The 72,089-nt window shown below is 32.3% G+C and overlaps 1 long non-coding RNA gene across 1 annotated transcript; it reads right to left on the reverse strand.

Annotated features, from left to right (window-relative positions):
- Positions 1–5,926: 5,926 nt before the first annotated feature.
- LOC141562922 (uncharacterized) lies at positions 5,927–58,494 on the reverse strand. The gene is made up of 4 exons (XR_012488283.1): positions 58,442–58,494; positions 56,515–56,574; positions 27,341–27,387; positions 5,927–5,992 (listed from the first exon to the last, which is right to left on the reverse strand). It is a non-coding gene; the product is annotated as an uncharacterized LOC141562922 (long non-coding RNA).
- Positions 58,495–72,089: the final 13,595 nt, after the last annotated feature.

Here is a 72,089-nt window from a genome sequence, read left to right on the forward strand (position 1 = left end):
TTCATATGACTAGAAATGATTTTAATTTCTTCATCTGAAAATCATCTGTTCATATCCTTTGACCATTTATCAGTTAGGGAATGGCTTATATCTTTTAAATTTAGGTCAATTCTCTATATATTTTAGAAATGAAGCCTTTATCAGAATGCTTGGATATAAAAAATTTTCCCCAGTTTACTACTTTGCTTCTACTCTTATCTCCATTTAGTTTATTTGAACAAAAACTTTTAACTTTAATATAATAAAAATTATCCATTTTGTATTCCATAATGTATTCTAGTTCTTCTTTGGCCACAAAGTCCTTCCTTCTCCACAGATCTGAGAAGTAGACTATCCTTTGTTCTTCTAATTTGCTTATAATATCACTCTTTATGTCTAAATCATGAACCTAATTTGATCTCATCTTGGTAAAGGATGTTAAATGTAGATCAATGCTTAGTCTCTGCCAAATTATTTTCCAATTTTCCCAGCATTTTTGGTCAAAGAGTGAGTTCTTTTTTTTCTGAAGCAATTGGGGTTAATTGACTTGCCCAGGGTCACACAGCTAGGAAGTCTTAAATATCTGAGACCAGATTTGAACTCTGGTTCACCTGATTTCAGGGCTGATACTCTATCCATTGCACTACCTATCTGCCCCATATAATGAGTTCTTATGCCAGAAACTAGGGTTTGGGGTTTATCAAATCCTTTATCATTATATGAAAACACTATTGTGTTTTATGAACCTAACCTGTTCCATTGATTAACTACTCTATTTCTTAACCAATGCCAAATATGTTTTTTTTTTATTAAAACTTTTTATTGACAGTAGATATTCATGGGTAACTTTTTATGACACTATCCCTTGCACTCACTTCTGTTCTGACTTTTCTCTTCCCTCCCTTCACCTCCTCCCCTAAATGGCAGGTAGTCTTATACATGTTAAATATGTTATAGTATATCTTAGATACAATGTATGTGTGTAGAACTGAACAGTTCTCTTGTTGTACAGGAAGAATTGAATTCAGAAGGTAAAAATAACCTGGGAAGAAAAATAAAAATGCAAACAGTCCACACACATTTCCCAGTGTTCCTTTTCTGGATGTCCATTATTGATCAATTGGAACTGAATAAGGTCATGTCTTTGTCGAAGATATTCACTTCCATCAGAATACATCCTCATACAGTATTGTTGTTGAAGTGTATAATGATCTCCTGTTTTTGCTCATTTCACTCAGCATTAGTTCGTGTAAGTCTTTCCAAGCTTCTCTGTATTCATCTTGCTGGTCATTTCTTACATAACAATAATATTCCATAACATTCATATACCACAATTTACCCAACCATTCTCCAATTGATGGGCATCCAATCATTTTCAGTTTCTAGCCACTATAAAAAGGGCTGCCACAAACATTTTGGCACATACAGGTCCCTTTCCCTTCTTTAGTATTTCTTTGGGATATAAGCCCAGTAGTAACACTGCTGGATCAAAGGATATGCACAGTTTGAGAACTTTTGGGGCATAATTTCAGATTGCTCTCCAGAATGGTTGGATTTGTTCACAACTCTACCAACAATGCATTAGTGTCCCAGTTTTCCCTCATCCCCTCCAATAGTCATCATTATTTTTTCCTATCATCTTAGCCAATCTGACAGGTGTGTAGTGGTATCTCAGAGTTGTCTTAATTTGCATTTCTCTGATCAATAGTGATTTGAGTGATATGAGTGGAAATAGTTTCTATTTCATCATCTGAAAATTGTCTATTCATATCCTTTGACCATTTATCAATTGGAGAATGGCTTGATTTCTTATAAAGTAGAGTCAATTCTCTCTATATTTTGGAAATGAGGCCTTTATCAGAACCTTAACTGGAAAAATGTTTTCCCAGTTTGTTGCTTCTGTTCTAATCTTGTTTGCATTTGTTTTGTTTGTACAAAGGCTTTTTAATTTGATATAATCAAAATTTTCTATTTTGTGATCAATAATGATCTCTAGTTCTTCTTTGGTCATATTTTTTTTTCCTCTTCCACAAGTCTGAGAGGTAACTTATCCTATGTTCTTCTAATTTATTTACAATCTCGTTCTTTATGCCTAAATCATGGACCCATTTTGATCTTATCTTGGTATATGGTGTTAAGTGTGGATCCATATCTAATTTCTGCCATACTAATTTCCAGTTTTCCCAACAGTTTTTTTCAAATAATGAATTTTTATCCCTAATGTTGGTATCTTTGGGTTTGTCAAAGATTAGATTTCTGTAGATGTACCCTTTTTTGTCCTTTGTATCTAATCTGTTCCACTGATCTACGGGTCTATTTCTTAGCCAATACCAAACGGTTTTGGTGACTGCTGCTATATAATATAGCTTTAGATCAGGTACACTTAGACGACCTTCCTCTGATTTTTTTTTTCATTAGTTCCCTTGCAATTCTCGACCTTTTATTCTTCCATATTAATTTAGTTGTTATTTTTTTCTAGGTAATTAAAATAGTTTCTTGGGAGTCTGATTGGTATAGCACTAAATAAATAGATTAGTTTGGGGAGTATTGTCATCTTTATTATATTCGCTCTGCCTATCCAAGAGCACTGAATGTCTTTCTAATTATTTAAATCTGACTTTATTTTTGTGGCAAGTGTTTTGTAATTTTTCTCATATAATTCCTGACTATTATTTGGTAGATGGATTCCCAAATACTTTATACTCTCAACATTTGTTTGGAGTGGAATTTCTCTTTGTATCTCTTGCTGTTGCATTTTGTTGGTGATATATAAAAATGCTGAGGATTTATATGGATTCATTTTGTATCCTGCCACTTTGCTAAAAGTCTGAATTATTTCTAATAGCTTTTTAGCAGAGTCTTTGGGGTTCTCTAAGTATACCATCATGTCATCTGCAAAGAGTGATAGTTTTATTTCCTCATTTCCTACTCTAATTCCTTGAATCTCTTTCTTGGCTCTTATTGCCGAGGCTAGCGTTTCTAATACTATATTGAATAGTAATGGTGATAGTGGGCAAGGATTGTGGCTTTTAATCCAGTTTGCTAACCACTTCCTTTTTATGGGGGAGTTTACCCCATTCACATTTATGGTTAAAATGACCAATACTGTATCACTTGCCATCTTCTTAACCCCTGCTTCTGCTTTTCTTCTTTCCTTCCCCCTTACCCTCTTCCCCAGTATTAAACTTGTGAGCACCACTTGCTTCTCACAGCCCTCTCTTTTTAGTATACCTCCCCCTACCTTAGAGTTCCTCCTTCTTTCTTACCCCTTATCCTCACAATTTCTGTATTCCCTTCTGCTTAGCTTACTCCTTACCTTTTCACTTTTCCCTTCCCACTTTTCAATGAGGTGGAAGAAGTTTCACCACAAATTGAATAAGTCTAATATTTTTCTCTTTAAGCCAATTCTAATGAGAATAAGATACACACTATGTTCATCCCCTTCCATTCTGTCTCTCAGATATAATAGGTTTCCTTTGCTCCTTTGTGAGATGTTGTACTCCCACTTTACCCTTTTTTTCTAGTACAATTTTCTTTCCTCCTCTAGTTTCTAGAATAAATTATACATGTGGTCTTTATATATCTTTACAGCAGAAATATAGTTCCCAAGATTTCTTTTTACCTTTTTAGGTTGTCTTGAGTTGTATATTTGGAGATCAAACTTTTTAGTTTAGTTCCATTTTTTTTCATCAGAAATAGATGAAATTCACTTATTTCATTGAATTTCCATCTTTTTCCCTGGAAAAAATGCTCATTTTGGCTGGGTAAGTTATTTTTGGCTTCATTCCAAGTTCTTTTACCTTTCAGAATATCAGATTCCAGGCCTTTTGATGCTTTAATGTGGATGCTGCTAGATCCTGAGTTATCCTTATTGTAGCTCCTCTATATTTGAATTGATTTTTTCTAGGAGCTTGCAGTATTTTTTCCTTCATCTGATAGTTCTGGATTATGGCCACTATATTTCTTGAAGTTTTGATTTTATGGTCCCTTTCAGTAGGTGATTGATGAATTCTTTCAATGTCTATTTTACCCTCTGTTTCTTTAACACCTGGGCAGTTCTCTTTGATAATTTCCTGGAAAATAGTGTCCAGGACCTTTTTTCATCATATTTTTCAGGAAGTCCAATAATTTTTAGATTATCTATCCTAGATCTATTTTCCAGGTTTGTTGTTTTTCCCAAGAAAGTATTTGACATTTTTTCCCACTGGTTTATTTTTTTGGTTTTGCTTGACTGATTCTTGGTGTCTCCTCAAATCACTCAATTCCATTTGTTCAATTCTAATTTTTAATGAATTATTTTCTTCACTCACTTTTTATATCTTTTTCTAATTGAGTTTTTAAGTGAGTGGTTTTGTTCCTTGGAATTTTTTTTCCATTTTGCCAATTTTATTTTTAGAGAGCTATTTTCTTTTTCCAATTCACTAATTCTGCTTTTCAAGGATTTGATTTCTTTGTCCACTCTATCTTTAAATAAGTGGGATGACTTATCCAGACTCTCTTGCCAAGCTTTCCTTTCCTTTTCCCATTTTTCTTCTAGTTCTCTTGTGAGAGCCTTTTTAAATTTCTTCTGTGAGAATCTTATGTGTTGAAGACCAGATCATATCCCCTTTTGGGGATTCCTCTGGAGACTGTCTGTTTTTAGTCTCCTCAGGGTTTAAAGTCTGCTCTCTATCAGTGTAGAAGCTGTCAAAAGTTAAGAGTCCATTTTAATTTTTTTGCTCATTTTGTCAAAGAAGAGTTAAAGAAAACAAACTAACAAAAAAAGTAAATGCAGTCTGTTTTGGTTTTTTGGGGGGGAGGGGGTGTGGATGATATTGCCAAGCTTCCTCTACAGACTGTGAGGGGCAGAAGTGAGGCACTAGCAGGACAACAATAGCGTCTGCACTCTGAGACTCTGTGAGCATGCTGAGATACTTCAGGTGTGTGTGGTCAGGTCCTGAGAGACCCTAGCTTTTCGAGGTTATAGTCTTTACCTCCTGTTTTTACAGCTTCTCTGCTTTTCTGCTGGCTTGCTGCCAATGCAAAGTAGCCACACTATGGTAAAGTTCTTCTTGCAGAAACAGCTGAGATTATACCCCATCCTCCTCAGTCTGCACAGTGTGAGTAGTTGTCTGCCATACTCTCACTGTCTGCCCTTAGTTTGCACCCAATCTGACCATCCCAGCCTGTGAGCAAAAACAGACCTTTTCTGGCAAATTTTGAAGATGTCTTCTGTTGGCAATTATTTGTGGGCTTTTTTTTCCAGTCAAGCACTAATTCCGAGGCCTTGTCGTGAAATAAATTCTGAGAGCAAAGACGGAGTTTAAAGTAGATGTGTGTGTCCTCTCCACCATGTTGGCCAGAAGCCTACCAAATGGTTTTGATGATCACTACTTTATGTTTTAAATCTGGTACAGCTAAGCCATCAGGTACTACCTCTTACAAGAAGACTTTCCTAATCATTGTACTCCATCCTCCATTTTTAGAATTTCTATTATATGTTGAATATAAGATTCTTGTGGGCAAGATCTATTTTAAGTTTTAGATCCTGTATTGTTAGTAACTATATAATGCTTTGTACAACATATATTCCTAATAAACATTTATTATTTCTTGTTACTATGTAGCTGTTTCTGATAACATGGTAGAAATTCATCGCCAAACTATTTAGAATCCTCTGTTTCTGAATATCTTGAATCATATGAACTCAGAAAACATAGAGAAACATAAAGATATAAAGACATACCCAAAGAAGGTAGAAACAAGGATTATCAATTGAGGATGGCTGCAATATTTTTTTTGGAATTGTATTGGAAGCCCTAAAGCTTAGAATAAATTGAGGTTGGCAGCAAATGCCAAGGACAGCAAAGGGAACTTACATGAAGAAGAGCAACTTCAAATAAGGAACAGACCTGCCAAGTGGCCACTTGGTATATTTTTCCAATGCTAAATCCATTCAGAAGATGGTTTTAATCCTGTTATGTTATTCCTTAATCAGTCCACCTCTCAAGTATTGCTTCAAACTGGAGTGTATCTATAGGAGGAAAAATAGTATGAGGAGAGGTCTGGAGTTCCTTCCATTTAAGGTTCAACTGAAGAAAAGTTGAGCTGTTTAGCTTGGAAAAGAGAAAATTGTGAAGTGGAGTTGTGATGGTATATGACATTAGAGAATTTTTTTGTTGTTGTTGTGTTTGTGGGATTTTTTTGATAGCATAATTTCTTTTTAATTTTTTTTCTTTCCAAGGAATACATTTTACAGTATCTGTAAATACAACAATATGTTTATACTGACTTTTGAACTCAGTATATTTTGGAATGCTGGATACTCATCAAACTCAGTGTAATATGTAATGAAGCAAAAATTGGGCATACATTAAATTAGGACATTTTACAGTTAAAAATATTCATAGCAGCAGGTTTTGAAGGATGATGTTATTAAATCAAGTCATTGAATTTGGTCATTTTATTGCTACAGTAAAACAGGATCATTTTATTATTATAGCATCTTTCATTTCTGAATTTAACTGATTGTTTTATGTTACTCATGCATTGTAAGTTTTCATGTGGACAAAATGTTTAAAGATAATTTGGAGGACATATCTTTGTACTGTGATCACAGTGAGAAAATAGAAAATACATTTCTATGACATCCAGCATACTTTTTAATTTTCATCAAAGAAATCTTACTACTTCTAAAAAATATATAGATAAATATTTTTTAAACTGGAAGCATTCATTTTTGATGTCTTTAGGAAAGTATATGAATACTGAATCAACACATTATATGTCAGAAACCGTGGCATACCTGTATATGAAGTACATTCCCATATAGTTCAGCATTTTAATGGTCAAAATAGCACACATTTGACTCAAAGCTTTGTGTTTATGTGATGTCCTGCAGTGTTATAATTAATATATGAATGATCTTTACTAGGAAATTAAGGAAATGAATTTAATTTCTCAACTTCTTAAACTGGAAAAGGAAAAAATTATTTAAACATATTTTCTAATGAAGATGATTTAGAATATAGAGAGCTTAGTTTTTTCCCCTTTAACATATTCATTTAAAACCAGGGTGGGGAAGGGGAATAAAAAAATTTTGGGGGGGGGTATTCTTGGAATTTAGCACAGTAAAGCCACGTAGTAAGTACTTATTAAATACTTACCATTCCTTTTTCCAAGAGATTAGTTGTGAAACATTAGTAGAGAAACCCAGTTCCAATGGAAAAGTTTTGTTTTTTTTTCCTCTCTCCTTTTATCTGTTGCCTATAGGAAGCTTCAAAGTGAGAAAGGTTGTTAAGGGTAGTAAGCCTACAATTTCTGCTTGCTGTTGTCCTGATCTTCTTAGTGACATTTTTTTTTTTTTATGTAAAGGCATGGTGAGAATAATCAAAAGGTAATACAAATCTAGGAGGCACAATTTGCAAACCTTGCCTGGGACACTTAAATAGTTTGTCTCAACTATACTAAAATGTCACATTTTTTGCTATTTTTCACAAATGACATTTGAATCAGAATAGTTCCTATTAAGTGAAGTAGGAAAACATGTCATTTTACTTCCTTTCCATGTAAGTTTTTATATGACTTGACAAATCAAAATAATAATTAAAGTCATATAAAAATAGATATTCTGTTCTAAATAAAAGGCTTGGATCATTTGAAGAGGAATGTTATTTTATGCATAAAAATTAAAGTTTCATACTGATTTCAATGAGAGCTAAATGGACACATTACTCTATAAATATTTTCTTTATTCCCTGGCAATTTTTTCTTTATATATGAGTGAGTATATTTTTAGTTTTGAGATTCAGACAAAATTCAAACATAGTGGCCAAACATTAAACCACTAACTTCTTTGTGATTCTCTGTTTTTTTCATTCTTTAGATCCAAAAAAGCTTTGGTGATACTGCTCATACTTCCTAAAATCATTCCTTTGGTTCAGTAGATAAACTCCCATGTGTACTAATTGGAAATCAACTTTGTTTTATGCCCAACCTCTCTCAATAAGTTATTATGTCTTTTATTGTGTTAATGAACATCTGATCCCATTTTAAAAGAGAGAGAAATCAAATTGCTTTTGTTTTATCTTTTTTTTGTTTTATTATTTTTATAATTTCTTTTATCTTTGTCTTTTCCTGGTAACAAGACATATAATATGATGTAAGACATAAAATGCAAGCCCTCTACTTAGAGATTAATTTATTTACTGGCCTGTTGAAAACAGCTATGCTTATTAGACCTTTCAACTTAAATATGAACAAAAAAACCTACTGAGAAAGCAATCAAGGACAATGGTGGAAGTTTACAAGCACAAGCAGGTGAGCAAGGAAAAGGATTTATGCTAGATAACGAAAAATAGATCTGGGTGAAATGAAAGCAAAACAGAAAGATTTTCAGACAAATACAAAATGTGAAAAAAACTAAATAAATTGTCTACCAGTACAAAAAGTACATGATCAAAGACAAGAAAGTGTTAAGACAACACTTTCTTTTTCTAAATCATTATATCATCTACACCAACATCTACTTTTATTTGTTGATCTGAAGGATTTGGTATTGACTATGGGAACCTCCAATCCACTTGTAATACAATTACATTGTAGGCAAATATAGTTGTAAAATCATGGGAAGTATATAAAGTGTGCTCAGAATCAATCTCACCAAATAAAAAAAATATATATCAGAATGAAGGTCAAATTCCATTCCTTAAAGCTTGAAGGAAATTGCTTTGGATAAATTTTTAAAACTCCATGTACAGAGTAGATAATAAAATATTCCTAAGAAATACTACTCGCTAGAAATATCACTAGGTTAAAAGACTTAATTATTTGGCTTATGTTAGAGGGATGCTTAGAATATGCACTTAACCTTTAGAGATTGAGATAGGGAGTGATCATACCTTTCCATCTTAATCCAAAGTAGTTGAATTTATTCTTTTGCTACTTTGATAATTATATTTCAATAAATTGTTTTCTTTTGTAATCTTATGTATTTTATTCTATTCATTTGGAAAAGAAATATTTTTAGAAGGGCTGTGCTGAACTATCAAAGGGGGCACATGACTACAAAAACTTGTTTGATGAGCAATTAAGTAAAGTTTGTCTGGATCAACAATCTAGTATGGAAATTTTTATTTTCTTACATTCTTATACTCATTTTATATTATCTGCTCTACCCTCTGAATACAAATGAATGCCAAACCATCAAGACAGGCCACAATTTAATTTAATTTAATTTTAAGAAACATGTATTGGGGCAGCTAGGTGGCCCAGTGGATAGAGCACCAGCCCTGAATTCAGGAGGACCTGAATTCAAATTTGGTCTCAGACACTTAACACTTCCTACCTGTGTAACCCTGGGCAAGTCACTTAACCCCAGCCTCAGGGAAAAAAAAAAAAAAAAAAGAAACATGTATTAACTATCTGTTGGTTTCCAGGTATCCCAGTAACTACTGTGATATGAGAGAATAAGAAAGACACTTCTTGCCCTAGAGAAAGGCAGTCCTTTTAAGGATGTATCATTTACACAGAAAAAAAGAAAAAGAAAAAGAAAGTGTGGAAGATAACTTTGAAGGAGTTTCAAGAAAACCCACTGAGTGGATAGCAAATTATTCATTTATTTAAATCAGCTGGAATTAGGGATTTATCCTCTTTTCAGAATAATGAATCACAAAATGTCAGTGAACTTAATGGTACATTTATTTAATTAAAGACAAATAGTAAGGGCATTAAGAATAATAAACAGACATCAGTGAAGTCAAGGAGTAATAAAATGGAAAGGTGTTCAAAGAACATTTGATACTCACTTTGGAGTTCATAGGCATGGGGAAATGAATTGAACAGGATAGGAGCTTAAGATAAATGATACAATTCAGTTGCTCAGGTGAGATAAGACTCAACATGAACATTTATACTTTAGCAATAAGCAAATACTATAAAACAGGAATTGGTTTACTGTTGTATCCATCATTTATATTTAAGGAGGTAATGAAGAAAATGTCAATAATGATGATTAAATTTTACAATTTGTCAAGCATAGTTTCTTCCTGTCCCGAGAGCAAGTTGTTGAATATTTACTACCATCCTCCTGGATAAGGGCACCTGCAAAACTGCATAGATTGGGAGTGAATGGGAGGAGACAGTCATGTCTGTAAAATAAAATGCCATATTTTTAAAAGTAACACTTAGGTATGCCCACAAAACAGAAAAATATTAAGTGGTATGGGACATCTGAGAAAACTTAACCTGACAACTTTGCTAGTTTGCACATGGCAATAGATTTTTTTCAGCACATTCTTAAATATACTACAGTCAAAACAACTATTCTGTGACACAAATTGGATAGTTTTGTTGTAAATATAACTAAAAGGCAGCTATAATAGAATTTTGAAATAGGTTATATAAAAGTTACACTTTTTAGACAGGAGGGGAGTGTGCTAATGATTGCAAGTTCAGGAAAGGTTTCCCCCAGGAGGCAGAATTGGTGTTGAGCCTTGAAGGAAGTGAAGAATTCTATCCAGCAAAAGTTAGAAGTGAGTTCCTTGTGGGTAGAGAAGAGAGCCTTTGTGAAGGTCCAGAGGCTAGAAAGAAAAAAAAAAAAGTTCAAAGAATAGCAAGTAGGTTGGTCTTGTTAGAACACAGATTGAAGGATAATGATGTGAAACAAGTAAAGAGAGGTAGAGCTGAATCAGATTGAGAAACGTTTGAAGATTCTATCATGAGATTATACATATTTTAAGAATAACAAAATAAATTTAGCCATATTCATTAAGATAATTTAAAATGTATCTCAATTGACTTGTGTGATGAAAACTTCCATTGTACTTCCAACATAAGTGCTTTGTTTTTTGTTTTTTTCTGGGGGGGGGGATTATATTTGTCATTTTCCAATTATTTTATAGCAACTTGAAATTAAAACAAATACAAAATCAGCAGTTACCTATTGTGAATTTATTTCTGAAATGTTGATCATATATAAAATCCTTAGAATTGGAATCTGTTTTAAAACTGTCAAGATTCCTTCCTTCCTACTCACTTAAGAAGATTTTAGAATTGAATTGGGGGAAGGGATTTAGAAATGGACAACCAGGGGCTTGAAAACAACAACAAGCATGTATATAGCATCTGTTTGTGTGGATACTGTGCCATGCACTTTACTAAAATTATCTCATTTGATCCTCACAGTCACCCAAAGAAGTAGGTATTATTATAATGACCATTTGACAACTGAAGAAACTGAAACAAACAGAGCTTAAATGAATTGTCCCAGGTCACAAAACTAATAAGTATCTGACTACAAAGTTACTGTCAGAGCTTGCTTTTATAAAGTACTTTACTCTTACAAAATGCTTTCTTTGTATTTTCTTATTTGATTCTCACAACCAAATGTGATATTACTTTTGTTGTTGTTTAATCATGTCAGTTATGTCTGACTCCATTTGAAGTTTTCTAGACAAAGGTACTAGAGTGGTTTACTATTTCCTTCTTCAGCTCATTTTACAGATGAGAAAACTGAGGTAAACAGGGTTAAGTGACTTGCTCAGGGTCACACATCTATTAAGTCCCAGGGGGATTTGAATTTAGGTCTTTCTGACTTCAGCCTCAATGCTATCTACCATGCCACCTAAGCTATCCTCATGATATAAGTAGTACATCTGTTATCAGCATTTTATTTCTAAGTACATATGCTTGCAAGACCTCTACATAAAAAGCAAAAAAAAAAAAAAAATTGAAATGTGTAAGAAACTGTATGACATAGTGGATAGAACACTGGACTTGGCATTCTACTTCAAATCCTATCTCTGACACTAACTACATAATCCAAGTTACTCAATGATTCCAAATCTATTTACACATGTATTTTTAAAAAATGGGAAAAATAACAGCTCCTATTTCATGAGGTTGTTGTGGGAATAAAATATGATAATATGGTTAAAGTACTCTGCAAACCTTAAAGCTTATAGAAATGTTATCTATACTTAGTTTTAAAATATTGAGTAGAATTTAGGAGATGCCACAATGAAAGTTTGGGAAGTTCATTTTAAGTCATAACAAGAGTTAAAATAAGAACTTATATTTTTAAAAGTACTTTGAAGTATTATTTTATTCATAAAACCATCCTCTAAAATGAGTAATACACATGATATTGGTGTTTTCTATCTAAGCACGTGTGAAAATGAATGAGACTCGGCAGCATGGTCTTAGTCATTTCTTAATCCTGAGGCATGGTGAATTCAAGTCTTGCTTCTAACTATCCTGGTGGAATAACCCTTGATGAGTCCTTAAAACTATTCAGTATTATAGGCAACTTTCTGTATAAGGCACAGAGTTGGTGACAGTCTGCTTTAGTAAAGGGATTTTCCTGAAATAAGTCAGTGAAATCATACATATACTTAAATAATATATGTGTGTGTTATATATATATATATATATATATATATATATTAGATTTTAAAATTAGAAAATTATAAAAATTAGGGAACAGATTTACAGATTTTGAAATTACTTACATGAAACAAAGGAAAGGTGTAAAATCAGGCTAGTTTTTGACAAAGTTAACTATCCCAATGGATATAAAAATATTTGACCCAACTGAATTTCAAACATTCAAAACTATTGGGTATAGCTCACATAGGTATGGCTTCCTACCCTTGAAATACTTTTCATAGTTATAATTAGGAATCTATATATCTGGGGTAAACTCCAAGAATTAATTTGAAATGGACAGGGAAGACATCCAGTGAGGGGAAACAGCAATTATAGAACACAAGGCTACTGTCAGCTATAAAGTAGACTCTTATCTTAATGTATTATTTTTGGTAACAAAATGCTTAGGCCATTTACTTATTTACATTTTGTATTCAAGAAACTTAATCTGATGATGGGGGGAGGCCTGGAATTGTAACTCTTATAGCTTTTGAAAAGGGGGTTGAATAAGGACTTACAGTCAAACTTATAAATCCCATCAAAAACCAAAACAAATAAACACAAACCTCAAAGTACTACATTATCATTAGGAGGGACTTCAAATATCGTCTAGTCCAATGCCTTTATTTTATAAAGGAGGATGCTGAGACCATTGAAAAGGCTGGTGGCTTACCCAGATTCATAGGGGAAAGCTCTTTCAACTCTTAAATTAAGGTTGAATCGAGTTGTAGTTAAATGGATAATAAATAGATGGACAAATTGTTACAGCTATAAAGGATCTAAGATAACACTTTGTCCAAGCCCCCTCAAATTACAGAGGAAGAAACATACATCCAAAAATTATAACATATTGACTAGAACTCAGGTAGAGTATGATTTTGGCCAAGTTGTTGAAATTTGACTTGGGGGTAGTGAATCAGGGAAGGGGACAGGACTTTAGGAAAAATAATTGTTAGCAGGTAGCTTATTGCTGTTCACTAAACTGCCAGGTCTAAGTGATGACCTTTATCCTCAGGAAGTAAAATTTTCTGCAAAGTGGTCCTTGAAGGACCAAACTAAATTCACCTGACAGGACCTCCATTCTCACCCCTAAACTAGTCCAAAACTCCTATCCCAAACTTCTAATAGTTGTAATTTCTATATGTTAACTTAAGATGTCAGTTGAGCACATCTGTCAGTCATCTGTCAAGTCCCTTCCTGCCCTGATAACTCACCTTTCCCTCATGCTCAAAGTATGGCTAAACTTTTCCTTTGCACCAAGGGATTTGTTCTCTCTTTCTTTAGATTTTTAGAACCAGCTAATGACCCTTTAAAAGTCATTCCTTGGGGGAAAATATCTGCTTTGGGACAAAGCCCTGATTTTGTTACAGTTCTTTCCTAATAAATATTGATTTGCATATGTTTACCCTGAAAAGAATTGAGGGAGGGATATACAAGAGTAGATTTTTATTTTTAAACCAAGGTCAACAGAAAGAATATATATGTCTAAATATGTTGAGACATACATACCTCCTTAATTCATCCTTTATTTTAGACTTAAGATCATAAAAAGTGAACTATCATATTTAATTGAGTGTGTATATAGAGAGGGGAAGAGAAGTAGAGACAGAGAGAAACACACACACACACACACACACACACACACACAAACAAACAAAGATACAGAGACAGAGACAGAGAGACAGAAAGAATTTAATTGTATTCAAAATAAATGTGTCCTTTAGGAATAACTTGTTGAATTGGTAGCACTAAGATGGGGAGTGTTTATTATTGTCCTCATTTTTCAGATAAGAAAATTGAAATTCCAAGACAGAGAGAAACACACACACACACACACACACACACACACACACACACACACACACACACACAAATAAAGATACAGAGACAGAGACAGAAAGAATTTAATTGTATTCAAAATAAATGTGTCCTTTAGGAATAACTTGTTGAATTGGTAACACTAAGATGGGGAGTGTTATACTAGTGAGCCAATGAGGAACAGAACCAGGAATGGAATATAGGTCTTTAAACTTCAAATTCAATTTTTCCTCCAATTATATGGATTACCCAGATTCTAAGGAAGAAAAAGGTTTCTAACAGCTTCTTGGTTATGAAGAAGGATATGATAGAAGTATAAGAGAAATAAAGGAAAAGATTCACATAAAGAAAAAAGATTTAAATAAAGAAAAAATGTTAATTGTGTAGAAAATAAAAAGGAAAATTATCTAAAAGCACTTAAGGAATAGTGTAGAATAAATACTTTTGTTTGCTTCCTGCCAAAAAGTATATCCTAGTGAGCTCCAAAATAAGAAAAAGTATGAGGAGGTTATCTTTGTCTAGACACCCTGAACTTAGAATGATGAATTCTTAAAGGTGAAGAATACATGTTCCTTAACATGTTTGCTGTCTTGTTTATAACTGAGGCATGAGTGATGAATAATGGATGGCAGATACAGCATAACTATCACCATAGAAGTGACAGGAGCCCTGGGATTCTTTGTACCTAATTGTGTGGCAACCAAGATAGGCTAGAGGGAAGATAAAAAGACTTTTATCCTCTCAATAATATTTCTTAGTTCCAAGCCAAAGGCTTTAGTTTCCTAGTAGTAGAAACTAATAGGGGACTTGTCCTCTCTTCCTCTTGTTATTTAGAAATAAATACATTATGCCCAATTGAAAGGGCAGTCACAATGTCTGAGATTCCTTAGATTCACCTCTATTTTCATGAGTCAGTTCAAAAATAATTTTCTTAAAGGCAAAATATCAAAGAATCAATAAGCCAAGAGTTAACTATATGCTAGGGACTATGTTTCTTTCAGGAGGTACAAATGCATAAATCTAGAGGTTAGCTAGATGGCACAGAAGATAGTGATGGATGTATAGTCAGATATTAGCTAGCTATGTGTCCTTGAACAAGTCACTTAACCTCATTCAGTTTCAATTTCCTACTGTATAAAATGGTGACAATAATCACCCACCTCACAGAGTTGTTGTGAGACTCAAAGAAGATTAATTGTAACTTCAATTAGCACAAAAGGCACATAGTAGCAGATTCTGAAATTAGAACCTATCATTTCTTATTACCATTTAGTATTTTCCTACACTAAGTGAAAGAGTGAAAGGGTCTGGAATCAGGAAAAGCTATGTTCAAATCTGCTCTCAAACTTATTAGCTGTGATTTTGTTGTTCAGTTGTTTCAGTCATGTCTGATTCTTAACGATCCCAATGGGGTTTTCTTGTCAATGATATTGGAATATGCTTCCCCAACTCATTTTACAAATAAGAAAACTGAATCAAACAAAGTTAAATGACTTGCCCAGGATTACACAACTAATAAGTGTCAAAGGTCAGATTTGAACATAGCAGACTTCTAGTATACTGGATGATCTTAGCAAGATAAAGTTGTCTATGTGAGGACAATAATTTGTAAGGAGTGGATGTCATGTGCTGGGACTTGTTCTGGGACTTGCACTGACTATTTCCAGTTGATGAGTTGGCCTGCTCTACTACATTCTTCTGATAGGCTGTTCTGTTTGAAAAAATCTTTAAAACCTCAACTGATTGTAGCTGAATAGGAGCCTTATTATAAAGAGTGTTGCAAAGAACAATGCAAATTCTCTGAATCTAGTATACACAACTTTTGGTAAAGTCATGACAATATCAGGGCTGAGAACTAATATTTGTCTGCCCAGGTTGCATGTACCTTCGGATTCTAATGTTTATTGTGCAACAAGAAAATGATATTTGCACACATGTATTGTACCTAGACTATATTGTACCACATGTAAAATGTATGGGATTGCCTGTCATCGGAGGGAGGGAATAGAGGGAGGGGGGGATAATTTGGAAAAATGAATACAAGGGATAATATTATAAAATATATATATATAATAATAAAAAATTAAAAAAATATATCAGGGCTGAGAACTTGAGTATTCCTAATGTCTCACCCTTGAAATTTCATCATTTTCAAAATCCAATGCCTCTAGTCTTCTGTTTCCTTTTCCTCTCTTTTTTAATTTGTATACCATCACTGAACTACTGTTATCATTTACCTAGACTTTTACAACAACTTCCTAATTTGGTTCTCTGCTCCCAATTCACCCTGCACAAAACTGCCAGATTTATCTTAAAATAAATATGTATATATATATATATATATATATGTGTGTGTGTGTGTGTATGTATGTATGTAAATAAATGCATACATAGAGAGAAAGTTTGTGTTTTTTTAATCATGTATGTGTTTTTGTTTTTTTGTTTTGTTTTGGTTTTGTTTTTTAACCTCAATTGCTCCTTTTTGCTAATTGTTCATCAGGCAGCCTAGAATGGTGGTGGGTGGAGTATAAGAAGGGTTTTGTAAGGTTCCTTCCAGATCTAAATAGATAATCACATAAGATCAAATAACTTATCCAGAATTCAAATCCTTCTATCACTGACTCCTATTTTCCCTTTTCTGCTTTGCATCATAAGTTATTCTCAAGTTGAGTCAAATAGGAGAGATCACTCCTTTTCTATATTTGCCGTACACCTTCCTGCCTCTGTAGGCATGACTTGAACCCAGGTCTTTCTGGTTTAAAAACCATCTCTATGTTCATTTTACTATCTTGTTTTTCAGTGACAATAATAGCTGATTATTATATAAAACTTTAGGTTTATAGAATGTTACACATAATATCTCATTTGATACTGCTTTGTTAGGTAGGTAGAATAGATATTTATATTCTGATATTAAGTGATGAAAGCTGATCATGGATTTAAAACCCAAAGTTACAGACTTAGTTAATGGCAGAGTTAGAATATACCTCACATCCTTTGACTTCAAATCTAATTCTCAACATTAACATAAAGTTACAAATCAAGAAATAGAGTGCAAAAATGACCAACTGATCCCCCCCAAAAGCCAGAAAAACAGCAAAAAATTTAATCCTAAAAAGCTACAATGGTGACAGGGAATATCAAGGCCACAAACTTTTATGAAGTCTGAAAACAGAATGAAAACCATCTTTTTTATTCTATTTTTATTGTATTGTTTTTGTGTGTTTTCCTTTGCCACATGACTAATATAGAAATGTGTTTTTTTTTCATAATTTCAGATGCATAATCAATATCAAATGTTTGTCTAGTAGGGGGGTCCTATGGGATGAAAGAAAAAAAATTGGAACTCAAAATTAAAAAAAAACACTAATTGTTAAAAAATGTTTACATGTAATTGGGAAATATTTAATGAAAATATAATTCAGGAAAAAATATCTTCAGTCAATTTTTTTTAAAATGTGGCTCCTTCTATTGCTGTTTTGATTTCTGTTAAGTTAAATGTTATTTATTCTGACATTAATTTTGTATGTATCCTTAAGTACTCTGTTTCAATTATAAAACTGAATAATAATATTGAAACTCAAGTTAAATTTCAATTATAATTTTAACATTTTTTCCAATCATATTTTAGTGCATAATTTTAATAGACAAGTAAAAATATCAAATTATTTTACTTTTAAATTTGTGAGTATTTTTTTTTTTTGGTAATTGAGTATTACCAAAATGTGGAATTTTTGTTGTAGTGCTTAATGTTTGAGAAATGTTCTTATTTTCTTGGATTTCCATTGAGTGGGCAGCAATATTAATGGTACATAGTCAGGCAACAACCCATTCAAAATTAGAAAGAATGGTATTTGTCAAGCACTTTCAAATAAGTAAAGTATTAGTTAAGATTTAGAAAGTTGGTCTGGAAAAAATAGTCCTTGTTCTTGATTATGTGATCATTAAGATGAAGGACATTTTATCAAGTCCTCATTTATATAAAAGATAAACCCAAGAGAGAGAGTAATTTCAGTTCACACCATAGGTCATGAATGCAAATATCTTAACAAGATTAACAACCTTGTGAATTGACAATGGAGATTACGAATTCCTACTTTTCTCTCAACAGTCCTTATCCCCAACCTCCACACTTAGGCAGTGAACAAAATCTATTCCTTGGTTTGGGCTCAGAGAGCTACTCATTAATTTCTCTAATGTTACTTCACACTCTGTTGGCACACACTGTCCTTGACTTTAGCTTTTTAGCCCCTACTTTAGCCTTTTACTCCTTACAGCCATGTGTGGAGGTAGGGAAATTATGAAGGGTAGAGGAGTTCAGGAACACACAATGCTCTGCCTGGGGCAGTATCATTCAAAGTGAGGAAACTCTAATGTAGCAGAAATTCAGCTATATACTCAATCATTATCCACGCTGGCATAAAATGCCAGATGATGACTCATCCCATCCATAAAACTAAAACTGCACCAGGCATGAAGAAGGAAAGGAGACTGGAAGTCAGCTAGGTCCAGTCCTGTCGCCCAGAAAAAAACCCTCAAGCGGCAGAGATTGAGGCTAGTACAAAGTAGGTTCCCCAAATTGAAAGGAAGCTGAAAGTACTTTAAAGTCCAGCCCAGGGGGTAAACCCTCTATAGATCAGTGTTATCTATTAGCCATATCTACATAAATGCATTTTCCTATAAGGATACATAGGTTTTTGTGAGCCTTAAGTAAAATTCTAAATTTGTTCAAAAGTTAAAGAACAAAAGTCAATTTGCTTCTATATTTTATGAAACTTAGAATTTGGAAAAAAAAATGATTAACCTCTTGGAACCTAAATTTAAGTTACTTTTGTTGTTACACAAAAGGGTTTTTTAAGTGCCTTGTCATTTCATTTGGTGTTACCCAAGTGGAAGACAGCCCGAAATCATAGAATGAACCTAAACTTTTAAGTCAGAGTGCTATCTATATTAAAATCTCACCTCCGATAATTATTATCTACGAAACACTGGACAAAGGGCAGCAAATAGGAGACCTGGAGTCAGGAGATCAGAATTCAAATATGACTTCAGATACTTAATAGCTGTATGACTCTGGACAATTACTTGATCCTGTTTGCTTCAGTTTCCTTATCTGCAAAATGAGCTGGAGAATGAAATGGGAAATCACTCATATCTTTGCCAAGAAATCCCTCAAAAAGGGTTATGAAGACTCAGATATAACTGAAAAAATGACTGAACAACTAAACACCAGGCAAATCATTTAATCTCTCTGGGACTTTGTTTTCTCATGTGTAAAATGTGGACTAGATGGCCCTGAGGCCTCTTCTGGCACTAGATGTGTGATTTTATGAAGTATGATTAAGAATGTAAAAATGTAAATTAATTGAGGAAGATGTGATTAGTTCATCTTTTCTGCCTCAGAAATCAACTTTTTTTTTTTTCCAACTCTCTTGGTACTATGTACAGTTGCTTGGGAACAAATGACAACAATGACAGTTAATTGGAAGGATATTAATCTTTATCAAGAAAAAATATTAGAAATAAGTTATATTTACTGTGAAAATGGATTGTGACTTTTATATGTATATGATTCTAAAGTACTCTATTAATCTAGTAACTGTGTTAGAAAGTATCAAGCAATCGGCATTTTTAAAGCCTATATAATATATGACAAACATTGTTCTAAACACCAGGAATACAAAAATAAAATATGAAACAACTCTTATCCTCAAGGAACTTATATTCTATCAGAGGAGATACACACACATACAACTGAAAAAAATAAGATAAAATTATATATAAGGAATCTTAATTTTTAAAAATTATGCATAAAGTAGCTAATTTACATCCTAGTTTTTTTTCTTTTATTCATGCCTTTTTAAAAATACCTCAGTCCTTTCCTGATGTTCTCCCTAAAATAAGTATCCCTTGAAACAAAGAAAAAATAGTTAAGCAAAATCAAGTCAGTTGATAACCACACCTCACAGTACATACAACACTCATATTTCTCTATCAGCTCCCATATTCCTCTATCACTTTAACAAGAGTATGTTAATTTATTTTAGTATCTGTCTTCCGTTCTTTGCTTTTGATTTGATTTCAGCTAGGTGGCACTGAAGTCAGACTCATCTTTCTGAGTTAAAAATTGGCCCAGACATTTAATAGATGCATCAACTTTAACCCTGTTTACCTCAGTTTGCCCATCTGTAAAATGAGCTGGTGAAGAAAATGGAAAAACAACTAATCATATCTTTTAGTATTTTTTAAAAAATATTATTAGAGACCTCCTTATTGTATTTTCCCCAATTCAAATACATATTTTCCTTTTTCTCTATATTATAGTTTAGCATGTCTTAGAGCATAATAATCTATTATATAAATAGATACATATCAAATTATGTTAAATTGATAGGCATCATCCATTTTGTATTCAATATTGTTGTTGTTTGCTACTAGAAGAAATGTAACTGAATATTTTGAGATATATATGCATATATATGTGTATATATATCTGCAACCTTTCTATTCTCTTTGATTATATCGAGTAATGGAAAACTCTGGATTAAAGAGCAGAACTAATTTAATCATTTTTAATAATTCCATTTTTTCACCTCTAACAATAATATTTTATTGTGCCTTTCTTCTCATATTTCTTCAGTGATGATTTGCATATTGTAGCAGATTTTTTAAGTTGGTAGGAATAAAGTGAAACCTCAAAATTATTTTAATTTGTCTTCCATTTTTTATTTATGGTATGGATCATTTTTATGTGATTATTTATATTTGCATCTCTTTTTTGGAAAAGGATTTATTCTTGTTTTCCTTTGATTACTTATCTATTGTTTATCGTTCTACTCTCAGGTGTTTGTGTTTATTCCAAATATATTATAGATAACTGATACTTTTCTGACTTATTTAGTTATATTGTCTCTCCAAAGAGAGTACTGAAAAGAAAACAACTCACATAGTCAAATTAATTAAATAGTAAATGTCATTTCCTAATCATGAAAAAATATCCGAAGTCACAAAACAAAAGCAATTTATAGAATGATTCATACAAGTTTTATGCATAACAAACTATATAACGATACGGTACAAACAAATACATTGAATCTTTAATTTGTCCTGGTACAGTGATATACACTTTTAATCCTTGGTTCTGTGGAGGCTGAGGCTGATAGATTACCCAGGAGTTCTGAACTGTGGAATTGCCAAAGCTTCTCTACTGTTCTCATTAAATATGACACTAACATGATAAGTACCTGAAAGCAGGTGGTCACCAGGACACTCAGGGAAGGAGCTAATAAATCCTAGTCAGAAATAAGGGTTAAATATTTCATCCCAATCAGCAGTCACATTGTTTCACAAATGCCCACTGAACTTTTAACCTGGGTGAGCTAGGTAGTTCAACCAGTATCCAAGAGAGAGGGAGAGAGTAAAGCTGGGGTTGGAGGAGGGGAGGAAGAAGAAAGGAAGAAAGAAGAGAAAAAAAGAATATTATATAACATTTAGTATAATTTTTTGATGCAGAAATTTTACTATAGTCATTATGTGGGAACGGGTTAGAAATAATTAAAAATAAGTTATATTTACTATGAAAATGGACTGCGACTTTTATATGTTTGATAAAGCTGTGGAAGATTATACCTCCTACATATAAAATAATACATTTCTATATTCTAAATAAGTCTCTATCATGAATGAAAAAGCATGTTATTGATAGAATGATTCACTAATTTTTTTCCCCACCAGCTGAATTCACCACACTGTATCCAGCTTTCAAAGCAATGTCACCTGTTCAGAGAAAAAAATAATCAGAATCTTTGTTACTCTTTCTATTGATATCCTCTTTCTCTATACTCTCCCGGCAGGTTTGTTAGTGGAAGAGGTATTGTAATTTGCTAGCATATCCTTAACCAAAATAATAGTATTAAAAAATAGGTCACTTTTATCAAAGTATTTTTGCCACCTATGAGCATGACCTCTTAATACAAGCATGACCAAAAAAGAAGAGAAAGGCTGAAAATGAATTACAAGATTACAGTTATTGTTCATCTTGTGACATTATGATTATCATTAGCCATAACTTTGAAATTCCTAAAAAGTTCCTACTCTGTTTTTAAAATCTCATTAATCTGATATGCAACTATAAATACAAAGCTTTCCTAGGGATTTACAAAGAAAGGAGAGCCCCACTGCCCAAAGTCATGTAAAAATTTCTTGAATGAAAAGGGATCTTGCTTGAGTAGAAAAAACTTTAAGCCCTGGTTTAAGAGAATACAGACAGGCCAAGAAACCTGGGTTTTCTCTGTTTTTATATGCAGTCTTGGGTTTGATTTCTATGAGAGAAAGCCCAATTATCTTGCTATGACAACTGGCAACAGGTATTACCTTTCTGCATTTACAGCTTAATTAATATGTCTTTCTATTTGTGGCATGAAATTCATTCTTATTTCATTTATTCCAAAATGCATGACAGTATAGTGGTATGCACATGGAATATCAATTTCTTATGTCATGTAATGTAAATGGGAGATCTTACAAATAATAAAAAAATAAATACCAAGAGTTAAATTCTTTATTGATAGACTTAGAAGGGATAATTTCTTTTTTTTATTACTTAATCAAGCTGATGATTTTGTATTTTACTCTATCTAGCCTTTTAACTTTCTTAAAAGCAGTGGCAGAGAGTAGATAAGAAAGAATTAGAATCCTCAGAGTCCTTACATTTCTCAAAGGCTACTCAAGCTATAATAAAAAATAATATAATTTGGATTATGCAACAATCCTCTGAGTGCAGTTCCTTTCCTAATCAACCTTAATAACAGTTTGCTGTTCTAAAAATGCACCAAATTTTCATCTAATTCATTTAAAATCCATAAATTAATAGAAGCTAACTTTTATGTAGCATTTTAAAGTTTGCAAAATGTTTTACATGTATTTTCTCTGTATATTCTCATAATAATCCTTTGAGGCAAGTGTTATTATGCCCATTTTCCATTGGAGGTAACTGAGACTGAGTTGTTAATTGACTTGTGTCATATCAGATAGTTAATAAATATCTGTGGTGAAATTAAGTTCAGGTCTTCTTGACTCCAAGTCTAGCCTTCTATTCATTCTTCTACCTAGCAATCTAAAATATATAAAAAAGATTAATTATGAAAATCTAAAAAAGAAAAAATCAATGTACAAAATAAGGAGTAATGGCTTGGAAAAGGCAAAGGGATTGAATACCTTGATCTTGACTTCAAATGTATTTTGTTTCTGTACCTTGAAGATTTCCTTTGATTTCCTTGGCTTCAGGGATCAGCAGACAATTGTTGATTTCAGAGAGAGAGAGAGAGAGAGAGAGAGAGAGAGAAAGAGAGAGAGAGAGAGAAAGCTTGCTCTTACACTTACACTTATCCTGTCCCTTTCTATTATCTAACATCTCTTGTTTTTCACTACCTTTTCCCCAATGATTTTTTATCTTTAAAAATTCTTTACTACTGCTTCCTCTATATGATTTATCTTTTTCCCTTCCGTCATTTTTGAGAATGTTGATCTATACATACTATTATTTTGATTTCTTCCTTTTACCTCTCTTTATGTCTTTATAAAGGCAGCTAGGTAACAACAATGGATAGAGTGACATGCCTAGAATCTAGATGACTCATCATTCTGAGTTCAAATCTAGTCTCAAACACTTACTAGTTGTATAACCCTGAGCAAATCACTTAATCATGTTTGCCTCACTTATCTCATCTATAAAATAAACTAGAGAAGGAAATGGCAAACTACTCCAGTATCTTTACTAAGAAAACCCCAAATGGGGGTCATGGAAAAATAACTGAATAGCAAAATCTTTATAATCTGCTTGCTATTTCTACCGTTCTACTGAAACAATGGTCTTGAATATAACTAATGGGTTTCTATATCATTCTAAGACCTTTTTTTCCAGAGTATATTTTTATTATTCCCCATTACTCAAAATTGGCTCTGCTCTTCCTCTATGTTACATTGTCCAGTTATTCTTCTCCATTTCCTTTTCAATATAAACCCTAACATTTTTTTTACCCTTTAGATTCTTTCTCAAGGAATTCATCTATTCTTATAATAATAGTAATAAATTACATTTATATAGCACTCTAAGGCATTTTCTTATTGGACCCTACCAATAACCCTGCAAGATAAAAAAAATTTATCCTCATTTTAAAGAAACTGAATGTTTATTGTCACCCTAAAATCAAGATAACCAAAAACGATTTTTTTTCCTTAAAATACTTTCTCCTATGAACTTCTCTGTCTCAGTTAACACCACCACAACTTCTCCATATAGTCTAGTTCAAAATCTTTCTGTCATCTCTGATTATCTTTCCTTAATATTCAATCAAGTGACTAAATTTTCTTGTCAAAACAACAGAGTGTGTCACCAGAGCAGAGCCAAGGTAAGATTTTTCTTTGTAAGAAGCTAGTTCAGCTGCTGTATCAGCAACCCAAGGTCAAGCTGAGTAAGTTCAAAACTGAAGAGAGAACTTCAATTCCAAAGTCAAAGAAAAAGGCAGTAGCAAAAGCTCAACCCAAAAGTCAAATGAATTGCTCCTGGTCACATATTTAATGTCAGACATAGGACATTATTATCTCATATATACACAATTTTCTAATTATTCCTGGTTTAGATACTCTGTATTCCTTCCCATTAATATAAATAATTTAAAATAAGGTGTGTTTTCTTTGCTAACTTCACAATAGACATTTTAAGCAGAAACTAAAGTATCTTGGAATTCTCTTTCATAGAGATTGTGTTGTTGTTTATTTGATTAGTCTTCATGACCCCAAGTGAAGCTCTCTTGATAAAGATACTGGAGTGGTTGTCATTTCCTTCTTTAGCTCATTTTATAGATGAAGAAACTGAGGTAAACAGGGTTAAGTTACACAGCTTGAAGCCAGATTTGAACTCAGCTTCTCTTGACACTAGGGCCAGCATTATGCTCATGATAGCACTTAACTTCCCCTTTCATTGAGAGGCTTTTTGATATTTCCTTTAGCTTTTATTTTTCTTCAGTTCAATGTTCATAGTGCTCATGGAAGTCCAACTCTAGTACTCTTGAATTTTGTTGTACAAATTTAGCATTTGTGTCTGACTACATGAAGTGTGATAAAAAAAAAATGTCATAGTTAATTAAACTTTAATCTCCATTGAGGTTGTTAGATTTTTTTTTAAATACTATGTACTTTGAACTTTTTATTCCAAGAAACACAACTGGAATTCATAAAACCTTTGTACAAAATGTAATTATTATAATTAGAAGTGAGGAGAATTTCTCATGAGAAATTTAATTCTTGATAAATTAATATTTTATGATCTAAAAAGCTGAAAAGCTTTGAGTTTCAACTATTGCTTATAAATAAATTCAAAGAGTTTCATCTCCATCTACCTACCTCTTATTCTGATGTCCCAAAGTATTAGGTAATTTTGTTTTGAATTAGTATATATTAGTATGACAGAATGGGGTAGTGCAGAAAGAAAACTGGTCTCATAATCAGAATATTTTGGATAATTTTGAACAATTATGTATATTGAAATTCCTGATATTTAAAAGTGATATGGTAAATGAATTTATAGTATTTCTTTTGTTAATGGCTTTATGCTTGATTTTAGTTATTGCATTACGTACATGAAATCTATCCTATAATCTGTAAAGCTAATTTAAATACAATGTTTAGTTTCTTTTAAGTGTCATTCTGTTTATCTTTTTTTTTTTCCCTTCAGTGATTTGGTTTCTTTAAAACAAACAAGAAAAAGAAAACTCTTACTGTCATCCCACAACTTGTTTCATAAAATCCCTTCAAAATCAATTATTATTGTCAGGATAGAAAATATGATTTTTATTATATTGCTTTAATTGTTTTCAGAAAATGCCCTAAAACACATGGTAAATTGCAAATAGTACCTTGGGATAACTGAAAACCAGACGAACAAGTCACTGAATTTTGAAAAATTAACATTAGTATTCAAAGTAGATTTTGGTAACTATTTGCCTTTCCTTTTCTAATTACTGGTGCAAATAAATACATGTAAAATTCTGTCAAATTTGGATTTCAATAATATTTCCTGATTACCTAACAAGTAATAGAAGCCAAGTAGTTAAAATATTGGTTAATTAAACATTATGAAATCCCTCATTTTTATCCATAATCTTTTCTATGTAAAACAATATATGGAGAAGCATATAATAATTATCAGATACTTTAAATTAATTTTCCATATAAATAGTCTGTTTAAATTTGATTTTATAATTATTACTTGGTTATTTAAGATTAAAGACAATGGAAGTTTAACTGTTGTGTATTAGTAGACCAAAATGAATTCAGAGCAGCTTGTACTATGAAATATATAAAAACTTTAAGCATTAGTCAGTAAATAGAATAAAAAGTTGAGAAATTCTGAAGGAAATGCCTAGTGACATGGATCAAAAGAAAAAAAATCTCTAATGCCTCATCTTAAAGATGTTATATAAAATAGGCAATGTTTACTTGAATAGCACAGTTCCTAAGAGACCCTTATAGTGTGTTTAATGTTCCTAAAATTTCTATATCCTGGCAATTTGGTGAATTGTAGCAATCTATAATCTTTTTTTTTTAATTTAATAGTTTTTATTTACCATATATATGCATGGGTAATTTTACAACATTGACAATTGCCAAACAAATCTATCATTTTTTAAGAAAAATTGTCCTCCTTTCCTGATTTTAAAAATATGCCATAATTGATTTTTAATTTTTTAAAATAAATTTATAATTAATTATACAATATTTTGTAATTAATAAGTATATAATTAATTGCACAGAATTAATTGTTATTAAATAATTTAAAATATATAACATAGCATAAATATATAATATTGTATTATATAATTAATATACATAATTTAATGTAATTATATAAGCTATAATATAAAATTATATGCTATATATAATTATAATTAATTATGTCTTAAGTTTTTTGGTTTTTTTTTAAGAAGGAAAAAGGTTGGAAAATTTTCCAGCATCCTAAGACAGCTAGAAAATGATCCCAAGAGCACTGTTTTTTGTCATATATTTGACCACTGCTAGATAATATGATTACATGTTTATAGATTTAGAGTTAGAGACCACTCACACTTCTGCTACTTACTGTTTATGTTACCTCTGAAAGAATGCTTTCTTTTACCAGGGTCTTCTCTGCAAAAATGAAGTATAACAAAGCATAACTAAATCAAAACATCTTTTCAAGTTGAAATCCTGTTAGACAATTATAGTTTTATACAGTGCCTTAAGATTAGCAAAGTGCTTTTTTGTTCTTTTATTATATTATTTCATTTGATCATCTCAACAAATCTGGAGGTAGTTACTATTGTTATTTTCATTTTATAATGGAGGAAATAGTCTGAGATCTTGTGCCAAATATATATTATTTCTTAGAATAGAGATGTTAGAAGATCAGCTGCTGCACATTAGTAGACCAAAATGAATTCAGAGCATCTTGTACTATAAGATATTTTAAAACGTTAAGCATGAGTCAGAAAATGAAATAAAAAATTGAGAGATTCTGATGGAAATATTTGAGGCAGAATTTAAATCAAGATTTTCCTAACATTTTCTAATACTTTATTTACTGTACTATCAAGCTGGTGTTATTGAAAGTATTGAAATTCAGAAAAGTGAAAGCTGAGAATTTTTCCTTTTATTGTTTCAAATATTAGTAGTAGACATGATTATTGACCAGTGGCATAGCTAGCAGATACATTAGAATTCTGGTAAATTTGTTCCCTTTCGCATTTGTCATTCTTGAAGAAGTTACTGTTCCTCAAATTAAGGATTTACTATAACTTTCATGTAGAATTTAGAGAAGAAATGTTGGCTTATGGAAAGTTTATGCAGATGAAACTTAAATGTTATTGAATAAAAGAAAGAATTTTCTAATAGATATGTCTAATAATGGGGCAGATTATTACATGAAATTTTGAATGCCATTATTGAAACTATTTGAGCAAAGAAAATATACTGAAAAAAAGCCCTAGATAATTGGAAAACATTCATTGTTCATGAGCAGGTAGATGCAATGCTGAGGTAAGGTTATTCTCTCAGATAAGATAATAAAATGGATTGTTGTATTAAATAAGAGATTGGACTTGTTGTTTGTACTGTATTATCTTGTGCTTTCTGAAATTTGTTTAGCGGGAAAATATGTCAGGAGAAATACATTATCTATGACCTAAACTTTCTGAACTCAATTTTTATCAGAGATTGATTAGATGATTCTCTAAAATCTTTTCCAGATTTAAGAGTCCATTTACATGTACATCTTCAATATACTTGTTTGTTTTATTGCCAAAGATGTGTGTGTGTGTGTGTGTGTGTGTGTGTGTGTGTGTGTGTGTATGTGTGTGTATTCCTGAAGTGGCTAGACTGTTTAGTGATTACGTTTACATACTTCATTCCCCTCAGCACAGTTTGGTACCTTGTGGATGATATTGCTAATGCCTCAAGAGGGCTCATGGAGTTGTAGCAAGATTATGAACGAGGTTGAGGCCTGTGACTGAAGAGTTTCTTAATATTTCAAGCATTATTTAAGTACTGAAAGCATCTTGGGAGCACCAATAAATTTACGAGTCTTTAATTCATTATACCAGAGTGAGCAAAAATATGTGTGTGATACTGATGGAAACCAATCAAAAACAATCACCAGTGGATGCATAAATTAACATTATAGAATCAGCATTTTCAAAATAACCACAGGATCTGTAGCTGTGAGCTAAATACTTAAATTCTATATGAATGTAGAGTCTGTTTTCAAAGTAACATTACATGGTACTTTGTGTTCAGAAAGAGTTGCAGCTAGCAATTCTTTTCCAGATTATTTATTTGGAATAAGTGGGAATTAAAATGAGTTTCTTGCTTGGTATTCTTAAACAACTCCTGATGTACTGTGATATGAGAAATTCTAATTCTTTGAAATGTGTTCACATTTGATAATTTGCATAAAGGAATCAATGGGCTTGTGGATCTGTGTAATAAGTTAACTTAAATTCATTCTATACTGTTCAATCCATTTGTAATGAAAAATGATAGTGTTACCTTTTGTGAATGTCAGAATCATTTAGCAGCATTTCAAGAGGCAGAATCTTTTTGGATGTGGCATTTCTTAGTATAAAAAGAAAAAAGCTCTAGCAAATTGTTTCAGAAATCTGCTGTGATTTTCTTATCTCAAATGTATACAGCATAAATTGAAGAATAGATTATTATTTTGGAAGAGAACTTGTAACACAGTTATAAGTTGAAATGTTCTTTATCTTTATGTTAAAAATGAAAAGTATTGATCAGAATTTTTTATTAGTTTGTGAAATTCTCAGATGTGTTGTCCTTAAATATTCATTGATTTTTGAATGTATTTCTTCTTCAGTCTGTAAAATATTTACATGTTTCTTTTTCCAAACATTTCTAACACCTTAAAGTGAAGTTCCAATATATCAAAAATAATTGCATCTTTTATGTAAAAAAATAACAACCACTACATCTATTATTTTACAAACCTAAAAGTGGATTACAAGAAATAAAACATTGAGTTTCAAATGAAAATGTGCAATAAAAGGTCAAACAGGAAACAGCTCAGTATATTATTCAAAAATAATATCCAAATTGTCAGACAGACCAGAAAATCATAACAAGTTTAGAAAGAATAGAAAATTCTACTCGGCTATTTGGGCAAGTAGCAATTGATAATACTTTCTTTTATTAGGAGAAGAGGAAAAACTACAGGAGAACTTTTAAAAAACAGTGTCACAAAGGAACAAATCAATCACAGAAAAATAATACTTGAAAGGTAGTATAGTATAGTTAACTTTTGTCCCTGGAGGATCTGGACTCAAGTTTAATTTCTGATAATTACTAGTTGTGTGTTGTGTGACTCTTAAGAAGTCACCTAGCCCTTGCTCATAGCAACTCTGAGACAATTAGATGCAAACTTGCATTTATAGAGGAAGTTTCCTCATCCCCCAATTCCCTGTAACATCAGTGAAATCATAGTTCCAATCCAAAATCTAATAATAATTAGGTCTAGTGCTAATAAAGCTTAATGTGAAAGACCATAGAATTGCTATTGTATTCAATATTCAAAGATGATCTCTTGTCTTGAAAAGGTTTGCAGTTCCTTTACAGCAGTGTCTAATTTTGTTAAATAAGGAAATGCCTTCTTGATTATCTGTGTCAACACTGATGACTACTGTATTTTATAAGCTAAAGCAAACGGATTAATAATAACCATGGTAATTTTCTCCTAGTTAACATTTACAGCAGGTTCTATTCTTGTTCACATGTGTGACTAATGCTTTCTTAAAACTTGGTAATTTGACCTAATGCTGTTCTTTACTATTATATTTAGAGAATACAGAAATAATTTTCTTTACCTTGGCAACTGGGCAATGTGCTTCTAAGGGCACTTTAGGAAATGACATAAGTTTACCTTTAGGTAACTAGGAGTCACAGTATTTTTTACCAAATAAAAAAACAAAAAAAAATTTTATGGTATAGATGGTTATATTTCACCACATGTTAAAAGAAACAAAAGGAATACCAGAAGAAATGTATATAGAAGAAGTTAAAACTTATGAATATTGTGTTTTACTTTTAGAATAATGAATCAATAGCTCCAGGACCCTTATTTAGTCTATTGAATTAGAATATAGCACTTTGTCATTCTTTTAAATAGATTTGTTATTTCAATTCCAGTCCTTTTTGCTTGTAAGATTTAGTTCATGCCCTAGAGCAACACTTTTATAAGCCAGTATTTGTCATTCCAACACTTTGACTAGAGATGTTTCCATTGTAAAAATGTCATCAGCTGAGAAAAGATGTGTATATGTATGTATGTATGTATATAAGTATAAACACATACACCCACACACATACACATTTTTGCCATTCTTGCATCCAGTTAATATAAGTAAATTTGCCCATTCTCTAAGCAGATCTTATTCACTAATATTTTTACCATCAATTTTTTTGGCTCTTTCAAGCTTCTCATGCTGAAGACTCCCAGATATATATAAGTAGTATGATATGCAGAAATGACAAAGCAGAGTTGGAAACATTTAGAATCAGAATAAAATCCAGATATCCTAATCATTTGACCTAAATTGAAATACTCTCTGAATTCACATGTGTTTCAAGTTGTATTAATATTTTGCAGTTACCTGCACATCTAGAATCCTAATTTTGAAATCTGTTAACTGCAGAATTTTCAAATTTATTATATTTTTAAAAACTATTGAGAAATAATTTAATATAGTTGATATTTGACTTTGAAGTCAGAAAAACCTGGGTTCAAGTTCTGTCTTTGACACATGATATTTGGGTGAATATGGCAAATCATTTTAACTCACTTGATTCCCCAAGTAATGCTCTAACATAGTAAATGGCACAGAAAAGGCCCATTTACACTCAGAGAGGGAATTTTCTGCACTGTCCATACCAATGGAACAACCAAAAGAAAAAAAAAATCCAGTTCAAATTTATCAATTTGATTGTAGGTGTATTTTAGTTGAGTGCAAATAAATCATTTTAAAATAGGATAATTTGGGGAATTCTAGCAAGGACATTTATTAAACTTTCTAATGATGCTTGACATAATTTTCATTAACTGTTAAAATATACTTTTTTGTGTCTTAAATTGTTATTCAATCTCTGCATATTCTCTTCAATAAAGGAAGCCCAAAGGATGGATTCTTTGGTGAACTCATTGTGTGACACTCAAGATTTCAGTAGCATGATGTTTGGACCAGCAAAAAAAATTTTTTTTTCAATAATCAACAAGTTTCTAAGGGACAGTATTAATATTCAGAAGAGAATGCCAAAAAATCATACAGAAGTTCATAAATTGTTTTGTTTAAAATACTTAAAAACAGGAAGAAAGTAAATTACAGATATAAAAAGGAATTCAGTAAAAAATTTTGACAAAAATTTTGATCAGAAAAAAAAAAGAATTCTCTTTTTTAATACTATATTTAGATTAAGGAAGTCAGTTCCATTCTTATCCTCCAGGAAAGTAAAAAAAAATATTTAGAAGATGAGTATTAAAGAGAATCAATTTATGTTACATAACCCACCTAAATTTTATGGTATGAAATTGAAGATTAAAAATTGGATACATATATAAAATGTATATTACCAATACAGGTAGTGTTTAATTGTTAATTCTACCTCCTTAAAATGTTTAGAAATTTCACATATGTTATGAAGTTGAGAAGTTGGAAAATATTTACCTTTTTGAAGAAACCCATGGAAAATGGGCACTATGAAGTGCTTCCTTCAACAGTTTTCTTGGAGAGTAAATTCACAGGAAAAGAATTGTAGATTTTTATAAAGCTTGAGGGCCAATGATTTTTTTTTATTTTCTTATTAATTCTGTCCATTATATAATCAGAATTTTAGATTCAAATTCTATTAATTTGAAAAGTGCTACATGATAAATGTACATAGAACAAGGAAAAGTAAGATTTAGGCAATATTTTTAGTTCAATGTAGAAAAAATCCATGCATTTTAAGTTTTTCTAAAATCATATTTAAATGATTATTTCCTTAACACAAAACTTTTTGAATTTCCCAGTTTTGTATTCACACAAATGAAAAGAACAAAGTTATCATAGTCTTTTTAATTCAACAAACAAAAAGCTAGTGAAGTCAATAAATAAGTCAATTTAGTTTAACTAACTGTTTAGTTTAACTAACCTGTCCTCAACTGGACATAATATTGACCATACTATTTAAGGTGATAGTGAATTACTTTGGGGAATTAACTCATATTAATGGGTGCTAGTGTAGTATACTATTCAGGTATATTTTTTATAGAGGATAATATTTTAATATTCATCTCTTGTCTCCTCTCTGGGACCAGATGAAGAGAATTCCAGGAAGTCTGATGGAGGAGATATTTGCCTGTCTATCCCCTGTTGTCTTATCAGTTCAACATCCATAGCATCTTTCTCCTTCATAAAGTTCAATTCAGAGTATGTTTTTCAAGTACTTGTTAACTGCAAGTCACTGTTAATACAAAGACAAAATAGAAACACCTTCTGCCCTCAAGGATCTTACACTCTGCATTCTCATGACTCAGAAACTGTTGTTTTAGGCTCTCATTACCTCTTGTTCTGGGTGTTCAGTAGTCTCCTATTGGTCTCCTTGCCTATGATCTCTCTATTTTCTATTTAGCTACCAAAAATGGCAGTAAATGGCAGTAACATCACAAGGAGGGGGAGTGGGCAACAAACTAATAACTTTTGCATATGTGCAAAGAAAAAGGTTGGGAGTATCTTTTTTCCCTTCTGGCGAGACAAAAACATTTTCAATTGTAATTCCCTATTGTCTTAGGATAAAATCCAAATTCTTCAGTTATGTATTTAAAGTTTATCTCAATCTGATCCTATCTTTCTAGTCAAACTACCCATTCAGAGTCTTTCATTCCAATCTAATTATAATTCAAGTAGTTCCCATTACCTGCCTTCCTGTATTCACAGAGTTTACCTACAGTGATTTGGAATATACTAATATTTTCTTAACAAAACTATATTCCTCAATGACAATAACTAACATTAATGAACTTAAAAATTATATAAATAATACAAATCAATGATTAATTTGAATACTTTATTGTATTTAATCACAACCACCATAAGGGATAAATAATGAATTTTTACATAAGAGAAAACTGAGAATCAGTTGAATTATATGACTTGATCACAGTAAAATAAATTATAGAAAGTATTCTTCTGAATACAAATCCAGCACTTTCCATCATGTTATGCTACCTCTTTGGGGCACAATCAGATGTCATCTCATTATTTAACTATCCCTCAATTTTCAGAACTTTCTTCTCACTTGGTTTACCTCATATTATACTAGTTTGTGAATATGTTGTCTTCCTGCCACCTTACTAGTTTAACAGAAACTTGTTTTAGGTTAAAAACAATTTTGCTTTTTTCCTTTATTGTTAAGATAGAGAGATGAGAGACTTAAGAATGTAAATTGGAGTATATTTTATTTTGGTTTTTAACATGACTAATATGGAAATTTGCTTCAATTAACTGCATCTTTGTAACTGGTTTTGTCACAGTGAGTAAGAAGGGAATGTGAAAAAGAGAAATCATAAAAGAAAAAAAATGAATTTAACAAAAAAGAAAGTAGTATAGTAAAATAGAGCACCAGATGTAGAATAGGAACACCTGTAGAATATGAGTCTTGGGTTCATCACACCATTTCTGATCCTTAATTTTATCCTCTGCAATATATGAATAATACTTATATTGATGAGAATTAGGTAAGGGGTACCTGAATGAAATTAGGGTTAATTGAGGTCTAGTGGCAGGTTCGGGGTTCAGGGAGTCAAATAGAGCTCTCCTGCAACCCCTTTGGATTAGGCACAAGGATATAGAGTTATATGAGGTCTAGTAGCGGTGCAGAATCCCCTGTAAAGGAATTTACAGACCCGAAAACCTAGATTAATAAAAGAGGTTTATTTGGGGTTTGGAAGTAAGGGTAAAGGTAGAAAGACACCAGTGCCAGAACTGGTGCCAGGCAGACAGGAAACCTTGGCATGGCCGATGTAAGGATGCCATGTTTGGGCCTCCAGCAAAGAGTGGGTAATAGGGTTCCCCTTTTTATAATGGGGGTTTTTGGTAATCTTGAAGGTAGATGGAGTCCCAGGCTCCTGGCTGGTTTCGGCTAGGATTAGGATTGAATAAATTTCAATGGGTTTTTATATATGGAAGAAGCTGTTTGTGGGGGTTGGGGAAACCTGAGCAGATCATTATAGTGGGAGCTGGGTCAGCCCAAGTTAGGTCGGATCCCGTGGGGGCTGGGAAAGCCCAGATATCTCCCATTGGGATTCATGGGGCTGGGAATTAGAAAGGAATCTTTAACCCACATCAATATCGTACCTAATAGAGTTATTGTGAGGATCAAGTAAGGGACCATATAGGCAATACTTTATCAAGCATGAAATTATAATAGTTAAATAATGTTGAGAGTGCTTGTTATAGACCTCAATGTCACTGTTTTTCACATCTTGAAATTCTCTGGGAATCTTTGCACTTCATGAACGAACCTAATTCTCTTGAATTTTCCTTGTTTCTTTTCTCCTCTTTTCTGCTGCTTCAGAGAAATAACATTTGAAATTTTTGTTAGCATTATACTACAATCTTCTCTTTAATCATCATTACTCTCTTATAACACATTGTAAGAAACTATATTCTAAATTACAGTTGTCCTCTCTTCCTATAATTATGAAACAGCAAGTTAGATTTCCCCATTCTTTGATTTCCCTACTACAGTGGAAATCAAATTATTATCGTCTAAAAATGTTTCTTTGGCAGGTCACACATTTATGTTATTTGAGATGGACAGAAAGACTCCATGATTTCTAAGGAATTTAGATCTTTTTCTCCTTCATTTAAACAGAGGGATACTAAGGATACTTGGCCACTAAATGCCTAAATGCAATGATCCAAAACTTCTTCCAGTTTCTTTAATCTCATTAAGTTTTAAGATACATGATTTATAGAAAAAAAGGATCATTTAACCCCTAGGGGGGAAATATATATATATTTTAACATAAGCCAATAAAACTCTTAAAAAAGCACAATTTAAAATAACTTGCTTTACTTTTTCAAAAAAGTAATACTTTTTCCTTCAGTAAAAAACTACTGCATTCTATAACACATTAAATTTTTATTCATATTGCAATGACATCTAATTAATTAATTGTATTTACTAAAGCTGATCTAACTATTTCACAATTTGAATTGTTTAATTTAAGTCTATTCATTACTAACACAGAAAGACAGTGTTGTATAGAGATAAAGAGCTTGCCTTGAAGCCAGAAAGACCTGAGTTAAATTTTTCTCTATTTTTAAAAAATAGTGAGTCACATAACCTCTCAGTACTCTGGAAACTCTCTCATACTATAAGCTCAGCCCTCATATCAATAGAATCACAGATCTAGTCCATGTTCCTTTTCTCTATTCCTAAGTGCTGAAACAAGTGTCTGCATTTCCAGTCAACCAGAAAAAGAAAGTGTTTGCCAAAAATCTACTTCTATAGATTTTAAAATACAATTTCATATGCATTCACTCATATACATGATGAAAGTCATTTGACTAGGAAATAGATGTAAATTCTAATGCTAGCCATGCCACATATAGATTGGATGAATTTGGATAAGTAATAAATTCCTTTGAATTCAGTTTCCTACTTTGTTTAAAAAATTGTAGCAATAATAAAAACTCTATATTCATCACAGTATGTGTGTGAGAATCAAATGTGAAAATGTATAGAAAAGAATTTTGTAACTGGTAAAGAATTGTGTATATGTTAATGATTATTATTGTTGAATGAAAGCTTATTTAACTATTACTAAGAGAACTATGTATCACAAAATTGACTTTTTCCATAAATGTTAATAAACATATATCTTAATTATTTATGATTCAGCCATGGTGCCTAAGATACTACCTTTCTTTAAATCAGATCAGGGATTTATAGCTAGAAGAAGCTTTAGAGATTATACAGTCCAGCCCCCTGAAGAAAAAATGATGGCCAAAGAAGCTAAGTTATTTGTCTGAGGTCACATGGATAATAAGTGATAGGATTCAATAACATGTCATCTGATTCTAAAGTCAGTGTTCTTTCTAATGCAACCTATTTTGGAAAGAATTATGGTACCATTTTGTGCAGTAAAACAAAATAGGTACATTAATAGCATACTACAGTTAACCTAAGTGTAATTTCAGATAATTTTCAGTGGAACTAAATTTCCAGGACCTCCATTTCATCATGAGTACAATGGAGTGAAAATCAAAGAGAGAATGGGGAATTGGAAGGAAGGGACTCATGGTATAATAATAAAAAAAAAGTCACTGGCCTTGGAAGCAAGCTGTTAAAAAGTTTCTTGGCAAAGATACCAGAATGGTTTGCCATTCTTTCTGCAGTTCATTTTACAGATAAAAGGAGATGGGGAGAAAGAGAAACACTGAGAAAGAGAGCACAAATAGATATTTTTGTTTGAAATGTTTATTTATTGTGTACCCATAGTGTGTTTTCTGGTATGCTAAAGGAGGGAGGGAGGAAGGAAGGAAGGAAGGAAGAAAGAAAGAGAGGAAGGAAGGAAGGAAGGAAGGAAGGAAAGAAGGAAAGAAGGAAGGAAGGAAGGAAGGAAGGAAGGAAGGAAGGAAGGAAGGAAGGAAGGAAGGAAGGAAGGAAGGAAGAAGGGAAAGAAGGGAAAGAAGGGATGGAGGGAGGAAGAAAGGGAGGGAGAAAGGGAAGTAGGGAGGCAGTATAAGAGCATCTAGAAAAGGAGGTTAGCCATATAGCAAGAAGCAGAGGTAATTGATGGATATTTCAAATGTTAACACCATAGAAATAGAATATCAAAAGAACCAGAGGAACAAGACAAGGGGTAAAAGACTTATAAAAAGTCATGGCTATGAAGCATATAAAATAAGAAGGCATGGATATACTGAGACTGGTGCAAAAGAAGAAGAACCGATATTTATGATATCTTGACTCCACTCAATTATAACCAGTTAAAGAAAAGTACTTAGTAAATCGTGGATTGTTGTTAAGAATAATATTTGAAAAACAACCTATATATTGTAGACTACTGAACTTTATTGATATCTAGATTTTTTTATAGAATATTTGGTGAAAAGTAAATTATCAAAATTATTATTGAGAAGGTTTCTTTGCTGTGTAATATTTTTATCAGTTACTTGGGTAAAATTCTAGATTTCATGTTTATAAATTTCTAAATAACATGAAACTGAGGAGGATAGTTAACACAGTGGATAGCAAAGTAGGGATCAAAAAAATCATGATAGGCTATAATATTGAGCTTATACTTGGAATTTTTGAAAATTCAAATTATGAATTGAGGAAAGTAGACAACTTGCAAACATTTTGAGGAGATTTTAATGGACTAAAGGTCTCTATATATATCAACTATAAGATGTAGCAAAGAAAAAATTAAGTTAATCTTAAGTAACATTTATAGAGGTATGGTTTACAGGAATTGGGTAATAATCCAACTGCATTTCTTCCTGGATAGACAACATGTAGTATGCTGTGGTTAGTTCTGGGCATTAAAGAAAGGATATTGGTAAGCAAAGAGTATCCAGAAAGGAAAAATCAGTATGTTGAAGGGCCTTTAGTTTATGCCATTTGAAAATTAGACAAAAAGATGAGAGATATTTATCCTAGAGATGACTCATATATCTTTAAGTTTTGAAAAGTTTGTTAAGTATGAAAAGAGGGCAGAACTAGGAGTAATGGAGGGGAAGTTATGAATTGGCAATTTTTAGCTTGATACGGCCGGGAGGAACTCCCTAACAAACAATTAAAGAATGGATTGGGATTGGTTTGCATTGGTCTCTCTTCTTTGGAGATCATCAGGCAAAAGTTGAATGTCATGACATAACTTGTCAGTTATGCTATAGAGGAGCTTCTATTATATTAAATACAACTTTGTCTAGTGAGCTTTAAAGCTGCATCCAAATATAAGATTTTGTGAAAGTGTGATGATGAGCTCATATAAGTGATTTTGAGGAGGGGATTTTTTTTTTAAGCCAGAAGTAATGAAGTGAAAAGAACATTTTTTTTCCCCATTAGTCACTTGTATGTCGAAGGCAAGAATAACTCACAAAATTCAAAAGAACATGAGTTACTTTAAAATAAAATGCAACCAGCCATTAAAGATCATTTGAAAAACTTTTATTTATGTGTAATTATAGCTAAAATTTTTATCTATGCATCAGTGTAAAGAACCCCCATGGACTCTATAATATATCTCTTTCTGTATACACACAGACATACACACACACACACACACACACACACACACACACACACACACACACATTCACACATCTCCCTTAACAGAATGTAAGTTTCTTAAAGGAAGGAAATGTTTCACTTTTGCTCATTACTTGAGTACACAATGGCCTATTGATAAATGCTTGTTGATTAAATGAAGGACCTCCTGGTTAAATATTAGAGAGTTTATGATCTGATTTTCCAAGCCTATCAAGGACATAAGAAATGTCAAACTCAGGTTAATAATTCTCTTTTATCATTGTATAGAATCATAATCACTTTAGAATTGACTAAAGACCTAAGAAATTATCTAGTCCAAACCCCCAATTTAATGAATAAGGAAAGAGAAATTCATTAATGTTCCCTTGGATTCTCTAGCTAGATTTTGGCAGGGTAGAGAGCAGAACCTAGATGTCCTGATAGCCAATTCAATGTTCTTTCCACCACACAGTGCAGTAACAACATTTTTTATTGTTCCTATATTCTCCCCTTCACTTTCCCAAAACTCATTACTAGAAGAATGTGATAGATGGGAGAGTTGCAATTGAATGGGGAATTTTGCCAGAATGAAGATTGAAGAAATAGTCTCTTCAATTGGGTTTCCAAGTATCTCCAGCATTTTTATTACTCAATTTACTAGTTATTAGTAGCTACTCTTTGAACATCACATAAAGTACAATCTAAATAAACTCAGAAGAAAAAGAATCTCCAAAATATTTGTCAAGAATCATTGATGACTAACACAGATGTTCGTTTGTATTTCCAAAGCAAATGTGCAGAGGGATTTTCTCTTATATGTATTCCCAACATTCTAGGAGCAAGGGAGTAATAAAGTAGTGAAACTTTGCTGAGTTTTAATGACAACATCTTTTTGCATTCATCAGCTCAGAGATGACATTTATAGGAAATGCTGCTGAAGGGATCTGTAAAAAAAAATAATAATAAAACAAAAAGGATATTTATTCAGTCTAGTCACACTTTGTCTTCTTCAAACAGTGTTTGCTGAAGCAACAGACTAGCAAATACATCTCTGTCAACATCTGTTCTCATTTTCCAAATTGACAGCATTAAGAAGTAAAAGTTAGGATTAAATGTTTTATTCTTAAATCTTGGATCAAAATATAAAACTGCATTCTGTCTGTTATCAAAAAAATAACTCTTTAAAAACATCTCAAAACATTGTTAGCCTGAGCCAAACAAGGATCTTAATTTTTTCACTATTTTTAAAAGAGTGCCAATATTTGTTACATTTATCAAATATTATAGCAAATGGTCAGGTTTGAGCATATGAGTCATATATATTTCATATTTAGAGTCATCTTCTGTATCACTGTATTTTCAGTATTTCCCTTTATTTTACAGTACTTTAGAATACAAAAAGAGTCATTGTTACCATTTTCACTGTGCTTGTTAGGAAGCTATTACATATTTACTTCAAAATTCAGTTTTGTGTTTTTATCAATATGGCTCTTTACCACCCTCCCCTGCATATCTTTGTATATGGTGTCATGAATTACTATCAGTAAGTTAAATACTGAAACAAGAAGACAATATGGTAGCACAAAGTTGAAAGGGAAATAGATAGGAATATAATTGATTTACTGAAGAGAGCTCTGAGCTTAGGATCATGAAGACCTGCTATCTCATACATTTATGAACTATATGACTCCAGGTAAGTCATTTAGTCTCTTTGTGCCTCTGTTTCCTTATCTATGAAACAGGTACATTTTATATCACCCATAAAATAAGGAAGTGAGACTCAGGGATCTCTAGTTCTGCATCTGTAATACCATCTACCCCAGACCCATTATTGGCTGTGTGACCAAGTGAATCTTGATTAACATCAGTTGATTAAATGGGAATAATAATGCTAACATAACCCTTGACTCAAAATGCCATTTGCATAGGACTCTTCTAACTTGTAAACATTTATTACTTAATTCCCCTCATTTACATGTCCTCCCCCAAACTGTCAAATATTATTTCACAGCAGCCCTAGAGATAGCTATTATTATCCCCATTTTTCAGCTGAGGAAGTTGAAGCTAATTAAGATTAAGTGATTTGTCATAATCATACAGCTACATTTGAAATCTGAAACTGGATTTGAATTCAGGTTTTCCTGACCCCAGGCACACCATGGTACCCATGAGGTATATCTATTCTATAGATTTTTCTTGATTTCCTAGCCTTGCTTTCTCCTAAACTCCTGAGGATAGCAGAGTAGTATTCTGGCTTTCCACCTGTCATCCCTTCTTCTCACTATTCTATCTATACCTCTCAATACCCTATCTTCTCTTTCTGACCCATCTTCTTAAATCCTTGACAAGTCCAAAGAGCTATTCAAATCTGAAAGGATCTCTGGGAAACATTCAGATAAATATTCAGGAGTGATACTGAAGATAGACAATAAGCTGAATCCAGACATGAATATGAAAATACCTCTTAAGGGGAAAGGGACATACATGTGCAAAAATATTTGTGACAGCCCTTTCTGTAATGGTGAGAAACTAGAAACTGAGTGGATACCATCAGTTGGAGAATGGCTGAATAAGTTATGATTTATGAATGTTATGGAATATTATTATCCTATAAGAAATAATCAGTAGAATGATTTCAGAGAGGCCTGGAGAGACTTTCTTGAACTGATGCTAAGTGAAATGAGCAGAACTAGAAGATCATTGTACATGGCAACAACGAGATTATATGATGATCAATTCTGATGGACATGACTCTCTTCAACAATGAGATGATTCAAACCAGTTCCACTGATCTTATGATGCAGAGAACCATCTACACTCAGAGAAGACTTGTAAGAATTGAGTGTGAATCACAACATAGTATTTTTACTCTTTTTATTGTTTGCTTGCATTTTATTTTCTTTCTCATTTTCTCCTTTTTGATTTGATTTTTCTTGTGTAGCATGCTAATTATATAAATGTATATGCATATATTGAATTTAACATATGTTTTTACCATGTTTAACATATATTGGATTACTTGATATTTAGCAGAAGGAGAAGGGGGAAAGAAGGGAGGGGAAATTGAAACACAAAGTTTTGCAAGGGTTCATGTTGAAAAAATTATCCATGCATATCTTTTAAAAATTAAAAATCTTTAATAAAAATTAAAATTAAAAAAGATACTTCCATAAAAAATACTTCTTAAAAATAAAGAACCTCTAGAGGAAATAACATATCTAAAGCTGTGATTCCAACAGTGTAGGGAGCTCCCATGGTAAACCTGAAACTTTAAAAACTGTTAGTCAAAGAAACTTGTTTACTACCAGTGTCAACCTGATCAAGTTAAGTCTCTGAGATTCAGTTTCTCCATCTATAAAATGACAAGGTTTGTGTTGGATGACCTTTGAGGTCTGTTACAAAATCTGTGTGTACTAAATCAACTACACTGCCTGGTGCTAAAAAATATACATATACATGAAAATATTTTTTAAAATATTGATGAGTTTATTATTAGCATAATAGCAGAATAATCCAAGAAATAATTTGGCCAATGTTGTTTATTCAAAGAAGCTGTACCATTATATTTATTTTAAATGTTTTAATGTTCCAGTTTTTGTGTTCAGACATTGTTATTTTATTAAAAATAAATAAATTTTCCTTACCAAAAAATGGGGAATTATGGGTTAAAACTTTGGTTTGTAGAAGCCAGAAATCTAGTCAGTGTTTCAAAATTCAGTAGTCAAAAAATATTTGTGTTTACTATGCTGCAGGCACTGTGCTGAGCCCTAAGAATACCACACATACATAAACACACACACACACAGGTATCCCTCAGTAACTCAAGGGTCTAAAAAGGGAAGATAGCACGTAAACAAATATGTATAAATAAGATACAAACAAAATAAGTTGAAGAGAATCAACAGAAAAAAAAAAAAGCACTGAAATTATCAAGAATCAGGGAAGGCTTTTTGAAGAAAGAATTTTAACTGGGTCCTAAAGGATCCTATTTAGCAATCTGGTGAAATGTCTTGATTTGTTTTTGGGACAATATTTTCAAATAGGATTACAAAGAAAATTAAGTATGTTCAAAAATAGCTATCAAAATATATATTTTTTCTAAATTCATAGGCAGCTACATGTCACAGTTTATAGAGCTGAATTCAAATTCAGCCTCCAATATATACTAGTTGTGTGATTCTAGACAAGTCCTTAACTTATTAGCATCAGCTTTCCTTAACTGGAAAGTGAGGATAATAATAGCACCTGTTTGGATCAAACGAGATCATATTTATAAAACACTCAGCATAGTATCTCATACAGAAGAGGCATTATATAAGTGCTGGCTGTCATCATCACCTTCAACATCACGATTCATCATCTTTCCTGAAATCTATACATATTTAGATCCTCTGATCTAGAGGAACTCCTCACTCCTCTCACATAATAAAGTAAAATGATAAAAATAACAATAATATAATGATGATAAAAAGCCTTTAACATATACTATTTCATTTAATTTTCCTATAAGGTATCATAACCAGAAATGGGGAAAACTGCCTAAAATTATAACAGGAAACCTTAGTAATAATTTGTTCTAACCTTTTTATTTTGCACCACTCTATAGAAGCCCAGAGGGTAAAGTAACTTGCTGTAAGTCCCACAGTCAGTTAGAGGTAGGGCACAGTCTCAAACCTAGGGTTTCTGTCCTCTCATCTGGTGCTCTTTTCACTGTCAAATTTTCAGTCTTGTCTAACTAAGTAATGTGGCAACACAGGAAAGAAAGAATATCTTTATCACCAAGGAGAGGATATAAAAGAGTACTGGTAGTAGATTTTGTGCAGGGAAAGAAATCAAATCAATCTTTTTCTCTATAGACTTATTGGAGGAAAGGAATTTTGTGTTATTGTTGTTAGATATTTTTATCCTTTCTGATAAAATATAAATGGCTAATTAAAAGTAATTAACCTAGAAGTTAGTAACTTCAGGGCAAACTTTAATCACTGCCTTTGCTTGCGCATTAACAGTACTTGTGGAGCAGAGATTAGGATCCAAAACTGTGTGGCTATCTCCCATAATCCAAAATGGCAGGAGTTGCCAAGTAAAAACCCCTGGCCTGAGTCCATCTAAAATTGTAATTAAATATGTTGCCAGGAAGTTATAGAAGTAACACTTTGGAATGGTTTTATCTTTTTTAATTCTCATTCATTCTGTATTTGTGTTTTCTAGTTTTCCATTCTCAGAAAATTTGCAATTGATTAATGTTTTGGTTGTTAATGATGTGCTTTGCTAACATTGAAGCTAAGATTACACTGATTGTGGATGTTGTCTGTGACCTCAGACTGTAAGTGTAGCTATTGAGGGATTTTAATACATAGTATCTCAGATTGGAGCAGCAGTACCGAAGGGTTTGGGAAGCTTTGGAGGAAGTTTTTATGAAGGAGTGGATCTTGACATGGATGGTGAAGCAAGTGTAGTACTTAAAAAAGCAAAACCAAAAGGCACATAATTCACTACCATCCTGCTCAGTCTTTCTACATAGATTGTTATAGGATAAACTAATGTCCAAGGCAAAGACTGTCATAATCTTCAGTTGTTTGAAGCCTAGATCTTTTTGGTGGTATTCCAAATGATGACTTGCATACAAAAAGTTATATAGAAGATATCACCAAGAAGATGTTGGACAAGACAATGGAGGAGTTGGGAGATAAGTAGATTTTAAAACATATTTAGAGCTAATAAAACACCAATAGTTGGAAGAATTGGGGGAAAGTATCATGAAGGATACAGTACTTGAGATAAGTCTTCTTATCGTCCAAGCCTTTTATTTTTCAATTAAGGAAACTTTGACCAAAGGAGGTGAAGTAGCTTGCCAAAGATCACTAATATAGCAATATATACAAGAGGTATCATTTGAACCATGGCCTTCTGATTTTTCTTTCCATTGTTTCAAATGGCAATCTGCACTATATATGGGAACACCTGAACCCATATTAATGCAAGCAAGACCTATTTGAGTACTGAAATACACTTTGGACTGCTATAATTAAATAAACTCTCCTTACTCTTGTAGCTAAGGTGCCAGCAGTTCCACTTCATTCCCCCTATCCCTTAGTGCCCACTTCCCAGAGACCAAAGCAGACCAACACCCAACAAGAGAAAGATTACTTTTGGGTTGATTATTTTACTAATTCTTCAGCAGACTAAGAATTTATAATGGGAATATTGAGAATATTCATTAAAAGTATTAGCTTTCTAGAACACAATTTGATAAGGAAACCTATTCACACATGTCTAGTGATCCACTCCCACATCCCTAGTATTAGAAAGACTATGTGTCTGATATCTTCAGTTGAGTGGGTAGGCATGGTTAAGATGCCATCTGGCATGCAGTTACATTACCTTGTCCTGAAAATTTGAGTGGAAAAAAATGATCATAAACAAAATACAACACTCTTTCATGTTTTTTTTTTACCTTATATTTTGTAGATCTCCCTTGGTTTTTCAACTGTTGCTTATTAATGAAAATTCTGTTTTCCAATATAGTCTCTAGATCTAATAAATCTTTATTTATCTCCTGGCTTTGAACTTTGATTGTGCAGTACTTAATCTGTTGACCTTCTGATTCTAGCACTGTATTCCACAGTCCTTTTGTGACCCAGATGCCATCATTACTTTTCCTAAACACATTTAATTTCCTTAAAATTTTGGACTCATAACCTAAAGATTAGACCCCACTTAAGAAATGGACTTGTTAAAAGTCTATATGTCTTTGGTGCATACTCACTTCTTTCACACTCATTTAGGATCCAGTAAGACATATAAACATATAATCATTAATTTAGAGCCAGAAAGGGGGTTGGTTAAAAGTCCAATACTTTTATTTTATAAATGAGAAATATGAAGGCAAGAGAAGTTGTGACTTGTCCAAGATCACATGGGTAGTAGGTGACAGTGCTAAGATATGAATATTCAAGTCCATTTGTTCTAAATTTAGTGCTTTTTACGTAGCACCTCTAACTCACATACACCTAGCCAGAAATGCTGACACTAGCCCACTGTAAGACTATCACATGATAAAAATTTCTTTATACCCAGAGTATGTCTTTAAGAGATTGAACAAAGATGGGATTCCTTCATGAACAAATCATTGGCTAATAAAAGAGTTCCCAGGACATTGTTCTTTTAAAATTCAGCCTGAGTCATAATGCTCTGTGTTATCTGCCTCTTTTTTGATGGATCTGTGACTTTATCAGTGTGAATACCAGTGCTCCCTCCAGTAGGCCAAATTAAATCTCAATCATGCCTTGTGTCCAAATGCAATTCTGGCCCTTGGCCTCTCAGTCTTCCAACAGGGATCTATCCAATAATCTGTTGGCTTTTTGCTAAATCTCTTGACTTTATGCCATTACCATCGGTGCACACAGGCAAGCTATTTGTTTGGTTTTGTTTTTTTTTTCCTACTTTGTGCCAGTCATTCTTCTATTCTATTTTGACATCCTCCAGATCTCCTCTCTTGCCTGATTCCTCTCTGGAAATTTATTGCAGCCTACTACTGCCCACCATTCTCCTTTCCATTGTCACTACTTTATCAGAAGAATATATATGTAAATAAGATGTACCTTTATCATTGTTTTCTATTAATATGTTAAATAGATTTTATTTTTTTAATTATGTATTGTCCCAGTCTACCATGTCTCCAGACTGATTTGATTCAAGTCCTTTAATATCTTGTCCATCTATATATTTGGCCATTGAACAAAGATCTCATATTTAACATACCAACAGTGAAATTAATAGTGATAGAGGGTCTAAAATTGTATTGCTTTAAGAGTACCTCCTACTCCCTTTTCTACCATTCCACCATTTATAATCCTTCCTGAAGAAGCAGGAGAGGGCTCTGTAAGACCAGGATACATTAGGCAATTTACATTGTTTTCTAGATGGTGAATGTTTTACATTTTTAAATATGTATAGATTGTTTTATAGAATGTTCAAACAATTCATCAATTTACCAGCTTGTTGCTGATGATAAGCCTTTCTATATTGAACCAGGATGGCATTTAGAAAGATGACCTAGTTTGATGCTGAAATTATAGTGAGGTGGATTTTATTCCTTATGCCTTGGTAAAATGAGGGCTTTATAAACTTGGAGGACACACCCAATTCAAAATTTCTTGAAATAGATATAGTAGAAATGATTTCTACTCAGATTGGCCTTATTGATTTCCAATGACATAATGTATGTATAGTGCTTTAAAGCACTATATCAATGTGAGTTATGATATTTGTCAAGGGAACTTCCTAAGATAGTATCAACTTCCTTGTCGTTAAAAAATAAATTAAAGCAATTCATCAACTTTACTAAATTATTTGTTATAACAGGCATAATAGTATTGGAACGATGTGCCATGATCAAATTATTCTCTTCCACTTAAAAATTATCTTAGCTTCACCTTTATGTTTACTTTTAATAATTACTTTGACCTTGCCCTTTGTTTTTGAACAGCTATCACACAGCATTAATTAGATTGGCATTACTACCTCATAAACTATGGATTGATTTAGACGAATTCTCTACCCTTTTCAGTCTCTATTATTGTTCAACTTGAGCATGATCTGGCACATAGAAGATAGCATTAACAATCAGAGACTCTGAGATTTTCATCTTTGAACTATTCATTTATGGCTTAGCTAGAGGCAAAACACTTCGGTTTTCTATGTTTTGTGGCTGCCTTAGTGAGAAAAGAAAAGAACATGACCAGGGGAGATTATCATGCTGGTGATGATTCAGTGAGAATCATAGCCTTCCCCAGAATTCTGCTCTAGCTTACTGAGGCAGCTCTGCTGGGATTCCTACCACCTCCTCCTAGGACTCTCAACATGATTCAAATTCAGTCAAGAAAGTAATTCAGACTTTAGGGCTTGGGAGAATAAAAAAAAAAAAATAGGTGGGAAAGGAGAAAAAGGGAGAAAAGACTGTCAGAGGAAAAAAAAGAAAGGGAAGGAAATGAAAGCTCCACGGCAGAAAGGCAGGAAGTTTACTAATAGAGAGGGCCAGAGACTAGAAGGGATATGTGAAAGGTATGTAGGAGGAGTAAGGGGAGCAAAGAAGAGGAAGATAAAAAGGGACTTGATGTACACGAATTAAATTCAGCTAACAAAATCCATAGCCCATTAGACTTATGAAGAGAGTTATCCTTCCTATGGCCAATTTCCCTCCATTCCTTATTTTCCCTCCAAAGCAAAAGTAAATTATCTGCCTTGTTTTATGATAGCAGATACCAAGCCCCTCCCCTGTATCCAGGTTGTAGATAGGTGCTTCAGGACTAAGAGATTATAACTATTTCCCCTCAGTTTCTCAGGGTACCAGTTCCTATTTTATTTCATTGAGTTCCTTGTTGTAATCTCAGTATTCTAATAATGATACTGAATATTTTTATGAGCTACTTTTTTCCCTCTAATCCTAATTGCCTTGTGATAATATTTCTTCAAAATCAGGAACTGACCATTATTTAACAGTTCTTTCTCAACACAATAGAGCCTTCACAAAAAATAATTTTGTAATCCATTGAGAATTGTATTGCAATGAACCAAATAATTTTCACTGAACTAAACAAACTGCATTTAAATTCATTTCATCTTAATACATTTTTAAAATATGGATGTGCAAATCTTAAATTTTATTTAATTCAAAATATTTATGTTTAGGGCAGCATATTTCTTTTTATGGCTTTGTAATTTAGAAACAAAACTTGTTTTTCCTAAAACAACTGTAGTAAAAATTTGGAAATTGTACAGTCCAAGCTTATGTGAGAAGCTGTTATAACTTTGTTTTCTCCTCTCAAGTAGCATGTACTTAATATCTTTTGTTGTCTATATTACTTCCTTTTAATTTTTGTACAGAATACAAGTCAGTTTTGTAATATTGCATATAAGAGTTCAAGAACATTTTGCTATTGGCCTATTAGGAAACAAAAATGAACTTTATTACCTATGTAATAGTGTTATCAGGGTCTATGCTATTGGTGGGTTTTTTTTTCAATAAAGTCAGTAGTAACACTTAACCTCTCTGGGTCTGTTCCCCATTTCCAAAATAGAAAGGTTAAATGATGGTTTCTAAGAGTCATTCCAGTTCTAAGTACATGAGCCTATGAAAATTAAAGAATAAGTACAGTTTTGGTTTCAAAAACCCTAGAGTTTTTATACAGGGTAGTTATATACATTTCTGGTTTTGCACTATGAAATATTTTACCCATAACATTTTACTTCAAAATTATTATCAATTTTCACAGTTAGAAAATAAGGTATCATTTTCCCCATATCTAAAGACTCAGTGAGGAAGAACTTGGTTGGGCTAGAGTACTTTTTAAAGTCTAGGAATGAAGTTATGGCTGAAAATAGATTGGAAAGTATTATATGATTATAATATGTGAAATTTAATATTTAAGCACCTTTTATTTGCAAAGTACTGTACTAGACTAAAAGAACATAAACATAGATGCAAGAAAGTTCTCTCAAGGAACTTGCAATCTAATAGAAGGGAAAGGCATTCATCTAACATCATAATATAAGGGCTATAATGATAGATATAAAGAAGTCCAGTGCAATGCCAGGAAGTAATCTAAAGAAAGAAAGATCACTTTCATTGGAGGAGTGAGGAATAGTAGAGGAATTCATGGAGGTTTTAGCTTCTAATTTGGACCCTACAGGCAAGAAGAGATTGACAAATGGAGAAGCAGTGAGAGACAATGTTGTTACATTTGAGGATTAGGGACAGAGTGAACAAAGGTATGGGGATGTAAGAGACCAAGACAAGAACAAATAAGACATTTTATCTAGAGCAGCAATCAGCAATCTGAATGCTAAATCTAGTCCACCAGTACCTCTTTTTGTACCTAAGTGTAAAGGACACTGGATTCAGACAACCGAGCACTTAAGGCTAATTACCCATTGGACAATACTCTATTAGCTTAAGCTTGGAAAATGGCCCTTCCCACTATTCTGTGATCAATCTTTTGGTGTATACAAAGAATTGTAGGAGGGATTAGGGGGTAGAGTAAGACAAGCCAGAATCACTTTGGCAATAGATGAGGAGAAGGAAGGTCATGAAGATCCTGCGTCCATTCCCTTGACTTCTACCCCTAAAGACCAAGAATAAAGACCAAAGATTTTTGTTTATCCTGACTTGGGCTAATTCTAAGTTATCCAGGGTGCTAACTTGGTCCTCACACCTAAGAATTTTTTTTTTTTTTTTGTAAAAATCAGGTCCCAGGCTGAATTTGATCATCAGGTCACAGTTTGCCAATCTCTGTTCTACAGCAGAGTGAACAAGGGAGGGAAGATAGCATGAAATAAGGCAAGAAAGTCAGAATCATACTGTATGGGTCATTGAATGCTAGGATCAGGAGTTTATACTTTATTCAGCAGACAATGGGAAATGACAGGGTTTTTGAATGGAGAAGTGATGTAATCAGCTGTGAGTTGACAAATTTAGGCAGTGATACAAATACTAGATTCAATATAAAATGAAGTAGAATAAAGATTTAATTAAAGGAGCAACTAGATGGTGCAGTAGCCCTGAAGTCAGGAGGACCTGAGTTCAAATGTGACCTCAGACACCTAATACTTCCTACCTGTGTGACCCTAGGCAATTGTCTCAGGAAAGAAAGAAAGAAAGAAAGAAAGAAAGAAAGAAAGAAAGAAAGAAAGAAAGAAAGAAAGAAAGAAAGAAAGAAAGAAAGAAAGGAAGGAAGGAAGGAAGGAAGGAAGGAAGGAAGAAAGAAAGGAAAGAAAGAAAAGAAAGAAAGGAAGAAAGAAAGAAAGAAAGAAAGAAAGAAAGAAAGAAAGAAAGAAAGAAAGAAAGAAAGAGAAAGAAAGAAAGAAAGAAAGAAAGAAAGAAAGATTAATTAAGTGCTGTTATAATGGTCTAGGCAACGAAAGATGAGGACTTAAACTAGACTCATGAGAGAAAAGTAGAGAAGTTGAAAAGAGAATATAGTCACAAGTATTATTTTTAATAAAATCACTAGACCTTGGAAACTAATTGGATTTTGAAAGTGAAAGAGAAAGAGAGGAAAGGATCAAAAATGCCTTCAGGGTTTTAAGCCTGAGTTACTGGGTGAATAGTGACAGGATCAACAGAAATGGATAAGTTAGCAAGAAAGGGAAAAGCCAGGATTTCAAGAGATAATAAATACAGTTTGAGTCACAGTGAGTTTGAGGAGCCAATGGCATATCCAAGTAGAAATGCCTAGCAGATAACTGTTCTAAATTCAGGATATTTTAGCTTTAAAAAGAGTTTGAGAGGGCAGAGAAAGCTTTTTAAAGCCAATGTGTATGGATAAGCTTTCTTTATGTATCTTCTACGTATTTCTTCATTAATCATGTCATTGCTACTCCTACCTACCATGTACTTCTCCATTGCCTTTTGGAATTACCTGTACTTTTAATTCTTCAGTAGCTACAGTAATCACATACATGAATATCATGAGAAAATATATATGTCTTTGAAACAATTGTGTAGGCTGTCCATCCAACTGTACTTTTTAATTAGTTCTGCTATTTACCCTCTACATTTAAATGGAAAGCAATAAATACTCTGCAATTTATAGTCTTAGAGATCCTTGTCAGATACTCTAACACTTGGGGATTGAGTGATTTGCCCAAAGAGAAGCAAGGGGTATATGTATGAAGCAGGACATAATTGCAAGTCTTTCTAATTCTAAGGCCAGTTCTTGGGTATCATAGGTGTCATACTGCCTGTGCATTGCTTTGGAACTTGATGCAGCCAACACCGTGTCACTGACAAATAAGAATACCTGGAGAATCTTATCATACATAGGGAATACATATTCATACAACACAACAAAATATCTATTTTTAATTAATTTTCTATTGATAATAATGGTCAGAGGCCTATGCTTTGAGTTAAGGAAGTCACATTTCATTGCCTAACTCAGACATAGAGTGTCTGTGTAGCTAAGCAGGTTCCTCATCAATGAAATGGGGATAATATTAGCACTTACTCCCTAAGGTTGTATGATGATCAAATAAAATAATATATGTTAAATATTTTAGAGACCAGATAGTGCTATATAACTTTAAGCTAAAAGTTAAATTTGAAAAATCAATATTATTTCCCTGAATTTGATGGGTAAAAACTTTGAAAACGCCTCATTTTATTTTTAAAGCTTTTTATTTTCAAAATATATGCATAGATAGTTTTCAACATTCACCCTTAAAAAACCTTGAGTTCCAAAATTTTTTCTCCCTTTGTTCTTCCATCCCCTTCCTTAGATGAATGCGTCATTTTATAATGGAGTAAAATATTAATCTCCTTGATACATTTAGAAAACATAGACTGAGATATCTGCCCTAATTAAATTTATTGTCTTTATGTTTTAAAAAAATATATCAATTTGGTACCTCTTTTCTTTATCACTAATTTATAATATTTTCCTTTTCAATGTTCCTGATGCCTAGATTATAATTTAATTCTTTATTTTTTTCACAGACTGGATCAACATATTGATTTCTAGTCAAATCAGTGAAAGGAAAAAAGACCCCAAACTTTATTTTGACTTCTTCAAAAAATGAGAATTGAAATTATATTTTCTTAGAATTTTCACAATGAAAGAAGAGATGCTTTTGGAGTGGCAATATGATATAGTACAATGATTTAGAGGCAGAGTACTGGGGTTTGTGTTCGTACTTTGTTCCCTATTAATAGTATGATCTTCAGCAAGCTAGAAAAATTATGGGGACTCAGTTTCCTCATTTATAATATAATGCCTAACTTAGACCCTGTTCAGTTATAAAATTCTATGATTCTAAGCAACATGATTTTACTTGAACAGCCATCTTCGTCATGTAAAAATGTGACATACAACCTAACTCCTTGAGTTCATATTTAAAAAAGGTTAAATTAGTTTTGCATTATTTTTGATAGTTACATAGATACTTTAAATCCCATGCTGCTTTTAATTCCATAATAATGCTTTGTTTACATTGGTTTGGGACATTTAAAAGCACAGTTATCTATTGGTCAAAAGGTACAAAATTTATTGTGACCCTACTAAAAAAAATTAAAGATTAGAATTTGTGCTAAAGCATTTCCTTGCCCATTTTAGAAATCCTAAGCCTATATCTGAATAAATTCACAATGCATTTAAATTCAAAAGGAATAAAAGTCATATTAATTTGATATATTTGCTGCCTCTGGACATTTACTGCCTGTACCATCCATTTGACAATTAATCTTGTGCTATTTTGTGACATCTCATGTATTGAGCTCTTATATAACTTTTCATGTGTTTGTGTTTTATTTCCCTGATTAGATGTCAAGTTCATTGAGGCTAAGGGCTTTCTCTTATTCTGCTTTGTATTCTTCATGGTATTTAACAGATAACTGTGGATTTACAGATTAGTTTCAGTGAAGGATAACATAGACAGACAGAATGCTAGAGAGCTAAGATGCTGGGCATGGAGTTAGGAAGGTGTGGTTTTGAATCATCTCAGACACTTAATAGCTATGTGATTCCAGACAAGTCTTTTCCTCAATTTCCTCATTAATAAAATTAGAAAGTTGAAATCAATGACATATCAGATCCTTTCAAAATTTCAATAAATTCCAGTAGTCTCCTGTTATTTTTAGGATCAAATAAATTACCCTCTCTTTGGTTTTTTAAAAAATTTTCACAAAATTTTTTAAAATATATTTTATTTTACTTTTTGTAATTTAATTGTTTCATTCTTTCCTACCTTTCCCCAGTCCTACTAATGAGGTGTGTATATCCCTAATTGGATATATCCTAAAATATATTTATCTTTCTGCATGCTGAATCCATTGCTTCTCTGGTAAGAGGTGGGTAGCATGTTTCATTATCAATCCTCTGGAATTGTGGTTGGTAATTTCATCAATTGGAATTGATAAAATATTTAAGAGCTCTGATTAACTTTCAACAATCTGGTCCCAACCTACATTTCCCACTTTATCATACATTCACCTTCTTGCATTCTGTGGGGAATAGCTGACCCTTGTATTCTTCCACACATGATATACCATCTCACATCTCTGTGACAACATTGGCTTTTCCCCAATTATGTAACATTCCTTCCCAACCTATACCTCTTAAAGTCCTTTGTTGCCATCAAAACTTAATGCTAATATTGCCACATGAAACCTTTTCTATGCCTTAGCTATTAGTTCCACCCTTCCTCCATATTAACTCGCGATTGTAATTATTTGGTAGATAGCAAGTGACTGCCAGTATGTGTATATATGTATATGTGTGTGTTTATACGTGTTATGTAATTTAATATTCCAAGTAAAAGATCTTTGAGGGAAGCAACTATTTGACACTTGTCTTTTTGTACTTAGTGCTTTGCACAAAGAAGACACTTAATAAATGCTTGCTGATGCCATCATTTTGACCATGTTTATTAGAAAAAAAAAAAATTGCCATATAGTGATATAGTAGCATTTTATGCTGATGTCAGTAATAGTAAATATATCCATTTGGATAACTATAAAGTCTCACATTGTGAAGAAATTATCCTTAGTTTTCTCCTTTCCCCCTTTTTTTCTGCTTTTAATTGCCTTTTCATATAATTTTTGTCATGCATTTGGACTCAATCATCCAATTTATATGTAACTACTCTGTTAAAAAAAAAAAAAGTATGAAAGATTAGAATGTGCCCCTGATAATAGAACTCTTTTACTTTTTTCTACTTCCTTAACTTTTATACTTCATTAAAATAAATGTAAAGATGCTATAATCAATAAAGATTAGACTTCTACCATGTGCCAGTTCTAAGCTCAAGAGATACACAGAAGAACCAGAGAAAATTCCTGTAGCTAAGAGAGGAAGTACTTTATTCACAAAACAGCCAATAGGACAGTGTTACTTGATCAAAGAATACATGGTAGGGAGTAAATATAAGACAACACTAAAGTTCTAAAAATATTTTTGTACCCATAAGTTCTTGCCCTTTGTTGCCCTTCTTGGGAGATACTAATAGCAGTATCACTGGGTCAAAGAGAATATATATAAGATGTGGTCATTGGTATATATTCCCCAATTATTTTTAGAATGGTAAATCCAAAAAGCATCTCCAGGAGCAAATTAATTTTCCTGTCTTTTTTAATATTAAAATGTTAATAACAAAATTTTGATAATTGTTAATTATTAAGTTCCCAATAAAAAAGGAAATGAAAATGAGCATTTTTATCTTTCATTCATCATATTGGATGTCAGTAAAATGTTCTAGTTACTTAAGAGTAAATTCATTTTGTCACCAAGTGATATGCCTCTTATTTCTTCCCCTGTTCTTAGCCATAAGACCCAATCTGGACTCTGAAATCATAAGCAGAAGTACTTTTGACAGATGACATGTAAATAGTCATTAAATGAAAAGGGACAGTGTAGTAAGAATCAGACTCTATAGAAAAATTAAAAGAAATTTAGTATAACACGCATTCCCTAAAATATTTCAAATAGCTAATAAAATTAAATTTTGCTTCAAAAATTAACATTGTTTTGAAAATAAGCCAACAATGATGATGAAATTTTATTTTTAAGGAAAGCTAACTACCGTCTAGCCACAAGACATGACCATTGAATTGGATGGAACAATAATTACAGATGTAAATGTGAAGAGATTAGCTTTCATATTTCTAGAGCAGAAATGATTGGTGCTGAATTTCACCTTTTTCTCTCTTCAGCCGGTGTAATAAATTCCAAAAGAGGATTTTAAAGAATTCTAATTTCCTGATTTCCTTCTTATGCTATCTACTTTATCAATACTTCTTTTATTGATGCCTCTGAAAGGACACATATTACAGACCTCAGTACTAATTTTTTTTTTGGCCTCCAAATTCTGGTAAGAAATACTTGACTTATTTTAATTATATGTATTCAAATGGGTCTCCTCGACAACCCCTCTAAAAACCCTGTTTTCTTTCATAATCTAATCTCAGGTGTCCTACTAACTGTATACCATATGCCAATATCTCAAGTTCAACTTGGCAAGAACAGAGAATGTACAATTGTCACTCAGTCAATACACATTTGTGAAGTGCCTACTTTATGCTAAGTACTGTGCTAAGCACTTGGGGATACAAATAGGGAAAAATAAAGTCCTTGACATTAAAGAGTTTAAATTTTATTAGGAGAATATAACTCACAAAAAAAGAATCTAAAAAACTAGGAAGGGGGAATAGGAAATACCCAAGGCCTATGGTAGAGAGGCTTAGAGGAATGCATCTAAGGGAACAATGAGGATATGGTTATCTTGGGCATCTTCCTTAAATAAAGGGTTTAGGAAGCGTTCTGAGCTTTTCCCTTCAATCTGAAACAGAGAGTGCTAATGAGATCTGAGTACCAAAGCTCATTTAACTTCACAATATTATGAAGTATAATGTAAATGTAATAAAGTATAATGTTGCTTCTTTTATTTTTATATTCTGATCCTCATAATGAGAATACATACCTTTTTATGTCTTCTGCTTCTTCGTGTCTACCAAAGGTCATTGTCATGGCCATCTTCCATCTGTAATTTTGATTATAAGTAATTTATTGGCCAGATGTACACATCTAACCAATGAATCAATCCCCAGACACAAAGAAGAGGCTAGTATCCTGGCTAAATAACTATTTTATTTGTTTTAATTAGATACTATACAAATATTAACATTAGAAACATGTCTTTGTTGTGATAGAACTTTTTCAATGGAAATTTTTGTCTTCAGGTTTGGGAAGGTTCTCTCCCCCTCCCCCCCAAGTTAGACTAGTTACCATATTAAAAATACAACTGACTGGAGTGAAGCACTTCAATGAACTTTTTTAGTTCAGGATATACATGGTTAAAATCTCATAGAATTAAACAACTTTGAAACTGGTAACTGTGGATTCCATAAATATCACTTTTTTTCCTAATTAGAATAATTAAAAATACATTCTGATTATATAGTGATTTTGACAGTAGATGTTATCTCTCTTCCTTATCCTCTCCTGCACTCTTTTCCTTCTCCTGTCTTTCTCTCTCTTTTTTTATTTCTCTGTCCTCTTTCTCTTTCTCTCTTTCTTTTGTGAGAGTTAGCATACTGTCTTTTATTTCTATTAAATATATGTTTCACAAAACACTGAAATATGGTTTTTAACATTTTAAAAATTCAAATCTACACAGATATTTCTAGTTGGATGCAAATGCAAAAACTATCACAATAAGATTATTGAAAGCATCCAGACTAAGCTTGAATTGGTTAAGAGAAAAATTAATGGGAGATAAGTAATATGGTCTCATGATTTGGAATCAGAAGAGCTAGGTTCAATTCCTGGATATGAGGCTTACTAGCTGTGTAAATCAAGTCATTTAATCTTGCTAGTGAATGAAGAAAATCCTAGGGTAGAGGTAAAGAATAGGGATTGAGGATGGGAGAACATTCAATTAAATATATGGGAAATGTGGCCATGAATATTACTATGTGTCTTGATAAATTAGTTTGACTGTCTCATAGTTTTTACTCAAAAAAAATCAGATGAAATCTCCAGCAAGAGCAATGAGGGAAAATCATTACAATATTAGATTATTACTTCATATTCTCTGAATATTTTTCCCTGAACATCCCAAGAAACACTACAATCTATGTTGTGTGATGATTTGTTTTTAAGAACAGCTGTGTTTTCTGAGTTCTTTATTTGCATCCTAAGTTTGCATATTTTAAAAATTTGACTAATCAGTCTGTATTTGCTCATGTTTTGCTTTAGTCAGTCTAACCCTTTGGGTTTATTTCCTATGGCCCAGGTAGACTTCTATCCTATTTATAGTAAAACAGGGTATTTACTCTTTTAAGTAAAAATTCCCTCCCTAGATAATGGCTCTCTAGATATATGTTCTTTTTACTATACTAATAAGGCTTTCCAGAATGATAGCTCATAGGCAAAAGTAATGGGAACTCAGTGAATATTTTTTATGAAATGAATATTCATTAAATTTGTTTTCAGGCAACCATTCAACCTTGTGAAGAGTATACCTGAGAACAGTCTAACTAGAAGAATTAATCAGAACTTAGAAAATATTATAAGGATTTGTGTGCATTTAGAATATATGTTTTTCTCCTTTTGAAATAGGTACATCTTAGGAAATGTACAATAGACTTGGTTATCTCACATATAATGGATGTAGGGATCCATTTCTCAACGTCAGAATCGTTTGACCACAGAGTTTAATTATTCAAATGATAAAGAAGTTTGTTGTTTTGTTTTGTTTTTTAAGTTTCCTGATTGTACTGTTTCCCTTCTTTTTAGCAAAAATGATTTACAAAGCATAGGAACTTCTAAAACTAAATACAGTTAAATAATTGGAGGAAATTTTATCTATGAAAACTACTGGCCATGGAACAGCTAGTGAATCTTACCTTTAGCTCTAATGCCATAATATCATTGCCAGTCTCCAAAGGAGACAGCTGTTCTGAATATGTACAAACAAAAGAAGGAGTTACTATAGCAACCATAGAACCATGTGGAAAAGGCTCTCCCTGCAACTCTCCTCAGTTCTCCCCACACTTTCCTCTTTTTGTGACTGCCCCTGGACCCAAATGATGCTATGTTGATTTAAATTTACACAGTGAGCTTGGTCCTGAATACATTTACACCTCACAAGTCAGCAAGAAAGGCTTGTATTTGTCCAAAGCATGTCAGGATCCATGGAACCTGATGTCTGCTTGATTATATAACTTCCCTTTAACTCACCCTCAGCAATAGCACTAACATTATTCATTCTTCATTTGATTAAATGATTGATCTCTTTTACCTTTTATCCTCCCTTTCTGGATTTGCCACTTTCTTATTTTTCAACTCCTTCCACCATACCCTACTACTGTTCTGTGAACAAAAACTGCGTTGGTGAATAATATCTGTGTACTTTGGTGATACTGTAGTTGTTATTTAACTAGATAAAATGATAGAGTGATTTTGACCTCTGAGGTAATTGAGTGATGCAATACACTGTCCTTCTCTCCCCTCTGATCCATCTGCTACAGCATATGGACGTATTTTTTTCATATCCATATAGCAATTTTTTCTTGACTTTTAACCCTGATTCAGGGAAAGGGGGGAAAAAACTCAAATCAGCAAACATCCAGCAGTATTGTTGTAATCATTTCCCTACAGTCTTTAATTCCCATTTAATTGTAAGTTTTATTCTGCTATTGTCATAGTACCATTGATTTGGAAATTGAAAGAATCTTTGAGTCCATAGTCAAGCACTTGGATTTTAGATCAGGAAACCTAGACCAAGAAAAGTTAAATGACTTCATAAAACTAATAAATTTCTGAGGTGGGATTTGAACCCAGGTATTTCTGACTGGAAACTGAGTATTCTATCAACCACAATCTGTTAAAGGACAAACTGTTTTCCAAAAGCTCATATCTAAGCCAAAAGACAGACAGAAACCCTAAAAGCATTTTCTTATAGAAATAATGACATAATAATCTGGATCTCAGGGCATCCCATGAAATTTGTTCAATTCACAAATAATCAAAATAGCAGGTGTATTCAGTATGAAAACAACAGAAAATTTGCATACAAGATACAGTTCTTCAGTTACATATGGTTTTCTGATTATTAAAATTTTCTAGGGACCACAGGCAGTCCCAGTCAATCCCAATCTGAAAATTATGAATATCTTAAATTTAAATTAAAAGTGATAGATTTGAAATATAACAGAAATACTGAGTTCTGATTAAGGAGTATCTGGGGAAGAAAAGGAAAAAGGGGATGTAATAGTGAAAGAAACATTTACATGAATAATATCATGGTGCTGTAGGTGCTTTCCCTAAACTCCCTGAATTTAGTGTTTCCCTATTATTTCTACACTTGCTTTGATCCTGAAGTGAGGCACCAGAACATACAGAGGCAAATGGGAGGGTGGGGGAGATAAGTGATGTGGATGAGGGAAAGCTCCAATTCCAAAATAGATAGCACCCAATAAAAATGTTGTTTGCCTCCCTGATTAGTGTTAAGATTCCTTTCTTCATTAGCAGAAGTTGATTTTGTGTTGGGGCTGGAAGTTTCTTTGTCTCACTATGTCTTTCTGCATTCCATTCTCTTCACCTCTACCAACTCTCATACACTGGTGCTAAATGATTTCATCATGGTTTCTTGTAAATTCCTACCAGTTCATGCCACTCTGCTTTCATCTTTCACTTGTTGGAGAACATGATGCAGAGAGGCACAAAAAGGTTTTAACTAATAATAATTAATAAAAGCTAAAAATTATGTAGTGCTAATTATCTGCCAAACACTATGCTAAGCATTTTATGATTGTTATCTCATTTAAACTTCACAAACCTTGTAGATAGGCACTATTATTATCATTATTGTTTTACAGATTACAAAACTGGGCACACAGTGATTCAGTGACTTGTCCTGGTCATATAGCTAAGAAGTGTATAAAGTCATATTTAACTCAGGTCTTCCTGATTCTAATGCCACTGTTCTATCCACAGCATCATCTAAAGCCCAATTTTCCCAAAAACTAGCCCTTCCTAATTTTTTTTTCTGGGTACAAATAAAATCTACTTGTAGGAAAGCTATTCAAGGTGAGGTATAGCACAGTATTGGTTCTTGCATCCTGTAGTAGCTATTGGCCCCAGAGTTTAATAAGACTTGGAAGATACTGCATGTTCTCCTGGAGGGGGGCTAGTGGTAGAGCTCACTGAACCATCCGTTTTGCAAAACCAGCCAGTTATTTTGTTTTCTATTTTTCTTTTGGTCTTGTAGCTTCATTTGCATAGAGAACTTTTCCATGAGGATATGCACTGTATTAATCCAGATGGGCAATCTATAGCAATGAGTAATGTTGTGAGGGAATTAAGAAGAAATGAAAGAATGAGCATTATTAAATACTGTGCTAAGTGCTGGTGATACAAATAGAAAGTAAGAAAGTACCTTCTCTTAAAGAGGTCATCTTCCAACATCAGAGATTGAGTCTCAAGGTCCTTAGAGTGCAAGGAAAGGCATATAGAAATATATCTTCTTCAATGTCATTTGCATTGATAAAATCATATCTGTTTCTTATGTTGAACCATTTATCAGTGTTATTATCTTTTTTGTTGTTGTTCTGGTCTGTATCTGCAACTTCTGTGATTTATTACTTCCAAGTATGTGTCAGAGATAGAACTTGAACCCAGGCCTTCTTGCCTCAAGATTTTGATTCTCTAATCAACCTACAACACTGTCACTATACTGTTTTAATGTATAGGATATTCCCAAGTCAATTAGTTATATAGTTAGGAAGCATTAGAGTTGGGGTCAGGAATACCAAATCCTGCCTCAAAAATTACTGACTATGTATCTCTACATAGATTACTTAACTTCTCTCAGATTTGATTTTCTCTTCTGTAAAATGGGCAAAATAATAGTACTGATCTGGTAAGGTTGTTATAAATGAAACATTAGATAATGAGTAAAAATTTTGGCAAAACATAAAGCACTATATTAAAGGTAGTTATTATTATTAACTATAATTTTATTCTATCAGCATTGATATTTTAATTAATATCTATTATTAGTAACATGTGTTGGTAGTATATTAATTAGTAATAATGTTAAGAAATAAAGTCTATTATCATAATCTTGGAGCATCTGTTTATATTTAATATCCTTTTAAGTTTTAGCAGTGGGCCATTTGAAACTTTTAATTTCAGATCTAACTCCTTTAAAAATAAATATTATGCATTCTCTTAATTGTAAGTCTTCAATTCCTAAGTTGGAGAGTAGATTTTGATAAGCCTGAGAGCAAGAAAGAAATCCAATGTAAATCTCTAAGAGTAAAAGTTTGTCTACCAATGGAGAGATGTTGGGGGCATATATTCAGCTTCTATCTTCATTATGTCTGGGTGGTCCCAGTTTGGTCAAAGTCACCATATATAGAATTAGATCTTCTCCCAGTTCCTGCAAATGTTTGAACTCTAATCCCCTGAAAGATCTTAAAGACAGTGGATGTGATATAAATGATTCATCATTCAGCTGAAGAGAAGGGTTCAAAGAAACAGTTCAGAGGATTTTGAATTGGGGATAAATTGGCAGGTAAATGTGTTATCCAGTAACACTGCTTATTATATGGACATTTGGTCAATATTAACAATGAAGGTAAAGATGAGAACTCTGAAAAAGTTTGTATGCTTAGTATCTAAATCCAATAAGCAAATTATCATGTCACAGTTCTTTTCCTTAGACTGGATAATTGATTTAAAGTTTCTGCCTTATATGATCATATTAAAGGATCTCTAGAAATATTCTAAAATCAGTTGTTTGCACAATTGTGTGGAGAGGGATTACCTTTTTTGTAAATTTCAGGAAAGAAATAATTATATACAAATAATTACATAGGGGCAGCTAGGTGATGCAGTGGATAGAGCACCAGCCCTGAATTCAGGAGGACCCGAGTTCAAATCTGGTCTCAGACACTTAATACTTCCTAGCTGTGTGACCCTGGGCAAGTCACTTAACCCCAGCCTTAAAAAAAAAAATTACATAAACTGAAAAGCTGAAATAAGTATCCTATTAGAATTAGTATTAGTCTGTATGAGAAAAAATACAGCTCTAGAGAAAGCATAAAAACAACTTTAAATTAGCTATTAATGTTTAATTTGAGTCTGTCTGGATTTTTGTTTTACTTCTTGTGTAAGTTGATACTTATTGAAAATTTTGATCACTTCTCAATCACATTTAAATCACCACAGTCAGAATTCTATCTCTACTTACTCAGAATTATTGTTACTAATAATCAAGGCTTCTGATAATATTAATTACCTCTTGAATTTCACTTCCATAGTTACCTAGGTATTATCTATATTTCCCTCTACTCTCAGCTTTTCATCTTCTTTTAATATGTTGTCTTCCCCACAATAGAATTCAAGCTCCTTGAGGACAAGAACTGTCTTTTTACTTGTATTTGTATTCACAGTACTTAATACAGTGGCTGGTAAACAGCAATCCCTTATAAATGATTGTTGAATTCATATTCTAATAGGGAAATTAACTAATACACATATAAACATAAGCAATATAAATTAGCATAACTAGGACATATATAAGCCACCATAAATGCAACTATAAACAAAGAACTTAAATACTAGGTAATTTCCTAGGGAGAGTATTAGCAGTTAGAGAATTTTAAAAGATTTTTCAATTTTAAAAGCTAAACAGAGGAATTTATATCTGATCTTAGAGATAACAGAAAATTACTGGTCTTGATTGAGTAGAATAGTGACATGGTCAGGCTAGTGTTAAAAAAAAATCACAGTAATAATGAGGATGAATTCTATAGGGTAGGGAGAGATTTGAGGCAGGGAGAACAATCAGATTGGTCTATCAATAATCTATATGAGAGGTGATAAGAGTTTGCACTAAAGTGCTAACTGTGTGAGCTTCAGAGATATTAAATGACTTGCCCATGTTCATATAACTTGGATTAATTTGTCCTTTTTCTTACACTTTCTTCCTCTGGTCAGGTTCAGGATTGTTGGTGATGTTGTATCTTTATGAATAGCATAATGTTGACAGTAGCAGGAGATTGTCCTATTTTCTACTTTAATCTGTTTTTTGTTGTTGTTGTTTTGCACTGCTCTTCTTCAGCCCTCTCCTCATCACATGGAACCAAAAATAAAGTTGCTATGAATTTTTATGTGGGTGTTATTACATTTTTATAATACTACATACTTACAAATTTATCTGTATTTAGTAATAGATTAGAGATATATGTATAATGTGAGAAAAACGGTAGATGTTCTACCTCTGCATTAATTATCCAAAACATTTCAGTTCAGATCTATTCATATACAAATTCAATTAGTGTTAAATGCCTATTCAGTTTTCCTTTATTCATCATGCTAAACATTATAAATGGCATCTTCAACCCTATAAAATTTCAGGTATCATTTTGTAGTTGAAGGAGAAATAATTTTGTTTGCAAAAAAAATTAAATTCTAGATTTAGATCTGAAAGCAACATTAAAGGCCATCTAAATCACAAAATCACAGAATTGGAGAACTGGAAGGAGGCTTAGTGGACATTTATTCCACCCTCTCTACAAAAGAGATTCAAACTGTAATATATTCAATCAATGATTTAACTATTATTTCATTTCTACAGATTACAGAACTGATGTCTCCAAAGGTTAAATCCCCCAAGATTACACAAGCAATAAGTGGCAGAGCCAGGATTCAAGCTCAGGGTTTTTATTCTTATTCCAAATTCAATGTTCTTTTCTCTATCTCACATTGCCTTTGATTCCAGGCATAGTAAATAGTTGTAGGGCAACCAATTTTCATTTTATAGTTTGGGGTTTTTTAATGCACATATATCTTCTTCATTGGCTACAAGACTTTAAAAAAAACCTGTTGTGAGAATAATCTCATAAGTTATTACCAGCATGGATTTAAATTTTATCTACATTTAGGCTACAAGGAATATAAATATGATATCATTAGTTATAAAGATATCTCCAAAAGATTCCCTGGTTAAAATAATGATTTAAAATGCATTCTTTTCAAACATATACTTAAAATGTCATTTTTGGCCCCCTACAAGAAGCCACAAAGATCATAAAACCTAGAATCATGACCTAAAAAGAAAGCATTGTTATAACTTTTGGTATGTTGGTAATTTATAAACATCTCAGAGGCTTCATGATCATTCTAGATATTCCAATTCTAGTTAGATCACTGGTCTATCTTGATATTTACAATGAAAGGGATTCTGACAATAGTATCAGTAGCAATATATTACTGGAAATACTTTCCCAGTGTTTTGAGATAGAAAATATAAGCCAAAAAGAAAAAAAGAAAAATCAGATATCTTTGCTTATAGGCTCGCTAAAAATCTGTGGTATTTATTGACTAACACACACAAGTGGTAGAAAACACTCATTTGTCACTCATACCATCTTAATCAAGTATGACTCTCAAAATAATCATTAACCTTCGTTGTTAATATTCTTCTCATTTATGTTCATGTATCTCTGCCCTAACTTAACTCTCTGCCTGTATAGTAGCCATTTGGGCATTAGGTTTCTGTTGTTAACTTGCTATTTTCTTATACCCATGCAAGTTTTCCATATCTATTAGGAAAATGACAGCACTGAGACAGAGAACATGGAGGTGAGGTGGCCAAAGAGAATGAAAGAACATATTAGAGGAGGTTTGGAAAGGGAAAAAGGTTTGGGCAAATTTCAGTGAAACACTGTTTTCTGAATATTGGATAAGATCTTTGTACAAGGACCTGCACAGTACTTTAAATGAAAATGGACACCTGTGTTGATGTCTATTCAAAATAACATGAATGAAAAAAAAAAAAAAAGAACATAGCAATGTGATGATCAAGAGAGAATATGCTTGTGGGACTTCTTGGCAATTTAAATGACTCATTTAACAAATTAGCCAATTAATCACTGAGTACTTAAGTACCTAGCTTGTGTTGAAAAGTGATCAAGAAGATGCAACTTCTTTTAAATTATTTATAATCTAGTTGAAGAAATTTATGAGGCAATAATATGAAATAGCTTATAAGGATAATTTGTGATACAGATTACACATGCCATGGAGAACAGAAAAGATGTAACCCAGGATATGCCAAGAAATTCAAAGATAATTAATTAGTCTCATGTTATAGTAGGATTAGTTGAAGAAACAGTGATGTTTTACCTAGAGGAAAAAATATTTGGGGATTAAAGAAATACGATAATAGTCCATGTAATTCCTCTTATCTGCAAGTATAATCCAAACTTCTATCCTGCGCCCTTTTCTCACTCTGTTTTCTTATTTGGAAACTTCATCATCTCTCATGTGTTTGACTGACACTTCATACAGATGACTCCCATATCCTTCCATCCATATGTAGTCCCTCTCCAGAATTCTAGTCACATATCTACAACGGTAGATATTTCAATAGTTCAGACTAAATACTATGTGGATATTTTAAATATTTATAAAACAGAACTCATTCTTTACCTCACCCTCATACCTCTTTCTTGTCCTTGTTGTGGGCATAACTATTATTACTGTCACCCAGGTATTCAATTTTAGCATTTTCCCTAGTTCTTAACTTTCTGTCATCTCCTTATACCCAGGTAATTGATATATTTTACTGTTTCTATTTCCATAACATCTCTTATATATGCCCCATCTCTCTACATACAGCTACCATACTATTTAAGGTGCTCTTTACCACTCAGTTGAACTATTACAATAATCTAATTGATCTCCCTAGCTATACTCTCTCCCCACTCTAGTTCATCTTCCACATTGCTGATTAAATGATTTGCCTAAAATGCTGATCAGGTCAGCATTATTTTCTTGAAAGAGAAATATACTACAAATAATGAAAACTAAGTGTAATAGAATTAGGTGGACTTTAATCCTTTTTCCTTAGCTTTATTCACAGCTATAAATGAACACAACCCAGCAACAGTAATGAGCAAGAGTACTTGAGCAACATTTAGATCTCTTCAAACATTGAACAAATATAAACTTTAGAAAATATTCCAAATGGATATTTATTGATTATTTAGCCTTAATCACTAAAAGGGTGCACCCTCAATCAAACTGAGACCTGTTGAAGACCTTAGTTTAAAAAGGCCATGGTCTCTCATTGAATCCAAGACCAATTCTAGTTGTCCTGCTATATATGGCCAGTGGACCAAGATGGCTCTAGAGGGGAAAGTGAGGCAGTTGACTTTGCACAGCCCTTCCTCACTTAAAAACAATTGATTTGCATGGCATAACTTCACCTCCCTGATATCATGGTCCTCTTCAAGAATGAAGGACAAACAACAACAGGATAAACTCTTCTGTTTGACTAAATCTTATATATTTATTTAGAACATGGATCCAACCTACAGTGATATATGCAAATTATTTTGCTCAAAATAAAAAAAATTAAATTGGCATTTAATAAGCCTTACAACTTTTTACATGTTAAAAGAAACCTTAATATGGAATATATACTTTTGCTACAATCTCTTGTTTTTTAATGACTTGGCATTAAAGTCACAGAATTTTGACTTGTTGAATTTTTTATTATGAAACCACACTTTCATTATATTGTTTATTGAGCATGGCCCATTTTTCCCCATTCTAACTTTGATTGTAATGCACAGGTATTCAATAGTTTAAGCCTATTGAAATGATCAGCAGCAACAATACAGTATTCTGGTTATAATATTATATAATATGTTAAAGTATAACAATAGGGACTGTGAATCTAAAGGATTCTCAAGGTGTAATTCATTACAGGAAGATCACTATTAATTCCAAGGGGCTCATAGATTAATCAAACAGCTCTCATATTTTAGGTGTTTCTTTGCCTTTGCCAACTCAGCATGGAGAGTTTGGTGGTTGGTGGTGGTGATGTCATTGTGCTCCTCCTCCTCCTCCTTCTCCTTATCTTTCTTTTTCTTTCCCCCAATCTTCTAACCAATAACATAATTGGACTAAAAAATTTCCCCAATTGATATGATTAAACATATCAGAATTGTTAAAAATTATAATTTGACCATCCTTTCCCTAGAATCTTCCTTTTGGTTTTTCTTTTAATGATTGTTAATTTTTAACACCAATCTTTGTATTCCATTATGGGAAAATTATTTTTAAATTAAATTCATTTTATTCAATAAACAAAAATCTATTTTCTCTTCATTCCATGTTCCCTTCCACTGGGGAAAAAGAGACTCCTTGAGATAAATATGCAGTCAAAAAAAAAAAAAAAAAAAAAAAAAAAAAGAAAGAAAGAAGTCCCAACATTGGTCACAATTACAATGCACATATCTTTGTGAGATAATTATTATTTAATTAAATAAATCTAGTTTTACTCATTTTTCATTATTAATGCCAACTAAAGTCACTTGAGAGGATGATTTAAAAGGAGAAAAAGACAAAAATACTATTGAATACTGGCCATCAGGGGAGAATCAGGTATCATTTTATGCCAGCAGATTAGTTTTTATGTCTCAGAATTGTTATTTTTTTCTCATGAAGTATTTCCAAGGCAGGTAACTCAATAAAATACTTAGAAAGATCAGTATAGAGCATTATCTCACTAAGTAGCTATGTATAATTTACATAAAGAATAGCAACTGATTGAGATTAAGCTATTATTCTAGTCTCTTAACACTGATTTCACAGTTTCTAAGAAAGTTTTATTATGTGTATCTGAAGACATTTAAAATAAACTGTTCAAGAAGATCTTATATCTTCAGAGAAGCATATATTTAAAGGAAGAAAACCATGCAAAACAGATGCTTCAATGGGCCATGACACTAAAACTCAGTTTTGCTTTATGCAAACTAGACCATGAACATTTATCATATAATAAGGATTCAAAGATTCCAGTTCACTTAATTTAACAAGTCTTAAAATGCTACTTTTTTATTTGAAAATACCATTATCATGAAAAAAAACAACAAAACATGAATTTGATTGTCACAAAGTCATGATACAAAGTATATGATATTTTAGTTACATCAATTTCCAACCGTAACCTAAAGGCAGCATGATCCAAAAATAGTACCAAGGAAACAAAAATATTAGATATCCCAAAATGATCTAAATTGTAATATTTCATTTGTTATAGATGCAATTAACTTGTTACTTGTCTAGTATAATAGTAGTCATTCAAAGACATTCAATTAACATAGCTTCTAGAAGAGATATTCTCTTGCTGTCACAAATAAATTTATAAAATGTCACTTAGGAACTAAGCTATTGTCTGCATAGTGTAATGCTTTGTATTCTACATAGTAGGAAAGTGGCATGTCACCATTTGCAATAAGTCTATCATACTGAATATGACATATTTTAATATTCTAATAGAGTTATCAATCTCTCAAACACCATTTGAAGTACTTATAAGTAATGTATCCAATCATTAATGAAATTTAGGAACCATTGTCATCACACTAATAAAATGCTTTTTAGTTTTATCTTCCTAAAATCTTTCATTTCTAGAAATTCATCTTCATGTGTTTTTATTTTTGTATTTTTATTCCTAATTATTTGCATTCAAAAAAGTGGAAATTTAAATTTTACTATATTGTACAACCAACCAATTTAAAGTTGTAAAAATAATACATTCATAAAATTATATATATATATATATACATAGATATGCTTTATCCACTGTACCATCTGGCTGCCCCATACATATATTGTTTTGAAAAGACTGTAGGATAATAAATCTTGAGGTGGAAGGGCCCTGGGAGACTTTCTAGTTCATTCCCTTCATCTTACTGATGAGGAAAAGTATTTTTTTTCTTTTCTTTTCTTTCTTTTTTTTCTTTTTTTTGTCTTGCAATTTGTATTTTTACTACATGTGTTGAACTCCTGAAAGCATTTATATGGAAAACATTTTAAGTGGGTTAGTATTTCCCATTTCTCCCCTTTATCTTCAATTATCTCTTGAGTAAATCTGGATTTTTCACCTTTAGGTTTTGATTAAACAATTGATACATCTTTAATAATTTAGACAAGTAATATATATAAGGCTACTACATTCATAACACGTGTGCCTCCTGACTAAATCAGAAAAGATTATTTTGAGTGTGTATATTTTTTATCCTTAGTGATCAACATCCTGGACATTTGATGTTAAAATAAGATCAAAATGCTATAGTTGAAGGGTTATATGGGGATATCTAAAAAAACTAAGATGTCTGGAACAATCATGTTACCATATTGAATTAGTAATGATATGCATTAAAGATGTTCATATTGATTATCAATGTGTGATTAACCTAGTGCTTTATAATATGTGTTTCAGAATTTATATTTTCAAAATCAATACAGTGCTTGTTATACACAAATTATAGAAATAGGATATAATAGAATCATAGAAAATTAGATTTAAAATATATCAATCATGTAATTTTTCTATAGCTGGTTATAGTCAAGGCAGAAATATGGTCCCTATAAGAAAGAAAAACTTGATCAGTTTCATTTCTACATATATATATATATATATATATATGTATATGTATATGTATATATATACATATATATGCATATATTTGTGATGTCATAATATGGAAAGTTATTTCTTATGCATGTATTAATCCATGTATACCTTAATAGCTGGTCTTCTATTGGATACTTTTCCCACCAAAAATGTCACATTTCAACAAAATAAAACCTTCTATAACTTTGGCTTAGTGATATGATCGCTATGTCTTGTGAAACATTGCAATTAGACTTGAGAGGAGGATGAAAGTGAAAATAGAAAAGGAAAATAATGACATGCATTTTATACTGTAATGAGGTTTGCAAAATGTCATCTTCATATCAAAAGTATGAATTGTGGAAACATTATTTTCCCCACTTAATAGATGATAAAACTAAGGGTTATAGAGGTCTTGTCTAGGTCATATTTTGGTCCTATCATTTAAGTGAGCTAAAATAAAATTTATTGATATTAGATAAGGCATAAGATTTCTTCAAAAGGCTATGGATAATTTTTCAACATTTACCCTTGCATAGCCTTGTGTTTCAGATTTTCCCTTCCTTCCTCCCATCCCCTCCCCTAGATCACTCTATATGTCTAAGTCATGTCCATTTAGATCTTATCTTGGTAGGTGGTGTTAAGTGTGGGTGAAGCCCTGATTTCTTTCATACTAGTTTCCAATTTTCCTGGCATTTTTGTTAAATAGGGAGTTCTCATCCCCAAAACTGGGGTCTTTGGGTTTGACAAACACTAGATTACTTTAGTTATTGAATATTTTGTCCTGTGAACCTAACCTATTCCACTGATCAATTACTCTATTTCTTAGTAAGTACTAAATGGTTTCCATGACCACTGCTTTATAACATATTTTTAGTTCTGTCACAGCTAGGTCCACCTTCATTGGCATTTTTTTAATTCCCTAGAAATTCTTGACTTTTTGTTCTTCCAGATGAACGTTGTTATTTTTTTTAGGTCTGTAAAATAATTTCTTGGGAGTTTGAATGGTATGGCACTAAATAAAGAGATTAATTTAGGTAGTGTTGTCATTTTTATTATATTCTGTTGGCCTAGCCATAAGCACTTGATATTTTTACAACTGATTAGATCTCACTTTATTTGTGTGGAAAGTGTTTTGTAATTGTATTCATATAATTCCTGACTTTCCCTTGGCAGATAGATTCCCAAATACTAAATACTATCAACAGTTATTTTGAATGGAATTTATTTGTGTATCTCTTGCTGCTGGACTCTGTTGGTAATATATAAAAATGCTGATGATTTATGTAGATTTATTTTGTATCCTGTAACCTTGCTAAAGTTGTGAATTGTTTATAGTAATTTTGTAATTGATTCTCTAGGGTTCTCTAAGTATACCATTATATCATCTGTAAAGAGTGATAATTTGGTTCCCTCATTACCTGCTCTAATTCCTTTAATCTCTTTTTCTTCTCTCTTATTGCCAAAGCTAACATTTCTAATACAATATTGAATAGAATGGTGATAGTGGGCAGCCTTGTTTCACTCCTGATTTTATTGGGAATGGTTCTAGTTTGTCCCTATTACATATGATGCTTGCTGATGGTTTTAAATAAATGTTACTGATCATTTTAAGGAAAAGTCCATTTATTCCTATACTCTCTAGTGTTTTTTTAGTAGGAATGGGTGTTAGATTTTAGCAAATGCTTTTTCTGCATCTATTGAGATAATCATATGATTTTTGTTAGTTTGGTTATTGATATAGTTAATTATGGTAATAGTTTTTATAATACTAAAACATCCCTGAATTCCTGATATAAATCCTACTTGGTCATAGTGTATTATTCTGGGGATGACTTTCTATAAGGTCATTGCTAATGTTTTATTTAAGATTTCTATAATTTTCTTTCTCAGTTTTCACCCTACCCGGTTTAGCTATCAGCACCATATCTGTGTCATAAAAAGAATTTGGTGAAACTCCTTCTTTCCCTATTTTTTCAAATTGTTTATATAGTATTGGAATTAATTGTTCTTTGAATGTTTGGTAGAATTCACATGTAAATCCATCTGGTCCTGGAGATTTTTTTCTTAGG

This window comes from Sminthopsis crassicaudata, chromosome 3 (assembly GCF_048593235.1).
Source record: "Sminthopsis crassicaudata isolate SCR6 chromosome 3, ASM4859323v1, whole genome shotgun sequence".
Lineage (NCBI taxonomy): Eukaryota > Metazoa > Chordata > Mammalia > Dasyuromorphia > Dasyuridae > Sminthopsis > Sminthopsis crassicaudata.